The sequence below is a fragment of the Toxorhynchites rutilus genome, chromosome 1 (assembly GCF_029784135.1).
Source record: "Toxorhynchites rutilus septentrionalis strain SRP chromosome 1, ASM2978413v1, whole genome shotgun sequence".
NCBI classification, from domain to species: Eukaryota; Metazoa; Arthropoda; class Insecta; order Diptera; family Culicidae; genus Toxorhynchites; species Toxorhynchites rutilus.
In genome coordinates, this window is record NC_073744.1 from 132,026,938 (window position 1) to 132,099,026 (window position 72,089).

Below are 72,089 nucleotides of genomic sequence, written 5' to 3' on the forward strand. Positions count from 1 at the left end.
TGTTCATAAAATTAGTTACAATCATCTGTTTTAAGTCAAATATGCGCCGTTTTGTTCGATGACTTGTTCCCAACGAGATGCCAACTTCATAATACCCCCGTTATAGAAGCTCGCTTCCTTATTGGCAAAAAACTCGGATAGCCAATTTTCACAGGCCTCTTTTGTGGCTAACTTCTGACTACCTAGCTCGTTCGCCATGGACAAAAACAGGTGGTAGTCACTTGGTGCAAGGTCCGGACTATACGGCGGATGCAAAAGAACCTCCCATCCGAGCTCCCGGAGCTTCTGGCGCGTCACCAAAGAAGTGTGTGGCCTGGCGTTGTCCTGATGGAAGACAATGCGGCCTCTGTTTATCAGAGATGGCCTCTTCTTCATGAGTGCTACCTTCAAGCGGTCCAGTTGTTGGCAGTACAGGTCCGAATTGAGCGTTTGACCATAGGGAAGCAGCTCATAATAGATTATTCCTTGACAATCCCACCAAACACACAGCAGAACCTTCCTGGCCGTTAATGAGGTCTTGGCCACCGTCTGAGCCGCTTCAGCGGGCTTCGACCACGACCGTTTGCGCTTCACGTTGTCGTAAGTGACCCACTTTTCATCGCCAGTCACCATCCGCTTCAGAAACGGGTCGATTTTGTTGCGATTCACATGCGTCGATACGGTCAAAGATGTTTTTTTGCGTCAACGTGTGTGGCACTCATACATCGAGCTTCTTTGTGAATCCAAGCTTCTTCAAATGGTTAATAACGGTTTGATGACTTATCCCCAGCTCTTGGCCGATGCTACGGCTGCTACTATGCCGGTCTTTCTCGGCTAATTCAGCGATTTTGTCGCAATTTTCAACGACAGGCCTTCCGGAGCGTGGCGCATCTTCGACGACCTCTACACCAGAACGAAAACGTTGAAACCATCGTTGTGCGGTGGAAATGGAAACTGTATCGGGTCCATAAACTGCACAAATTTTATTGGCACCTTGAGATGCATTTTTGCCTTTGTCATAGTAGTACTGTAAAATATGTCGGATTTTCTCTTTATTTTGCTCAATATTTGCGACACTATAACTCACGAATGACTTAACCAAACAAAACACTGTCAAGGACTATATTATAGCAAAAATACCTTTCCAACAAGCTATAGTATGACTCGATACAATGAATACAACTAGAACTACGCGCTTACAACGACATCTCGCGGAAATCCGCAGGACTTTATTGACAGCCTAATATATATATAGCATGGGAACATTTGTAAAACGAACTGCAAAACTAAAACATTTTATATTGTGCTTTTTTTCAGTTTAACATTCGAAAATGCTTAAAATGGCATTGAAACAACATAATAAAACTGACATATAATTATGAAGGATGATTGCTTTTTGATTGGCGCGTGCTCCACTCAAACTAGCGAATCGCAACTAAAAAAATTCAAATAAGCGTGTACTGTATGTATATTCATATTTTTTCAAATATGTTTCCGGATATCACCATCGTAAGTGTATTATTTTTTATATATAACTAAATTTTATCATATAATATTTTTCTATCATTACATATTCTACAATCGAAGACACTTTTTGTAGTTTTTCGGTTAGGTTTTTTAAGTTACTGCTAGGCATGTTTGCGGATTCATAGAAACATAAGATTCCATTTGATATGGCGATCCTTAAAATAAGCTCAATGGATTGAAAGTTAAGAATTAAAAAACACATTAAACTCATGATTTCTTTCAAAAATTCATAATTTTTCAACCATTGAGCTGATTTGAAATATCGACATATCAAACGATATCTTATTCTTCTATTAATCAACTTCAGTCTGTCATTCAACAAACTCAGAACTCTCATACTATAAAACTGAGAAAAATTTCCACAATGCGTTCTTTCAAAACAAATTCCTATCTTGTCGCAATTTTTTTGCAATTTTAAACCTCTCAAATGGAACTGTCAAAATGATAGATCAAAGAACGAAAAGCAGGAGAAATTGACAAATAATGGAGGGTAAATGATAAAGCAAAGGTAATCATGGATTTTTAATAACCATATCAGAAAAGCTATTGAAAAGCACATTCCTTTTTCAATTTCTCTTTCAATTTTTTATAAAATTGCACTGACTAGTTAATATAAGGACAATAATAATATTTGAATGAACTTATGTAATTATGAACATGTATATATATACCTTCCCATCTTATGATTCTTCATTAAAGATCTTGCGTCAAGACAGCTAGAAATCAATACACTCTCAAATCGAGTATGCCTGAAAATTTTTTATTCTTCATGTAAACAAGGAACGAAAATGTGGACACTTTTAAGTCAGTGAATTGTATGGAGTTCCACTGCTGTGGTTACACTCTGTTCCTCTATCTTTTTGACACATTGTGTATGAAAATTGTAATCCGATAATCTGCCTTTCTACGCATAATTGCCCCATGTTCCAAAGTCAGCAACCGAGAAAAACGCAATCAACCAATCATCAATCTTTCTGCCATATTTGTCTACCATAAGCTTGAAGCCTTTGAGTTTAGCCATACACCGAGTTTTTTATAAGCACTAAACTATTGTTTAATGAAATGTGACACGATTTACTCACTTGAATCAATTAAGTTTGATTTCAGGCATAAAATTCATGGTGGGACAATTATGCTTAGAATATCAGCATGAGACAATTGAACTTGATATTGTTTATTTAAACACTGGAAACAAACAATTTGTTTTGCCTTTCCGGAAGATTATGGATAAAAACAACGTTTTATGATGAAAAGTGAAAATCGTCATAAAGTAACATGGGACAGCTACGCGTAGAACGGCAGCAATCTGATTGCTTTGACAGACCGTAACTTAATCAAGCAAGGATACAAACTACCTAAAAGATGAGCGAGACTTGTCGCTACAAACAAGGCATATTTTGATCAATTATTTCTTCTATTTGTTGAACAATTCCAACCTGTGAACCATTCATTGAATGGAGATAAAATGTCAACAAACAATTGTCATTCACTTGTCATGGTGTGAAAACGCTTTTGAAAAACAGGAATATTCTTAAAATATTTAGTCCTACAAATTGCACACAAATGTTCAAAACTTCACACAGTAATACCGCCAACCACGTACTATCCCATAAACCTCCATAAAAGCCTTAAATCCCCACTCGGGAAGCATCCCCAGGGGATCCAATCTGCGGAAGTGAATGTGGTTCGGAGATTCATACCAAAAAAAACACGTTCCAAGCGAGTGTAACACCGAAAAGAACAACGCGTCGTAAAAATTAGCACCGGAAAATCCTCTCGGATTCCCAGAAATAGAATGTGAAACACTCACGTTCGGCCGTTCATCACTCCCCCATGTGACCGGGCCCGAGTAGGCGTCGTCCCGGTTTATTTTCCGTTTCCCAAACTATCCGGAGTCCAGTGAAAGTCCACAGGGCGCCCCATTAGCAGAAGGAGAAAGTGGACAAGATAAAAGCCATTATTAAAAATTTTATTGCTCACTATTTACATGTGTGGAATCTCGTTTCAGTCCGGGACGACGTGTTTGGCCGCTTCCCGGACATGGGGAGGAAGGCTCTGTTTCGGGCATTTTCTGGATTTGGAAAACAACGGGATCATCACGTTGGTTCGACCGGGCTGTTGTTTGTTGCCATTTCCGAGAGGGGTTTCAGAAATAGGAATTCTTTTACACTTTTTACGACCAAAAACACGTTGTTAACGGTCGGGTGATAATCTTAAAATCGGAATGAGCTGGGAAGAAGGGAAATAACATGGTTTTGTATATGTGAAAACGTGACCACTTTCACCACCGGCTGCTACATCCCTGACTTGTTGTAGTTGTTGTTGATAAATGGACCTCCTCAACGTGAATACCACCTATAGTTGGTCAATGACCGCATTACTTCTTCGCTTGTCTATAAATTGTCCAAAAAAAAACGGAACGATGAAATAAGGCAAGCTATGAATTTCTTATCAGAACCTCGTTTTTCTTTCTCCCTGGAGTACCTATGCGAGGCTGATAAAACCGTTATGGTCATTGGCTATCGTAACTGTCAGCGGAGATGAGTTACGAGCGACAGTTATGGATTCTTCGATGTCTTCGACCGGTATATCAACGCGTGACGCCTTTCGGGGAAGAAGGGAGGTCATCATGAAAAGCCATCAATTTGTGCCCGGTAACGACTCACAATTTTCATCAGACAGTCGGGAAGTGTACCGGCCACGTGGCTAACATTACGCACGCACTTCAAGTCTCACCTCATCTGCCGCTACCAGAGATGAGATTTGGGAAAAAAAATATTGAACCTCAGAAGGTTTTTTTTTTACATTGTTGAAGGGTACACCCCGAAAAAGAGGCGACTGTTTCATTCCATTAATCACAACAAATGCAATTAATTTTGGCCCGTAAATGGCGAGAATGATGCAAAACACTTGCATCTCGCCGGCAGAACGCGGCAAGGGTACAAATAGACTGAAAGGGAGGGGCACAAATCACAAAAGCGTATTAACAAACATCAGCCAAACATAAACAATTTATCCAGGAAAAATATAGGATTTTTCCACGGCATCGAGAGATGATAGGTCCCCTCCCGGCGTGGAACGATCCGCTGGGAAGTTATCGCACAACCCGCCGCAGAATCATAAATAAAATGTTCAATTGCAGCCTCTCACCGTTTTTGCGCATTTTTTTTTTTTTTGTTGCTTCCTGTTTTCTGTTTTGTTCCCATACAGATCGCATATATTACACACGAAAGTGAACGCGAGCGTGAAAAATCTTTTCTCTCCCTGCTTAAATATTCAAAACCGGTGGGGGAGAAAACGGCGCTGAAAATAGGATTCGCTCGTTCTGTGATTCGCAGGGTTCTTCGTGCAAATTCAAGCGTTACAAGCGGTAATCACAATTTTACCTTCGCTCGATTTCATCTCAATTGCTGTGATTTATGGGAAACAATCGAGTCGGTAGCGTGATTCGTCGTGCTTCGATTGGAAGTTGACTTACGTTGGGTGTCACTGATTGAGGTTGTTCTATTATCACATTTTATTTGAGAATATACAATTGTAGTTTCGCTATATGTTATTATAATTAAATGCGAATGCTCTTTACTTGACATACTCTTAGTCCTAGTTAATACTTTTTTGTGCAGACTTGTTGCTTCATGATGCTCACAAATATTCAAAATTAAGCCAAAAATATGTGAGAAATCATGTTTCGTAAGCCTTCGTGGCGCAATCGGTTAGCGCGTTCGGCTGTTAACCGAAAGGTTGGTGGTTCGAGTCCACCCGGGGGCGACATATTTTTACGATCCATCATTTCCTTCTTATAATCCTTTATAAGTTTATAAGTTGGGGTACACAAATTTCGTAACGCTGGAAATGCGGGTTTTGGACCACACCTCCTACCCCTATGTAATGTTACCGTTGAAATACGGAACAATTAGGTGTCACCGCAGTAGAGTTTTGTTTATTTAATATGATATGATTTGATATTAGTATTTTTAGCATAGAATTAGTATAGAATTAGTACAGAATAAAAAGCACATTCAGAAAATAATTTTAAATCCGGACGGTCAAAAGTTCCGAGCGTCTGTTCACCATGGAGGTGCGGCTCAAAACAGCGTCTGATCCTCATGTTAGGGGCGGCTGATCACTGTCTTCGTGCCAGCGGGGACTCTAAAAAGAGCTGTGCACGACGGTCCTCCGGCGAGACAGGGGGTTGGTGCAGGCCCTGCAAGCCATCCGTAAAAATAAAACGCACAGGAAAATTCACAAAGAAATTCGAGACAGGACAATCGGACTAGACCCACGCAAAGAACACGGACTAGAGATTGGAAACTCGGAACATGGAACTGCAAGTCTCTCAATTTTCTTGCGAGTACCCGAATTCTTTCGGAAATATTGAGAGCCCGCAATTTCCACATCGTAGCGCTGCAGGAGGTGTGCTAGAAAGGTTCGATGGTGCGATCGTTCCATGGTGGATATACCATCTATCAGAGCTGCGGCAACACACACGAGCTGGGTACAGCTTTCATCGTGATGGGGGAGATGCAAAAACGGGTGATTGGTTGGTGGCCGATCAATGAAAGAATGAGCAGATTGAGGATGAGAGGCCACTTCTTCAATATCAGCATTATCAACGTCCACAGCCCCCATCTAGCTAGCACCGATGACAATAAAGAAGAATTCTACGCGCAGCTAGAGCGTGAATACGATCGCTGCCCAAAACACGACATCAAAATCGTCATCGGTGATTTGAACGCTCAGGTCGGCCAGGAGGACGAATTAAGACCGGTAATTGGTAGGTTCAGCGCCCATCAGCAAACCAACGAAAGCGGCCTAAGACTTATTAGACTTCGCTGCCTCCAAGAACATGGCCATACGTAGCACCTTCTTCCAGCACAGCTTCCAATACCGTTACACCTGGAGATGACCACAACAAACAGAAACACAAATTGACCACATTTTGATCGACGGTCGGCACTTCTCGGATATCATCGACGTCAAAACCTATCGTGGCGCTAACATCGATTCAGACCACTACCTGGTGATGGTCAAACTGCGTTCTAAACTGTCAGTCGTCAATAACATAAGACACCAGCGCTCACCACGGTACCACCTACGACGACTACAGGAGCCGAACGTTGCTGCAACATACTCGCAGCGTCTTGAAGCTGCGTTACCGGGGGTAGACGAATTGGATGCTGTTCCCCTCGATGAATGCTGGAACTCCTTAAAATCAGCAATTAGCAGCACAGCAGAGACCGTCATCGGGTATGAACAACGGGTATGAACAACGAGGACAACGGAACGAATGGTTTGACGACGAGTGCCGAGCGCTCCTGAACGAGAAGGATGCAGCACGCGCAGCCATGCTGCAACGAGCGACTCGACAAAACGTGGAACGATACAGACTGAAACGAAGGCAGCAAATCGCCGCCTGGAAGAGAAAGAGTGTGAGGAGATGGAGCTGCTTTATCGTTCTCGAGAATCGCGGAAGTTCTTCAAGAAACTAAAGGCCTCGCACAAAGGCTTTGTGCCGCGGGCCGAAATGTGCAGAAACAAGGAAGGAGGCATCTTGACGAACGAACGCGAGGTGATCGAAAGGTGGAGGCAGCACTACGATGAACACCTGAACAGCGCGCAGACAGGAGACCAAGACAGCGTTGAGGAGAACTACACCGGTGCAATGAACAACGACGACGTACCACCCTCGACGATGAGTGAAGTTAAGGAGGCCATTAATCAGCTCAAGAACCACAAAGCAGCTGGTAAGGATGGCCTCGTAGCGGAGCTCTTCAAGGGAGGTCCGAGAAAACTTGTAGAGTATATGCACCGGTTGATAGTCAGGATCTGGGACACAGAACAGCTACCGGAGGAGTGGAAGGACGGTGTAGTCTGCCCCATCTATAAAAAAAGGCGACAAGTTGGATTGTGGGAACTATCGTGCCATCACAATCCTGAATGGTGCCTACAAAATTTTGTCTCAGATCCTCTTCCGCCGCCTATCGCCAATGGTAAGTAGATTTGTGGGAAGTTACCAGGCCGGATTCATGCCCGATTACTCGACGACGGTCCCTACACACCACATCTTCGTCGACTTCAAAGCCGCATATGATACAATCGACCGACGACAGCTATGGAGGATCATGGACGAACACGGCTTTCCCCGAAAGCTGACAAGACTGATTCAGGCAACGATGAACGGTGTGCGGTGCAGTGTGCGGATCTCAGGTGAGCTGTCGGAATCATTTGAGACTCACAGGGGACTTCGACAAGGCGATGGATTCTCCTGTCTGTTCTTCAACGTGGCGCTTGAAGGTGTTTTGCGGAGAGCGGGCTTCAACATGCGGGGCACGATCTTCAACAAGTCTAGTCAGTTTATCTGCTTCGCCGACGACGTGGACATAATCGGAAGAACACATGCGACGGTAGCCAACTTGTATACCCGACTGAAACACGAAGCAGGGCTGATTGGGCTTGGGATCAATGCGTCTAAGACTAAATACATGCTAGCTGGAGGGACTGATCGCAACAGAGTTTTTCTTGGTAGTAGTGTTGTGATCGACGGCGCGGTGTTCGAGGTGGTAGAGGAATTTGTCTACCTTGGCTCGTTGATAACAACTGACAACAACAACAGCCGTGAAATTCGAAGACGCATTGTCAATGGAAGTCGTGCCTACTATGGGCTCCGCAAATCCTTGAGGTCCAACAAACTCCGACCCCGTACGAAGTGTACCATGTACAAATCCCTAATTCGACCGGTTGTTCTCTATGGGCACGAAGCATGGACGATACTTGAAGAGGACTCACAAGCGCTCGGAGTTTTCGAACGCCGAGTGCTCAGAACAATATACGGTGGTGTACAGGAAAACGGAGTATGGAGAAGGAGAATGAACCACGAACTGGCGCAACTCTACGGCGAACCCAGCATCCAGAAAGTCGCCAAGGCTGGACGAGTGCGATGGGCAGGGCATGTTGCAAGATTGCCGGACAGCAGCCCTGCAAAGATGGTGTTCGCATCGAATCCGGTAGGAACAAGAAGGAGAGGAGCCCAGCGAGTGAGGTGGTTGGACTAGGTGGAGCAGGACTTGGCAAGAATCGGTGCAGCCGGGAGTTGGAGAACTGCAGCCATGGATCGGGATTATTGGCGAAAAATTGTGAAGAAGATCTAATCTCTCAATGGGATGTAGTATCATTATAAATAAATAAATAAATAAATAAAAATAGTCAAAAGTTGACGATTAAATTTCTCATTGAAGGAGTTGCATAAGGGTATGTTGTAAGCCTTAGTATGGAATATGGAGTGTGGAGCAGAGATTTTCGATCCGGTACTATTCGGTATTTAGGACGGGGTCGATTATATGACCCGTTTGTATGTACGTGGGTAACTTTGTAACTTTGTCTGTAGCGCTGTCCCACATTAATAAAAAATTCAAACCCCTTCCTGTTGACCGATTGATCTGAAATTTGGAACACACCTTTATCTCTGCAGTCATTATAAAACTGCGTATTTCATGATCTTGAAAATCCAAAATGACGACCGCTATAAAATGGCGGATTTAGTATTTTCTCTAAACCCCATCAACATGGGTATCAAACGAAAGGGCTTGACTAGAAGAACACAGTTAATTATGAAAAAATCAAATCCAAAATGGCCGCCAGCACAAAATGGCACCATATTTTTTTTTCTCAAACCTTATCAATACAGGTATCAAATGAAAGGGCTTGACTAGTAGAATACAATTATTGATGAAAAATAGAAATCTAAGATGGCGGCCGCTACAAAATGGTGGATTACACATTTTCTCAGAACCTCATCAATATGAGTATCAAATGAAAGGGCTTGATTAGTATTATACAATAATTGACGAAAAATGTAAATTCAAGATGGCGTAGTTATTTATGAAAAATGCAAATCCAAAATGGGTCACGTCAGATTTATATTATCTACAGTTAGTTGTTTCATTACATGCCCCACGATTTTATTTTAGTCTCATCAATGCCCTAGATTAATGAAGAAAGGGATGTGATAACTACTAACTGCTACTTGCCTAATTATTTTCTAGCTTTTAGTACGTCATCTGTATTATTTATTTATTTATTATACTTGTCTTCGATATTAGTCGTACAGACAGATTAATTAATCCTATTTTTAAATACGTCCTTGGATACAGCAAAGTCAAAATTTGAAGACACTTCGTTAAAACGACGGCAACATTCATCCAACGGGTTGTTTTGTCCAAAAAGAGTACGATGCACCGGTAAACGAAGAAAAACTGAATACCGCGTTGTTCTGGCCGGAACGTTGAAATTAATGTTTTTCAGTAGTCCTGAGCAGTCCACATTGTCGTTGGGCATATCGAATATTAAAAGCCGCTGCAGCAGAATACGTATACTCTCCAAGCTCGGAAGATGTATTAGAGCGCAACGTTGTTCGTAGGGTGGCAACCGAATAGGATCATTCCACGGTAGCAAGCGAAGCGCATAACGAAGGAAGTTCCGTTGAATTCGCTCAATTCGGTTGACCCGAACGGCATGGTATGGCGCCCACACAAGAACGCCATATTCTAGTACGCTGCGTACCAGCACACAGAAGAGTGTCTTCATGTAATAGAAATTTCTAAAATGCTGTGTGTTCCGTTTTAAAAATCCAAGCACCGAGTATGCTTTAGCTGACGATGCTGGTTGTGGACATTTTCTAGTAAAATGTTGTTGTATTTTGTGTCCGACCGAAAGAGATGACATTACGTTTACTTATGTTGACCTCCATTCCATTTTTTTTTCATCTTATTTATTTAATCATTAGGCTCATTAGCATTTTAGCTGTAACAGAGCCGGGTTTTAATCGTGTACATGTACATATGTTTATGTTTCTATAAATTGTAAATTATACAGTAGTTAGTAGTAGCCATTTAGGCGTTAAGTATTCTGTTCCATTACATTATGGTAAACCACACAGTAGTAGCCATTTTGGCGTAAGAGTATTCTTTCTGTTCTTCCATTGTTCAGCAGACCGGACAGCGAAGACAGTTGATATTGATCATTGTTGAGTTATTTATAGAACAGCAGCCCGATGTGTCTTGCAGAGCAGAGCATTGTATGGATGAATCGATCTCATTTCGACCGTGGATCGATTTCCATCGCTGATGATGGTTGCGTGGACGTAGTTATTCTATAACAACACAAAGATGGTCAATTGAGGGCCCTGAGTTTGAACTCACGATCGATCGCTTGGTAAGCGAACGCGTAACCAAGTGGCTACGAAGACCCCCCCTAACATTCCATTTTGCTTACACCAGTTTAGTAATGCGTCGATATCAGCTTGGATAGCACAGCACTCAACTATAGAAGACACTACCCGGTAGAATTTGAGGTCGTCGGCGAACATTACCTTCTGCGAATTGATCGAGTGACAGAGATAGTTGACAAACAGCACAAATAAAAGTGGTCCCAGGTGAACGCATGACGTTCGGTAAGATAGGACAGTATCCAGCGAGTTAACCAAGCGGGTAGGCCCATTCTGCTAGGTTTGTCCACCGCAAGAGATTGAGGAACTCTATCAAATGCTTTTGTGAAGTCGACATAAATGGCGTCGATTTGCTGCCGCTTTTCCAGACCAGCGACCAACGAAAAGACTTAAACCATCAAGTTTGTTGTGCTCGGACGTTTTCTCACGAATCCATGCTGGTGCTTAGAAATTATCCGATGCACGTGAGGACAGAAAGAATCGTGGATAAGACTCTCGAAGGCTTTAGGCAAGCAACTCAGAATAGAGATGCCACGGTAATTTTCGACGTCATGTATACTGCCAGTTTTATGTATAGGAGTGACAATAGCCGTTTTCCAAAAACTTGGGAAAATACCCTCCTTTATGGAACGATTGAAAATGATGGTGATGGGAACGGTAAGCGCGTCGGCACAGTCCTTGACGAAAAACGGAGATAGACGATCAGGTCCCGCGCCTTTGGCTACATCCAATCCCTGCCGTTTGTTCAGTACATCGTCGGCAGAAAATTTGAAAGGTGTCATATTCAAATAATAACGAGGCAAACTATTCAGGTATGCTTCAGACGAAAGTGGTCGGTCATTTCTTAGCACACTACTGAAGAAAGACGAAAACAAGTTTGCCGATTCGAGAGGAGTTTCGGCGGAAATTCCTTTGTAGAAGTCGTGATGTAGAACTCCTTTTGTCTGGTTTCTACTTCTAACGTACGACCAAAACGATTTGCGATCTTGCTTTATTCTAGTTTCTGTGCGATTCATGTAGCTGCTAAAGCATCGCGCATTCAAAGAGTGAAAAGGTCACGAAATTATTGTGTTTAATCATAATGAAACCGTTGAACTTAAAAAGTGTTTTTTACTTATTTTATTTTTTGGTTTTTAGTACATTATCTGTATCATTAGTATATTTCTCTACAATAATACCGTTCAACAATTTCTTCAAAATTTAGGATTTGCATTTTTTTTAAATGACCGTGTTCTACTGGTCTCTTTCGTTTGATACCCATATTGATGGGGTTTTGAAAAAATATGTAATTCGCCATTTTGTAGTGACCGCCTTTTTTGATTTATATTTTTTATCAATAACTGTATTCTACTAGTCAAGCCCTTTCGTTTGATACCCATATTGATGAGGTTCTGAAGGAATTTGTAATCCGCCATTTTGTAGCGGCCGCCATCTTGGATAAACATTTTTCATAAATAACTGTATTCTACTAATCAAGCCCTTTCATTTGATACCCATTATGATAGGGTTTTGATAAAATATATATACGGAGCCATCTTTTAGTGGCCATTTTGTGAAAATACAATAAATAATTGAATTAATAAAAAACTTTTATACCAAACGTGCTTCTATTTAGTCCCGCTACTTATGGCGTGCCCGTTATAAATAATGTCTCTCAAAGAAATGCAAAAAAAAAAAACCCGTGTCCGGAATTAAAAGCAAAAGTGTCCGGTTTTCACATCATGATTGAAAAAGTGTCCGGATTTAAAATCACGACACGATGAGAGAAATTTCAAATTTTGAACAAATATAACATGATTTGTGGAACTCTGTGATTCATAACTTAGATGAAGGCCTTCTAATTCTATAGGAACGCAAATTTTTCATGCTACAATGTGTTAATATCCGTCTGGATTTCGATGCATTACTATATATTGTATTTAGAATTGAAGTTGTTGATTTAAAACTGTAATACTAACCCCACTATGGTATGCCCACTGTGCCACAATCAGCGTTGCCAATAATATTTTTTTTTAAAACTGGAAGATTGTTCCTAAAAAAAAACTGGAACAAAACTGTATCCTGTAAAACAGTTTAGTTTTAAGAAGATCGGCTTTGATTTATCTAAAATGATTCCTTTTACCCATTTCAACGCTTGAGAAATCGAATTTCCTTCGAAGCCACGTGTAGTATTTATATGTACTTCATAAAATCGCGAAATAAACTATTCATTTATAATAACATTCGAGCAAATCAAAGTTTCCCGCTACTCGAACATTACTGTAAAAATTATTTGAGGATATTTTTTCTAGAACCGTTAGAAATAAGTAAAACTTGAAAAATCTCGTATTTAACGCCAATAAGCCCCAACTGACATTTTGGCAGGAACTGAAATTGCAGTATTATTGACTTCAAAACTTTCCTAAACTTATTTATAATTCAATTTTACTTCTCGCCAGATGTTAAGTTTTAATGATTCTGACCGCTAGAATTATATTATTTGAACTTTTTTCTTTCATTGAAACTTCCAAAAAATACAAATTAAAAAAATTTCGAGATTTATTTATTCGAGTTCATTCAACAGATAGAAAATCAGAATCAATGCATAATACTTGAATGAACATATTTCGGCTATCGTGCTTTGTTTTTCTCATTTCCTAAAGTTTTTCCATGTTTAATCTGTGCTGTATCAACGATTTGATGAAAAACGCTTCAAATCGTGGCAGTTTTGTATAACTAGTGGAACCAGCACTTAACTTTAATATTTCGGATAAACGTTCCCTGAATTTTCGATACCTTCGTCTTTCAGCTGCGTATAGCAGGAATCTAACGTCACAAAGATTTCTCCAGAAGGATAATCTTTCTTGGGTGAAATTCTGGTTCGACCAAAAAGGTAAACAAGCAAAGCCCGAGTCACGAAAACGTTTGTTCTTTCGATCGGAGAAACATTTGACTCCGCATGACATAGATTAATACCAATTCTATGATAAAATATTTATTGTAACGAATACAAACTTTACATGTTTTCTTGTTTTTCTTCGTTTTTCCTGGCACTTCATTCAATCTGTTTGTACATTGTGTAGTTATAATTCAACTTCATACTCTCGTTTACTTTTATACGTAGGTTTATACGTAATAAACGTAGTTTTATACGTAAAAAACGTAGTTTTTCGAAGCCAGTATACCTTTCATCATAACGTTCCTCAGCCTGTTTCTGTTCTTTGTTTTGCCGTGGATATATTCAGAAATAGTTCTCTCCGCAGTTTCCGCCAGGATAACATGAGTGAGGGAGAGATAATATTTATACACTGTTAATTTATTTCACATAAAATGAATAAAACTGAAGGACACATAAAAAACTGCATAAAAATGGATAATATTTGAAAAACTGGAAAACTGGATTTAACTGTTTGACTGATAGTTTGGGACCTCTCCCCCTCTCTAAGGAGTGCTGCCATACAAATGAAACATAAATTTCTGCATCACTCGGAAATTAGTCAAGCGAACGAAACAAAAGTTGGCATGTGAAGGTTTTAGAGTGCATAAAATGTTTCTATGGTGGTTAGACACTCCTCCCCTCTCTCTAAGGGGTGGCTGCCATACAAATGAAACACAAACTTCTGCATAACTCGAGAAATAATCAAGCAAATTGAGCCAAATTTGGAAGGGTTTTTGGGTACGAGAAATGTTTCTATGATGGTATGACACCCCTCGCTCCTCTGGAATGGATAGGGGGTCCCCTAAAAATATTACACATATTTCCACCAAACATATTCCAACCAAACATGACAATTGAATTTTTTCTGAAAACTCTGAAGGAAAATAGGAAAATTCGGAAAATTTAATTCCCATAGGTTCTACCAATGCAGAGTGACATGCGTTGTTAGTCCATTTGATGTTTGCGCTAACGAAATTGATCTTTGTTTAAAAGTGGAAATGGATTTTATTGTGATAAAACGAACTCCTATATCGTCTTCTATCTTTATATATAAATAAAAATGGATCGCCGAATGTGTTGATAAGAGCAAAACTCGAGTTAGGAATTGTCCAACTTAGGACTGTCTTTATTCTATCATATTTTCTGTATCAAAAATGTTTCTATGTTTCTATGAAAAAAAGTCGCGCTGGACCAAATCTGGACAATACGGTGGATGGGGCGGCAGTTCGTAGTGCAAACTCGACTCGTCTCATGTCCAAAATTCATTTTCAATTGGCTCATGTCTCATGTCCAAAATTTCATGCAGGATATTACCCACGCGGTCTTTTGTGATGCCTACTGTTTCAGCTATCTCGCGCACCTTCAATAGGCGTTCGGGAGAGTTAACACAGTACTGTACTATTTCGTCAGCACGTATCCTGGGATAACGATCCGTCATCAAAACCAGACCATTGCCATGCGTACGCACATATTCGCACATATACATTCATGCGAAAGAGTTTATTTTAATGTTTTCTATCTATATAACACTGCAACCAAATACATTTGGTTTTGTGATTTTTCAATCAAGTGCGATCAACGTAAGACCACGTCTTTCGGCAATTTATTAGAGGTGCAATTAATCTTAAGAAGGGATTCTCGCTCTACGCGCACTGGCAAACGATGTTTACTCAACAATTTCGCAAACGAGAAATGGGTGTTGTGAGAAAGGATGAGCGAATGCAAAAATTATGTAGACTGATTTGATGCAACAGATATTTTGTCTATTGGAAATGGAAAACAAATCATACAAATCACTTTCGTGTGATTGCTTCTTTCGCTGTATATTGTGCCTTCAACGTAACGCTCTCGTTTTCGAAGTTTCCCAAATATTAATTTATCCATTCATTCAAAATTGATTCAGATGCAACTAAAATCAAATTATTACTGATCCAACGATAGTCCTACGTCACCCTTGCGATTATATCACAGATATAACCCAATTCCTGTTTCTTCTGTAACCAAGCGATACTGCGGCGTAAAAATCGTCATGTACCTTAATGTTGCATGGTTGCACTGTACCCTGTACCGTACAGAATCTATACCAAAAATTATGAAAATATGTACTTTACCAGATAAATCTGTAGGTGTGGCAACACTACTCGTCAGTTTGTTATAAGAGAACATAACATATCTACATAATGAGAAGAGCGTTCCACTCTATTTAACGATAGTTATTCAACGAAAAATTCTAAAACATCCTTTTTGACGTAGGATTACGTCTTTCGGGAACATATTGGGGTACAAATTGAAAAACGAATATCGATCGCATCGTGAAAAATGTCCAATTTCAAACGCTTATTGCTCAGTCATTTCATGACGGATGGATGAGATTTTTACATCAAAACATTGCGGCACTCTATAACAATTTTTCACCTTGAATAAAATAATATATATCATGTAATTAACTATCGAACAGTTGAAAAATCTCAACCCTTATCCAAACGGTACTGATTGGTCGAAATTGACGTCATTTTTTTTCGCCTACTTCGCTTCTTTCGTTCCCCGATAAGTCAAATCATCAGCAACCAACGATGGATGCGGTGCGGCAAAGGGAGCAAAGGAGAGGAAGCAGCGGAGAGCATCGAATTAAATCTAGTGTGCATTGCTGGTGCGCTCCTCTTCACATCAACAATTGGATGCGGCAAAGGAGGCAGAGGAGCGAAGTGCATTGCATCGCATCGTATCACACCCGCTATCCGTCGTTTAGCTCATCATGGCACAGAAGCCGATGGCGCCAAAGTCAAGGAAAGCATCAGCGAATCCGTAAAACCTACCGCTCCCAAAACTAAACTGCTACATCCGACGCAGCAGATTCCGTACAACCCATTAAACCATTCCAGTCCTTCTCAGGACTATCAAATTGTTTTGAAACAAAAGAGTTTATTTTACTGTTTTCCACTTACCACAAAAACTATATAAAACTATGATCAAAAATAGATTATTTTTACATTTTCTACTAACAATTAACAGGGAACCATCATACCACGTCTAGAAATGTCTAAAATTTCCGTAGGGGCATATTGCAATATCCGATTCATTCGAGGAAATGTCTATAAGTATTCGATTAATCGAGCGAATATGCATTGACTAGACAGCGATAAAAGTTACGTCAAATATAATTTTAAATAAACATCGAAGTGCTAAATAATATATTTTTAATGAAATCGTTTTGACGTAGGACTACGCCTTTCATTTCTATACTGGGGTGTAAGTTCAAACTTTCGTAAACGAAAGCGTTACGCCGGAGAACGAGATTTTGAGCGTTAATAGCTCCTAAACAGCTGAACGAAATTGTATGATAAACACTTCATTCGAAAGATAAAATGTCTACGCGTTATATGCTTGTTGCTTTTTGATCCAAAAATTTGTTTCAATAGACCTAAAATTGCTTTCAAAATAGGCTATTGAAATCACACCAATCGGTATATAAGCGAGTGCCGCTCGGAAATCCACTCAGTTATAATTGCGCAACGATTGAGATACGATCGCTGGAATGGATGGGTGTTTCCCTAACACAGACTTCAAAACCAGGGGAAATCGGCATTGCAAAATAGATGTAAGCAGTGGATACTTTTGTACTCGCTTGCGTATCTGGAAATTGGAATGTTTCCCTAACACAGACTTCGAAACCATGGAGCCGGGGGGAAATCAACATTGCAAAATAGATTCAAGCTGCGGGTACTTTTGTACTCGCTTGCGTTCCTGGAAATCGGAATGTTTCCCTAACACAGATTTCAAAACCATGGAGCCAGGGAAAATTGGCATAGAAAATTATATGCAAGCAGCGAGTACTATTGTACTCGGATTGACTATGGATTTTAAATGGTATGATACGGTGTAGTGGATCTGATTAAAGTGGTTTTATATTACATATCGAAGAAATCACATTTATAAAAGCAGCGTTATAAAATTATTTGTTTACGAACGCTGCAATCGATCGTCGTTATTGGGAAGTTGGGATTGTAGCGAAGGGGGTCTTATTTTCGCTGTGTAATTCCAAGGAGGAATCCATTCCTTCTCAATCGTTAATAATCCTGCTCCGGACCAACGATGATTCCAATTTTCGGGGTTTGGGGAGTGGGTATTATTTGCGCTGGGTATTTCCGAGGAGGAATCGATTCCCCCTTTGAATGTTAATAATTCTTTTCGAGCTAAACGAAGTGGTGTGATAATCACTTTATTCGAAAGATTAAACGTCTAAGATTTATATGTTTGTTACTTATTGATTGCTAAGTCAACGTTAGTCCTACGTCCACCTTGCGGTTATATCAAAGATATAACCCGCTTCTAGTTTTTCAGTTTGATCCAGTATATTAACAATTCATGATTCATGCGGCGATAGAAAAATAAACCCATTACCAACGTAATTCACATAATTCTTATTGGAAAACGTACTGTTTTGACGTAGGATTACGTCTTTCGGGAACATATTGGAGTACAAATTGAAAATCGAAAATCGAGCACATCGTGAAAATTGTCCAATTTCAAACGCTTATTGCTCAGTCATTTCTTGGTGGAATGATGAAATTTTGGCGTCAACCGATTTCTGCACTCCATAACAATTTTTTATATTGAAGAAAATAATATACGACATGAAACTAACTATCGAACAATTAAAAAATCTCAACCCCTATCCTAACGGAAATACCCACTTCTGATTGGTCGAAATTGACGACACATGCGGCGGTTCTCTAACAGAGACATCAAAACCAAGCTGCCTGGGGTAAATCGACATTGCAAATACATGAAAGTAGGGGGAGCTTTTGTTCCCACCGAAAAGTGTTCCCTAGCAGAGACATCAAAATCGAGATGCCCAGGGGAAATCGGCATTGCAAATATATACATGTCGAGGGCATTATTATATTGCAAGTAAGATGAGTGATACGATTAATTCTAGCAAATAAAATTTAAATTTGGAACTTTAATGTTGGTTGCTTCGTGAAATTTCTTTTCACGTTTTTTTTTCTTTATTTCGTACCTGAGGAACTGGGCAGCACCGGGCCCCGATGGTGTCCAGAACTTTTGGCACAAGAAGCTGACCGTCGCACATCCAAAGATAGCTGAGTGCTTCAACAAGGTGCTACGTGACCCACACAACCTTCCTGAATTCGCCACCCGTGGCGTCACCTTCCTCCTCCCGAAAGACAGCAACACATTGAACCCATCAAAGTACAGACCGATAACGTGCCTATCGAGTCTGTACAAAATACTGAGCAGCATAATTACCGCCAAAGTTTTTGCTCACTGCGAACAGCATCACATCATCGCAGAAGAGCAGAAAGGATGCAGGAAAAATACGCATGGCTGCAAAGACCAGGCCATCATCGACGCAGCCATAGTCGGCCAGGCGGTATATAACCAGCGGAACCTAAGTATGGCCTACATCGATTACAGGAAGGCTTATGACTCCATACCTCACTCGTTTCTCGTCCGGGTATTGGAGCTCTACAAAATTGATCCCGTCGTCGTTAGGTTCCTGCAGCATGCGATGAGGCAGTGGAGTACGTCTCTGCACCTCAGTGATGGGGAAAATGTGTTGCAGTCTAGAACGCTGCAGATAAAGAGGGGGATATTCCAAGGCGACTCTTTCAGCCCGCTTTGGTTTTGTCTGGCACTGAACCCCCTCAGTAGGACGCTCAATAGAAACGGTCATGGCTATAAAATAAGGTATGGCGACGGCGCCCACGAAGAAGTAACCCATACCTTCTACATGGATGATCTCAAGGTCTACGCTGATTCACGTCAGCGTCTAGGTGTAGCTATCCGGGTTGTCGAAGACATAAGCAGGGACATCTGCATGGAGTTCGGCCTTGACAAGTGCCGCTGTGTCCATATGCTGAAAGGGCAGCTTACCGAATCCGGAGGTTACGAGGTCTATGACGGCGAGTTCATAAGAGACATGGTTCGTGGCGAATCCTATAAATATCTTGGATTCCGACAGCTCACCGGGATTCGCCACTCCGACATCAAGACGGAGCTGCGAGACAAGTTCTTGAGTCGAGTGAACTGTGTCCTGAGGACTTTCCTCAACGCGGGGAACAAGGTACGCGCGATCAACACATTCGCGGTTCCCCTGCTGACCTTCAGTTTTGGTGTAGTCAAATGGAGCAAAACTGACCTAGAGGACCTTGAGAGGAGGATGAGGAAAGCATTTAAAGAGGCCGGAATGCACCATCCTCAATCGGCACTGGAGAGAGTTTCACTGCCACGCAAAGAAGGGGGACTTGGAATAGTCGACATATCTGCACTGTGTGTTGCCCAGGTACGACAACTGCGCGAGTACTTCGCAGAACGCGCCAACCAAAACGCGCTATACCGGGCTGTCTGCGCCGCCGACAGAGGATACAGCGCTCTGCACTTGGCGCAAGCGGAGTACCAACTCAACTGCAATCTGCAGACAGTGGAGGAGAAGATTGCAGCTTGGAAGCAGAAGGCAGTGCATGGTGCCCACCCCCATCAACTGGACCGGCCACACGTCGACAAGGCCGCATCTAATCTGTGGCTAACGCGTGGTGAACTCTCTTCAGTAGTAGAAGCCGACATGATAGCCATCCAGGACAGGATAATGCCGACGAGAAACTGCAGGCGGTACGTCTGGCATCAAGACGTTGATGACATTTGCCGGATGTGCCATCAACCAGGTGAAAACATAGAGCACATTATGGGAGGCTGTCCCGTTTTGGCCAACGCAGCCTACACCGAGCGCCACAACAACGTGGCCCGTATTGTTCATCGACAACTGGCGCTCCAATGTGCTCTACTGGAAGACAACGTACCAAACTACCGGTACCTGCCTGCACCTGTCCTGGAAAATGACCGTTTCAAGCTGTACTGGGATCGCACTGTTCTGACCGACCTCTCGATCCACCACAACCGCCCAGATATAATGGTTTACGACAAGAGCGACCGCAAAGTCACCATCATCGATGTCGCTATTCCACTGAACCAGAATCTGGAGGAGACCCACGGTCGCAAAATCTGCAAGTACCGACCATTGGCCGTGGAGCTCAAGGAACTGTGGGGGCTAAGGGAGGTCCCAAGAATTGTTCCAGTCGTTCTCTCTGGAACTGGAATTGTCCCGAAGACACTTCTGGAAGCGCTAAAGGTGTTGAATATGGAGAAGGAATTGGCCGGCATCCAAAAGTCGGTCATCCTTAGCACCTGCGCGATTGTCCGACAATTTCTCGGTCAGGACTGAAACAGCACGAGCATGCAGATACGTGCATTCCGCAGAGCCTAGTCCCCCTTTGGCATTCAGAAGCCCGGGGGCAGGTGAAAATTCTGGCTAGGTTCGCCTAGTTAAGAAGTGAGATAAGTCTGCCAAAAAAAAAATTTGGTTCTCAAATGGGGATCAACATAGGGTAGGAGCCTGCCTGTTGGTCTCAAATGTTCCTATCTCACGCCTCCACGAAGATCATATGACGACATTTTTAGATCGGGCGTGAACTGGAAACACACACCTGGTCTTGGCTCCGAGAACGGGTGTCGAAAGTGGCTAAGTGAGGGGGTGCGAGCGAGTCAGAGCGCTATATCTCTCCCGGGGAAGGCCTCCCGGGTCATGGAGGCCTTGCCAACCCGCTGTCTCCCGGGCAAAGGAGATACACCCAGAAAATGGAGCTACGTTCACGAAGAGTAATTAGAATGCGATCACCCGAGGAGGGTCCCCGAACTGGAGCTGGTCCTGGAACGGGCGTAAGAGCGAGCGGCCAGCGGCTGGAGGGCGATGTGCAAGAGCGGGCCACCAGCCGGGTTCAACCCGAAGAGCTACCGCCACACGGAAACAGCAGCCATCGACATCACCCAAGAAACGCTGCGCCTACGAGACGTGTTGCGACTGCCAGACGACAGTCGTCCACACTTGTGGGTACCACTAGGCGCCGGATCATGTGGACACACGAAATGAATGAATTCGTGATCCGCGCCTATTACATCTGCACTGCTTTGGAGACGGACATGAGCGGTCGCCCTCGAATACTAACAATGTTCGAGGAAGCGTATCCAGAGTTCGTCGGGAGGCTTGATCAGAACGCGATGAACGCGAGGCGTAGAGCGATAGTACGCAACAACATGCTCTCCCAAACGCAAATCGACGAGATCAAGCAGCAGGTGCAGAGAGAAATAAGCTCCAGGAACAACAGAGCAAGCGATGTGTCGAGACGAAGTTCAGTACGGCTGAGCAATTCATTCGCGAGTGGGGCACGCGAATCAGCACCAGTGGAGGCCACAGTACTACAACCCCCTGAGCCGGAAGACCCACAGCCAGATCAACAACTACTACGCGATCTGGTCTTCCACTACGACGAGGCGATCTCACAGTTCCGCGACACAGACCCATTGTCGCGCCCCAGGATCCCGAAGTTGCAGCATTCCCGCAGGCTGACAAGTGCAGTAAAGCTCATGAACGAGCACGTTCTTCTGCTGCACTTGGTTGATGCTGAGAACATGGAGGAGCTGCAACTGAAAGTTTACTGTGCTGCTGTGGCGACCGCCAAAAGTTTAGGATACCGTATTAGGCCAAGAGGCGGACTGCTCCAACATCTCCGTGAAAGGCGTGAGCCTCCATGGCGAAGGAGATTGGAGCAACGGATCCTAAACAAGCGCGCCGCAATTGGAAGACTGATGGCGTACAAAAGAGGCAGCAGATCGGCGAAATTATGTCGCCAAGTTGCTGTGATCGTGCGGCCTACTGAACTTCGCCAGCTGGGAGCTCACCAGCTGACGGAAAAACTCGACACACTGGTACAGCAATTGAGCGTCCTAACTAAACGGCTGAAACGTTACTCTGACTCTGCAAAGCGCCAGGAACAAAATCGGATGTTCAGAGATAACGAAAAAGCGTTCTACGACCACATTAGCGACGAGAAGCCCGACTACCGCGAAGGTTTGCCAGATATTAGCGATGTGACGAACTTCTGGGCTGGTATTTGGGAGACCCCAGTACAACATCGCGACGGGCAAATGTGGTTAAGACGGGAGGAGGAGAGTTGTGGTGAAATTGGAGAGATGCCAGCTATCATCGTCGAAGAGAACGATGTCCGCGAAGCCTCGCGGTACCTGAGGAACTGGGCAGCACCGGGCCCCGATGGTGTTCAGAACTTCTGGCACAAGAAGCTGACCGTCGCACATCAAAAGGTGGCTGAGTGCTTCAACAAGGTGCTACGTGACCCACACAACCTCCCTGAATTCGCCACCCGTGGCGTCACATTCCTCCTCCCGAAAGACAGCAACACATTGAACCCATCAAAGTACAGGCCGATAACGTGCCTATCGAGTCTGTACAAGATATTAAGCAGCATCATAACCGCCAAAGTTTCTGCCCACTGCGAACAACACCATATCATCGCAGAAGAGCAGAAAGGATGCAGAAAAAATACGCATGGCTGCAAAGACCAGGCCATCATCGACGCAGCCATAGTCGGCCAGGCGGTTTATAACCAGCGGAACCTAAGCATGGCCTATGTCGATTACAGGAAGGCTTATGACTCCATACCTCACTCGTTTCTCGTCCGGGTATTGGAGCTCTACAAAATTGATCCCGTCGTCGTTAGGTTCCTGCAGCATGCGATGAGGCAGTGGAGCACGTCTCTGCACCTTAGTGATGGGGAAAATGTGTTGCAGTCTAGAACGCTGCAGATAAAGAGGGGGATATTCCAAGGCGACTCTTTCAGCCCGCTTTGGTTTTGTCTGGCACTGAACCCCCTCAGTAGGACGCTCAATAGAAACGGTCATGGCTATAAAATAAGGTATGGCGACGGCGCCCACGAAGAAGTGACCCATACCTTTTACATGGACGATCTCAAGGTCTACGCTGATTCACGTCAGCGTCTAGGTGTAGCTATCCGGGTTGTCGAAGACATAAGCAGGGACATCTGTATGGAGTTCGGCCTCGACAAGTGTCGCTGTGTCCACCTGCTGAAAGGACAACTTACCGAATCCGGAGGCTACGAGGTCTATGACGGCGAGTTTATAAGAGACATGGTTCGTGGCGAATCCTATAAATATCTTGGATTCTATCTAGAGGACCTTGAGAGGAGGATGAGGAAAGCATTCAAAGAGGCCGGAATGCATCATCCTCAATCGGCACTGGAGAGAGTTTCACTACAACGCAAAGAAGGGGGACTTGGAATCGTCGACATTTCTGCACTGTGTGTTGCCCAGGTACGACAACTGCGCGAGTACTTCGCAGAACGCGCCAACCAAAACGCGCTATACCGGGCTGTCTGCGCCGCCGACAGAGGATACAGCGCTCTGCACTTGGCGCAAGCGGAGTACCAACTCAACTGCAATCTGCAGACAGTGGAGGAGAAGATTGCAGCTTGGAAGCAGAAGGCAGTGCATGGTGCCCACCCCCATCAACTGGACCGGCCACACGTCGACAAGGCCGCATCTAATCTGTGGCTAACGCGTGGTGAACTCTCTTCAGTAGTAGAAGCCGACATGATAGCCATCCAGGACAGGATAATGCCGACGAGAAACTGCAGGCGGTACGTCTGGCATCAAGACGTTGATGACATTTGCCGGATGTGCCATCAACCAGGTGAAAACATAGAGCACATTATGGGAGGCTGTCCCGTTTTGGCCAACGCAGCCTACACCGAGCGCCACAACAACGTGGCCCGTATTGTTCATCGACAACTGGCGCTCCAATGTGCTCTACTGGAAGACAACGTACCAAACTACCGGTACCTGCCTGCACCTGTCCTGGAAAATGACCGTTTCAAGCTGTACTGGGATCGCACTGTTCTGACCGACCTCTCGATCCACCACAACCGCCCAGATATAATGGTTTACGACAAGAGCGACCGCAAAGTCACCATCATCGATGTCGCTATTCCACTGAACCAGAATCTGGAGGAGACCCACGGTCGCAAAATCTGCAAGTACCGACCATTGGCCGTGGAGCTCAAGGAACTGTGGGGGCTAAGGGAGGTCCCAAGAATTGTTCCAGTCGTTCTCTCTGGAACTGGAATTATCCCGAAGACACTTCTGGAAGCGCTAAAGGTGTTGAACATCGAGAAGGAATTGGCCGGCATCCAAAAGTCGGTCATCCTTAGCACCTGCGCGATTGTCCGACAATTCCTCGGTCAGGACTAAAACAGCACGAGCATGCAGATACGTGCATTCCGCAGAGCCTAGTCCCCCTTTGGCATTCAGAAGCCCGGGGGCAGGTGAAAATTCTGGCTAGGTTCGCCTAGTTAAGAAGTGAGATAAGTCTGCCAAAAAAAAAAAAAGCGGGTTCTCAAATGGGGATCAACACTAGGGTAGGAGCCTGCCCGTTGGTCTCAAATGTTCCTATCTCACGCCTCCACGAAGATCATTTGACGACATTTTTAGATCGGGCGTGAACTGGAAACACACACCTGGTCTTGGCTCCGAGAACGGGTGTCGAAAGTGGCTAAGTGAGGGGGTGCGAGCGAGTCAGAGCGCTATATCTCTCCCGGGGAAGGCCTCCCGGGTCATGGAGGCCTTGCCAACCCGCTGTCTCCCGGGCAAAGGAGATACACCCAGAAAATGGAGCTACGTTCACGAAGAATACTTAGAATGCGATCGCCCGAGGAGGGTCCCCGAACTGGAGCTGGTCCTGGAACGGGAGTAAGAGCGAGCGGCCAGCGGCTGGAGGGCGAGGTGCAAGAGCGGGCCACCAGCCGGGTTCAACCCGAAGAGCTACCGCCACACGGAAACAGCAGCCAACGACATCACCAACGAAACGCTGCGCCTACGAGGCGTGTTGCGACTGTCAGACGACAGTCGTCCACACTTGTGGGTACTACTAGGCGACGGATCATGTGGACACACGAAATGAACGAATTCGTGATCCGCGCCTATTACATCTGCACTGCTTTGGAGACGGACATGAGCGGTCGCCCTCGAATACTAACAATGTTCGAGGAAGCGTATCCAGAGTTCGTCGGGAGGCTTGACCAAAATGCGATGAACGCGAGGCGTAGAGCGATTGTACGCAACAATATGCTCTCCCAAACGCAAGTCGACGAGATCAAGCAGCAGGTGCAGAGAGAACTAAGCTCCACAACAAGCAGAGCAAGCGATGTGTTGAGACGAAGTTCAGTACGGCTGAGCAATTCATTCGCGAGTGGGGCACGCGAATCAGCACCAGTGGAGGCCACAGTACAACAACCCCCTGAGCCGGAAGACCCACAGCCAGATCAACAACTACTACGCGATCTGGTCTTCCATTACGACGAGGCGATCTCACAGTTCCGCGACACGGACCCTTTGTCGCGCCCCAGGATCCCGAAGTTACAGCATTCCCGCAGGCTGACAAGTGCAGTAAAGCTCATGAACGAGCACGTTCTTCCGCTGCACTTGGTTGATGCTGAGAACATGGAGGAGCTGCAACTGAAAGTTTACTGTGCTGCTGTGGCGACCGCCAAAAGTTTAGGATACCGTATTAGGCCAAGAGGCGGACTGCTCCAACATCTCCGTGAAAGGCGTGAGCCTCCATGGCGAAGGAGATTGGAGCAACGGATCCTAAACAAGCGCGCCGCAATTGGAAGACTGATGGCGTACAAAAGAGGCAGCAGATCGGCGAAATTATGTCGCCAAGTTGCTGTGATCGTGCGGCCTACTGAACTTCGCCAGCTGGGAGCTCACCAGCTGACGGAAAAACTCGACACACTGGTACAGCAATTGAGCGTCCTAACTAAACGGCTGAAACGTTACTCTGACTCTGCAAAGCGCCAGGAACAAAATCGGATGTTCAGAGATAACGAAAAAGCGTTCTACGACCACATTAGCGACGAGAAGCCCGACTACCGCGAAGGTTTGCCAGATATTAGCGATGTGACGAACTTCTGGGCTGGTATCTGGGAGACCCCAGTAGAACATCGCGACAGGCAAATGTGGTTAAGACGGGAGGAGGAGAGTTGTGGTGAAATTGGAGAGATGCCAGCTATCATCGTCGAAGAGAACGATGTCCGCGAAGCCTCGCGGTACCTGAGGAACTGGGCAGCACCGGGCCCCGATGGTGTCCAGAACTTTTGGCACAAAAAGCTGACCGTCGCACATCAAAAGGTGGCTGAGTGCTTCAACAAGGTGCTACGTGACCCACACAACCTCCCTGAATTCGCCACCCGTGGCGTCACATTCCTCCTCCCGAAAGACAGCAACACATTGAACCCATCAAAGTACAGGCCGATAACGTGCCTATCGAGTCTGTACAAGATATTAAGCAGCATCATAACCGCCAAAGTTTCTGCCCACTGCGAACAACACCATATCATCGCAGAAGAGCAGAAAGGATGCAGAAAAAATACGCATGGCTGCAAAGACCAGGCCATCATCGACGCAGCCATAGTCGGCCAGGCGGTTTATAACCAGCGGAACCTAAGCATGGCCTATGTCGATTACAGGAAGGCTTATGACTCCATACCTCACTCGTTTCTCGTCCGGGTATTGGAGCTCTACAAAATTGATCCCGTCGTCGTTAGGTTCCTGCAGCATGCGATGAGGCAGTGGAGCACGTCTCTGCACCTTAGTGATGGGGAAAATGTGTTGCAGTCTAGAACGCTGCAGATAAAGAGGGGGATATTCCAAGGCGACTCTTTCAGCCCGCTTTGGTTTTGTCTGGCACTGAACCCCCTCAGTAGGACGCTCAATAGAAACGGTCATGGCTATAAAATAAGGTATGGCGACGGCGCCCACGAAGAAGTGACCCATACCTTTTACATGGACGATCTCAAGGTCTACGCTGATTCACGTCAGCGTCTAGGTGTAGCTATCCGGGTTGTCGAAGACATAAGCAGGGACATCTGTATGGAGTTCGGCCTCGACAAGTGTCGCTGTGTCCACCTGCTGAAAGGACAACTTACCGAATCCGGAGGCTACGAGGTCTATGACGGCGAGTTTATAAGAGACATGGTTCGTGGCGAATCCTATAAATATCTTGGATTCCGACAGCTCACCGGGATTCGCCACTCCGACATCAAGACGGAGCTGCGAGACAAGTTCTTGAGTCGAGTGAACTGTGTCCTGAGGACTTTCCTCAACGCGGGGAACAAGGTACGCGCGATCAACACATTCGCGGTTCCCCTGCTGACCTTCAGTTTTGGTGTAGTCAAATGGAGCAAAACTGACCTAGAGGACCTTGAGAGGAGGATGAGGAAAGCATTCAAAGAGGCCGGAATGCACCATCCTCAATCGGCACTGGAGAGAGTTTCACTACCACGCAAAGAAGGGGGACTTGGAATCGTCGACATTTCTGCACTGTGTGTTGCCCAGGTACGACAACTGCGCGAGTACTTCGCAGAACGCGCCAACCAAAACGCGCTATACCGGGCTGTCTGCGCCGCCGACAGAGGATACAGCGCTCTGCACTTGGCGCAAGCGGAGTACCAACTCAACTGCAATCTGCAGACAGTGGAGGAGAAGATTGCAGCTTGGAAGCAGAAGGCAGTGCATGGTGCCCACCCCCATCAACTGGACCGGCCACACGTCGACAAGGCCGCATCTAATCTGTGGCTAACGCGTGGTGAACTCTCTTCAGTAGTAGAAGCCGACATGATAGCCATCCAGGACAGGATAATGCCGACGAGAAACTGCAGGCGGTACGTCTGGCATCAAGACGTTGATGACATTTGCCGGATGTGCCATCAACCAGGTGAAAACATAGAGCACATTATGGGAGGCTGTCCCGTTTTGGCCAACGCAGCCTACACCGAGCGCCACAACAACGTGGCCCGTATTGTTCATCGACAACTGGCGCTCCAATGTGCTCTACTGGAAGACAACGTACCAAACTACCGGTACCTGCCTGCACCTGTCCTGGAAAATGACCGTTTCAAGCTGTACTGGGATCGCACTGTTCTGACCGACCTCTCGATCCACCACAACCGCCCAGATATAATGGTTTACGACAAGAGCGACCGCAAAGTCACCATCATCGATGTCGCTATTCCACTGAACCAGAATCTGGAGGAGACCCACGGTCGCAAAATCTGCAAGTACCGACCATTGGCCGTGGAGCTCAAGGAACTGTGGGGGCTAAGGGAGGTCCCAAGAATTGTTCCAGTCGTTCTCTCTGGAACTGGAATTATCCCGAAGACACTTCTGGAAGCGCTAAAGGTGTTGAACATCGAGAAGGAATTGGCCGGCATCCAAAAGTCGGTCATCCTTAGCACCTGCGCGATTGTCCGACAATTCCTCGGTCAGGACTAAAACAGCACGAGCATGCAGATACGTGCATTCCGCAGAGCCTAGTCCCCCTTTGGCATTCAGAAGCCCGGGGGCAGGTGAAAATTCTGGCTAGGTTCGCCTAGTTAAGAAGTGAGATAAGTCTGCCAAAAAAAAATGGGGATCAACATAGGGTAGGAGCCTGCCTGTTGGTCTCAAATGTTCCTATCTCACGCCTCCACGAAGATCATATGACGACATTTTTAGATCGGGCGTGAACTGGAAACACACACCTGGTCTTGGCTCCGAGAACGGGTGTCGAAAGTGGCTAAGTGAGGGGGTGCGAGCGAGTCAGAGCGCTATATCTCTCCCGGGGAAGGCCTCCCGGGTCATGGAGGCCTTGCCAACCCGCTGTCTCCCGGGCAAAGGAGATACACCCAGAAAATGGAGCTACGTTCACGAAGAGTAATTAGAATGCGATCACCCGAGGAGGGTCCCCGAACTGGAGCTGGTCCTGGAACGGGCGTAAGAGCGAGCGGCCAGCGGCTGGAGGGCGATGTGCAAGAGCGGGCCACCAGCCGGGTTCAACCCGAAGAGCTACCGCCACACGGAAACAGCAGCCATCGACATCACCCAAGAAACGCTGCGCCTACGAGACGTGTTGCGACTGCCAGACGACAGTCGTCCACACTTGTGGGTACCACTAGGCGCCGGATCATGTGGACACACGAAATGAATGAATTCGTGATCCGCGCCTATTACATCTGCACTGCTTTGGAGACGGACATGAGCGGTCGCCCTCGAATACTAACAATGTTCGAGGAAGCGTATCCAGAGTTCGTCGGGAGGCTTGATCAGAACGCGATGAACGCGAGGCGTAGAGCGATAGTACGCAACAACATGCTCTCCCAAACGCAAATCGACGAGATCAAGCAGCAGGTGCAGAGAGAAATAAGCTCCAGGAACAACAGAGCAAGCGATGTGTCGAGACGAAGTTCAGTACGGCTGAGCAATTCATTCGCGAGTGGGGCACGCGAATCAGCACCAGTGGAGGCCACAGTACTACAACCCCCTGAGCCGGAAGACCCACAGCCAGATCAACAACTACTACGCGATCTGGTCTTCCACTACGACGAGGCGATCTCACAGTTCCGCGACACAGACCCATTGTCGCGCCCCAGGATCCCGAAGTTGCAGCATTCCCGCAGGCTGACAAGTGCAGTAAAGCTCATGAACGAGCACGTTCTTCCGCTGCACTTGGTTGATGCTGAGAACATGGAGGAGCTGCAACTGAAAGTTTACTGTGCTGCTGTGGCGACCGCCAAAAGTTTAGGATACCGTATTAGGCCAAGAGGCGGACTGCTCCAACATCTCCGTGAAAGGCGTGAGCCTCCATGGCGAAGGAGATTGGAGCAACGGATCCTAAACAAGCGCGCCGCAATTGGAAGACTGATGGCGTACAAAAGAGGCAGCAGATCGGCGAAATTATGTCGCCAAGTTGCTGTGATCGTGCGGCCTACTGAACTTCGCCAGCTGGGAGCTCACCAGCTGACGGAAAAACTCGACACACTGGTACAGCAATTGAGCGTCCTTACAAAACGGCTGAAACGTTACTCTGACTCTGCAAAGCGCCAGGAACAAAATCGGATGTTCAGAGATAACGAAAAAGCGTTCTACGACCACATTAGCGACGAGAAGCCCGACTACCGCGAAGGTTTGCCAGATATTAGCGATGTGACGAACTTCTGGGCTGGTATTTGGGAGACCCCAGTACAACATCGCGACGGGCAAATGTGGTTAAGACGGGAGGAGGAGAGTTGTGGTGAAATTGGAGAGATGCCAGCTATCATCGTCGGAGAGAACGATGTCCGCGAAGCCTCGCGGTACCTGAGGAACTGGGCAGCACCGGGCCCCGATGGTGTTCAGAACTTCTGGCACAAGAAGCTGACCGTCGCACATCAAAAGATAGCTGAGTGCTTCAACAAGGTGCTACGTGACCCACACAACCTCCCTAAATTCGCCACCCGTGGCGTCACATTCCTTCTCCCGAAAGACAGCAACACATTGAACCCATCAAAGTACAGGCCGATAACGTGCCTATCGAGTCTGTACAAGATATTAAGCAGCATCATAACCGCCAAAGTTTCTGCCCACTGCGAACAACACCATATCATCGCAGAAGAGCAGAAAGGATGCAGAAAAATACGCATGGCTGCAAAGACCAGGCCATCATCGACGCAACCATAGTCGGCCAGGCGGTTTATAATCAGCGGAACCTAAGCATGGCCTATATCGATTACAGGAAGGCTTATGACTCCATACCTCACTCGTTTCTCGTCCGGGTATTGGAGCTCTACAAAATTGATCCCGTCGTCGTTAGGTTCCTGCAGCATGCGATGAGGCAGTGGAGCACGTCTCTGCACCTTAGTGATGGGGAAAATGTGTTGCAGTCTAGAACGCTGCAGATAAAGAGGGGGATATTCCAAGGCGACTCTTTCAGTCCGCTTTGGTTTTGTCTGGCACTGAACCCCCTCAGTAGGACGCTCAATAGAAACGGTCATGGCTATAAAATAAGGTATGGCGACGGCGCCCACGAAGAAGTGACCCATACCTTTTACATGGACGATCTCAAGGTCTACGCTGATTCACGTCAGCGTCTAGGTGTAGCTATCCGGGTTGTCGAAGACATAAGCAGGGACATCTGTATGGAGTTCGGCCTCGACAAGTGTCGCTGTGTCCACCTGCTGAAAGGACAACTTACCGAATCCGGAGGCTACGAGGTCTATGACGGCGAGTTTATAAGAGACATGGTTCGTGGCGAATCCTATAAATATCTTGGATTCTATCTAGAGGACCTTGAGAGGAGGATGAGGAAAGCATTCAAAGAGGCCGGAATGCACCATCCTCAATCGGCACTGGAGAGAGTTTCACTACAACGCAAAGAAGGGGGACTTGGAATCGTCGACATTTCTGCACTGTGTGTTGCCCAGGTACGACAACTGCGCGAGTACTTCGCAGAACGCGCCAACCAAAACGCGCTATACCGGGCTGTCTGCGCCGCCGACAGAGGATACAGCGCTCTGCACTTAGTACCGCAAGCGGAGTACCAACTCAACTGCAATCTGCAGACAGTGGAGGAGAAGATTGCAGCTTGGAAGCAGAAGGCAGTGCATGGTGCCCACCCCCATCAACTGGACCGGCCACACGTCGACAAGGCCGCATCTAATCTGTGGCTAACGCGTGGTGAACTCTCTTCAGTAGTAGAAGCCGACATGATAGCCATCCAGGACAGGATAATGCCGACGAGAAACTGCAGGCGGTACGTCTGGCATCAAGACGTTGATGACATTTGCCGGATGTGCCATCAACCAGGTGAAAACATAGAGCACATTATGGGAGGCTGTCCCGTTTTGGCCAACGCAGCCTACACCGAGCGCCACAACAACGTGGCCCGTATTGTTCATCGACAACTGGCGCTCCAATGTGCTCTACTGGAAGACAACGTACCAAACTACCGGTACCTGCCTGCACCTGTCCTGGAAAATGACCGTTTCAAGCTGTACTGGGATCGCACTGTTCTGACCGACCTCTCGATCCACCACAACCGCCCAGATATAATGGTTTACGACAAGAGCGACCGCAAAGTCACCATCATCGATGTCGCTATTCCACTGAACCAGAATCTGGAGGAGACCCACGGTCGCAAAATCTGCAAGTACCGACCATTGGCCGTGGAGCTCAAGGAACTGTGGGGGCTAAGGGAGGTCCCAAGAATTGTTCCAGTCGTTCTCTCTGGAACTGGAATTATCCCGAAGACACTTCTGGAAGCGCTAAAGGTGTTGAACATCGAGAAGGAATTGGCCGGCATCCAAAAGTCGGTCATCCTTAGCACCTGCGCGATTGTCCGACAATTCCTCGGTCAGGACTAAAACAGCACGAGCATGCAGATACGTGCATTCCGCAGAGCCTAGTCCCCCTTTGGCATTCAGAAGCCCGGGGGCAGGTGAAAATTCTGGCTAGGTTCGCCTAGTTAAGAAGTGAGATAAGTCTGCCAAAAAAAAAAAGCGGGTTCTCAAATGGGGATCAACACTAGGGTAGGAGCCTGCCCGTTGGTCTCAAATGTTCCTATCTCACGCCTCCACGAAGATCATATGACGACATTTTTAGATCGGGCGTGAACTGGAAACACACACCTGGTCTTGGCTCCGAGAACGGGTGTCGAAAGTGGCTAAGTGAGGGGGTGCGAGCGAGTCAGAGCGCTATATCTCTCCCGGGGAAGGCCTCCCGGGTCATGGAGGCCTTGCCAACCCGCTGTCTCCCGGGCAAAGGAGATACACCCAGAAAATGGAGCTACGTTCACGAAGAATACTTAGAATGCGATCGCCCGAGGAGGGTCCCCGAACTGGAGCTGGTCCTGGAACGGGAGTAAGAGCGAGCGGCCAGCGGCTGGAGGGCGAGGTGCAAGAGCGGGCCACCAGCCGGGTTCAACCCGAAGAGCTACCGCCACACGGAAACAGCAGCCAACGACATCACCAACGAAACGCTGCGCCTACGAGGCGTGTTGCGACTGTCAGACGACAGTCGTCCACACTTGTGGGTACTACTAGGCGACGGATCATGTGGACACACGAAATGAACGAATTCGTGATCCGCGCCTATTACATCTGCACTGCTTTGGAGACGGACATGAGCGGTCGCCCTCGAATACTAACAATGTTCGAGGAAGCGTATCCAGAGTTCGTCGGGAGGCTTGACCAAAATGCGATGAACGCGAGGCGTAGAGCGATTGTACGCAACAATATGCTCTCCCAAACGTAAGTCGACGAGATCAAGCAGCAGGTGCAGAGAGAACTAAGCTCCACAACAAGCAGAGCAAGCGATGTGTTGAGACGAAGTTCAGTACGGCTGAGCAATTCATTCGCGAGTGGGGCACGCGAATCAGCACCAGTGGAGGCCACAGTACAACAACCCCCTGAGCCGGAAGACCCACAGCCAGATCAACAACTACTACGCGATCTGGTCTTCCATTACGACGAGGCGATCTCACAGTCCCGCGACACGGACCCTTTGTCGCGCCCCAGGATCCCGAAGTTGCAGCATTCCCGCAGGCTGACAAGTGCAGTAAAGCTCATGAACGAGCACGTTCTTCCGCTGCACTTGGTTGATGCTGAGAACATGGAGGAGCTGCAACTGAAAGTTTACTGTGCTGCTGTGGCGACCGCCAAAAGTTTAGGATACCGTATTAGGCCAAGAGGCAGACTGCTCCAACATCTCCGTGAAAGGCGTGAGCCTCCATGGCGAAGGAGATTGGAGCAACGGATCCTAAACAAGCGCGCCGCAATTGGAAGATTGATGGCGTACAAAAGAGGCAGCAGATCGGCGAAATTATGTCGCCTAGTTGCTGTGATCGTGCGGCCTACTGAACTTCGCCAGCTGGGAGCTCACCAGCTGACGGAAAAACTCGACACACTGGTACAGCAATTGAGCGTCCTTACAAAACGGCTGAAACGTTACTCTGACTCTGCAAAGCGCCAGGAACAAAATCGGATGTTCAGAGATAACGAGAAAGCGTTCTACGACCACATTAGCGACGAGAAGCCCGACTACCGCGAAGGTTTGCCAGATATTAGCGATGTGACGAACTTCTGGGCTGGTATCTGGGAGACCCCAGTAGAACATCGCGACAGGCAAATGTGGTTAAGACGGGAGGAGGAGAGTTGTGGTGAAATTGGAGAGATGCCAGCTATCATCGTCGGAGAGAACGATGTCCGCGAAGCCTCGCGGTACCTGAGGAACTGGGCAGCACCGGGCCCCGATGGTGTCCAGAACTTTTGGCACAAGAAGCTGACCGTCGCACATCCAAAGATAGCTGAGTGCTTCAACAAGGTGCTACGTGACCCACACAACCTTCCTGAATTCGCCACCCGTGGCGTCACCTTCCTCCTCCCGAAAGACAGCAACACATTGAACCCATCAAAGTACAGACCGATAACGTGCCTATCGAGTCTGTACAAAATACTGAGCAGCATAATTACCGCCAAAGTTTCTGCTCACTGCGAACAGCATCACATCATCGCAGAAGAGCAGAAAGGATGCAGGAAAAATACGCATGGCTGCAAAGACCAGGCCATCATCGACGCAGCCATAGTCGGCCAGGCGGTATATAACCAGCGGAACCTAAGTATGGCCTACATCGATTACAGGAAGGCTTATGACTCCATACCTCACTCGTTTCTCGTCCGGGTATTGGAGCTCTACAAAATTGATCCCGTCGTCGTTAGGTTCCTGCAGCATGCGATGAGGCAGTGGAGTACGTCTCTGCACCTCAGTGATGGGGAAAATGTGTTGCAGTCTAGAACGCTGCAGATAAAGAGGGGGATATTCCAAGGCGACTCTTTCAGCCCGCTTTGGTTTTGTCTGGCACTGAACCCCCTCAGTAGGACGCTCAATAGAAACGGTCATGGCTATAAAATAAGGTATGGCGACGGCGCCCACGAAGAAGTGACCCATACCTTCTACATGGATGATCTCAAGGTCTACGCTGATTCACGTCAGCGTCTAGGTGTAGCTATCCGGGTTGTCGAAGACATAAGCAGGGACATCTGCATGGAGTTCGGCCTTGACAAGTGCCGCTGTGTCCATCTGCTGAAAGGGCAGCTTACCGAATCCGGAGGTTACGAGGTCTATGACGGCGAGTTCATAAGAGACATGGTTCGTGGCGAATCCTATAAATATCTTGGATTCCGACAGCTCACCGGGATTCGCCACTCCGACATCAAGACGGAGCTGCGAGACAAGTTCTTGAGTCGAGTGAACTGTGTCCTGAGGACTTTCCTCAACGCGGGGAACAAGGTACGCGCGATCAACACATTCGCGGTTCCCCTGCTGACCTTCAGTTTTGGTGTAGTCAAATGGAGCAAAACTGACCTAGAGGACCTTGAGAGGAGGATGAGGAAAGCATTTAAAGAGGCCGGAATGCACCATCCTCAATCGGCACTGGAGAGAGTTTCACTGCCACGCAAAGAAGGGGGACTTGGAATAGTCGACATATCTGCACTGTGTGTTGCCCAGGTACGACAACTGCGCGAGTACTTCGCAGAACGCGCCAACCAAAACGCGCTATACCGGGCTGTCTGCGCCGCCGACAGAGGATACAGCGCTCTGCACTTGGCGCAAGCGGAGTACCAACTCAACTGCAATCTGCAGACAGTGGAGGAGAAGATTGCAGCTTGGAAGCAGAAGGCAGTGCATGGTGCCCACCCCCATCAACTGGATCGGCCACACGTCGACAAGGCCGCATCTAATCTGTGGCTAACGCGTGGTGAACTCTCTTCAGTAGTAGAAGCCGACATGATAGCCATTCAGGACAGGATAATGCCGACGAGAAACTGCAGGCGGTACGTCTGGCATCAAGACGTTGATGACATTTGCCGGATGTGCCATCAACCAGGTGAAAACATAGAGCACATTATGGGAGGCTGTCCCGTTTTGGCCAACGCAGCCTACACCGAGCGCCACAACAACGTGGCCCGTATTGTTCATCGACAACTGGCGCTCCAATGTGCTCTACTGGAAGACAACGTACCAAACTACCGGTACCTGCCTGCACCTGTCCTGGAAAATGACCGTTTCAAGCTGTACTGGGATCGCACTGTTCTGACCGACCTCTCGATCCACCACAACCGGCCAGATATAATGGTTTACGACAAGAGCGACCGCAAAGTCACCATCATCGATGTCGCTATTCCACTGAACCAGAATCTGGAGGAGACCCACGGTCGCAAAATCTGCAAGTACCGACCATTGGCCGTGGAGCTCAAGGAACTATGGGGGCTAAGGGAGGTCCCAAGAATTGTTCCAGTCGTTCTCTCTGGAACTGGAATTGTCCCGAAGACACTTCTGGAAGCGCTAAAGGTGTTGAACATGGAGAAGGAATTGGCCGGCATCCAAAAGTCGGTCGTCCTTAGCACCTGCGCGATTGTCCGACAATTTCTCGATCAGGACTGAAACAGCACGAGCATGCAGATACGTGCATTCCGCAGAGCCTAGTCCCCCTTTGGCATTCAGAAGCCCGGGGGCAGGTGAAAATTCTGGCTAGGTTCGCCTAGTTAAGAAGTGAGATAAGTCTGCCAAAAAAAAAGGTCAGGTCAGGTCAGGTCAGGTCAGGTCAGGTAATAAGCGCACCAGCGCTTTCATGATGAACGAAGTCAGCTTCACCAGAACAGCGACAACATGCTCCAATCGCTGTTCAATTATAACTGAGTGGATTTCCGAGCGGCGCTCGCTTATATACCGATTGGTGATTTCAATAGTCTGTTTTGAAAGCAATTTTAAGGCAATTGAAACAAGTTTTTGGATGAAAAAGTAACAAGTATATACTGCGTAGACATTTTATCTTTCGAATGAAGTGTTTATCATACCATTTCGGTCAGTTGTTGAGGAGCTATTGACGCTCAAAATCTCAGTCTCCGGCGTAACGCTTTCGTTTTCGAAACTTTGATTTTACACCCCGGTATAGAAATGAAAGACGTAGTCCTACATCAAAAACAAATATTTTAGGTACTTATTGACTTTTACAATCGAGGAGGTCGGTTTAGCGGCAGCATCTTTCGCGTGTCCAGGTTTTTTTTCCTTTCCAATCTACAGATACACCATTTTTCACATCTTATACACCAATTTAAAGATACATAATTGCACTTAAAGCACGCGTTTCAATGATTTCAACTGGGATGAATGGAATATCGAATGTCCGAATGTCAAAATGTTAACAATCAAGTGATCTTCCAATGATCATTTGCAAGGTTTATAATGATTTTCATATTGACACGTATTTCTGTAGTGTTTGTTTTGTCGATAAGTGTCGTCGAAATCATTTTATTCAAGGTAACTCAAAAGGAAAAACAAACTCAATCTGCACTGTTCTTAAAAGTATCAATTTTGACCGCTACCGCTGGAATATTGTAATATTATACGTGGTAATAATCGTCTGAAAAAACGGTCTCATCATGTTCACACCTTCAACCTAATCGTGTGATAATAACGAAAGATGTAAGTTAGTGGTATTTACATTTGAGGACTTATCGAATTCTTCCGATAATCTACATTTGAATCCTCGAATACTACTGTAACCCTTCCGATGAAGGCAGCAATTCATTTGTTTCCATTTTACGTACAATGTGAAGCGCACAAATAAATACTGTGATTTCAATATCCACCACCACCATCACTCTCATTGGTGCCAACGTGTTGTGCAGGCAAAACAGTAAATGCAGTTCCAAAGAGCTCCCAGATTACAAGTTAGTCACCCATCTATCCATCCATCCATCTGCCCACCTAAGCTGCAGATGTGATGCTGCGCCGGTGGAGGCGCACGAGAGGACCTCGTGTGACTGCAGGAAAGCCATCGAGTGCCAGCGGTCGGAGAGCGATAACAAAATTGAATACAATTGCTTCAATCTGCCATTAGAGCAATTTTTTTCCTCCAGCACATCGTGTTCGTCGTTAGCTGTTGGTGTTTCCAAAAATAAAAGCGCGGGCGCGCGGTGCGAGGTGAGCTGACGACTATTCCTGGTGCAAAACATGCGTCCTGTATCCTCGGAGCGACAGCTCCGATACGCGTCGCTCATATCGGGCGGGAAAAATCTCGTTCTCGTGTGACACAGTGTGATTTTCCGGGGATCACACCGCGTCCGGAGCGGGCAGATATGCGAGCGTATGATCTACCGCCAGCCCAAGCTCATGCCCACCCCCGCGCCAAGCTAAAATTTAATAAAATTGCCAACCAAACGAGCATCGGTGGAAGCGCTCGGCCAACACAGCAGAAACAATATAAGCGATGTGTATGCAAATTTCGAGGTGCTATTAAATTGTCATTTATCCGCACAAGTCGAATGACTTTCCCACCTTCTCGCCTTCCCGACTTCCCAGAGGCGCGCACATCACGTGGAAGTGATGAATATGGGTTTGATCGACAATCGCTTCGTAGTTTTCCGAACATTGATGCCTTTCTGACGGAGCGATGCGCACAATTTCGGGCGGCAACAGGAGCACATTTCGGGCGGGGGGAAATGCCGAACAGTGGATTTATCCAGTATTTGCACGGTGGCTTAGTCTCCGGTTATTATCGTCGTCGTCAACAGTTTTTCAGCTGTTGACGGCTTTAGGTTGGGGGAGAATGATGCCAATATTGGTGGTGTCAGGCGTCACCTTTTTGCGGAAGATAATTACGGGGATTTGAGCGCGGATTTTATTATTACATTATTAGCTCCCAGACTCCCAGAATATGAAATTTACGAAGCATCGCAAAGTGTTTAGAATGTAAATACGAATACACAACCAACTTCCCAAGCACCTTTTCAAACGTCACAAGTAGTTTTGTCTTCCACCATTATTTAACATGCTTTCACTCCGAGGTTCAATGGACAGAACGTTGTATACATCCCTCGAGTACTTTCCGTACCCTCCTTCGGTCGGCAAATAGATTTTCGTAGATTTTCATACTTCCAGCGGAAAGCATCCCATCCAGAGGAGAAAAGTTTCTAGCGGTAAGTGCAATGGAATCCGTTCTGTGGTTCCACGGTAAACATCTACTACATACGGGTTCACGCTGAAGTACAGAGTTTTGCCGAGAAATCTGCATGCGAGGAAAAACTTGTCCAATTTCCGCTCGTAACCACTTCGAGCAGCGCCAGAGTGCACCCTCTCTTCTCGTGGATTGAATTTTTTATGCGGTCATGTTGACTAGTTTCGTAGTTTCGTTTGCAGAAATTGCCAAATCTACTAATTATTCGGTACTCTGATAGAGTTTATTCACTGTAGTGAAAAAATTGATGTGCTTTAGAAAAATAAACGCCGGAGTGCGTCAAACCCGCATAGCTAAATAAGGACATAGAAAACGCGAAGTAAAGCGTTTGCGGAAAGGCTCTTCAATCCACATTTAATTCACGAGTATAAAAATCTCTCGGACTTATTATAGGTAATGCGAATCATTGAGGTTTTCAATGCGGCGAAGCTCTTTGGATAACGTTTTGCCATGGTGCTTTGATATTTGTTGCAATAAACTAAGAAATCATTCTTTCACGTGTACAGAAAAAAGTATTAGCATAATAGCATAGACCTACGCTGTTGTTTTATATAAGTCGCTTATTTATACTTTCGAATATTATTCTATAATGCTGTGAAATTTTAGAAACCAATGCTTAATAGAATAATCTCCTAAATGGTTTCTTCATTGTAGAATCAGTTGACGATAATTGATTGATGATTCATTCTTGCCCTCGCAAAACAATCGTATGTCGCAATTTATTTCATGTCAATGCATTGAAAATTTACCTCGAACGCTATTCCGATGGCCTTTTTCGCAATTGACATAGACTCGGCTACAGTCGATTATATACATGTTGCACCAGCACCATTATTTCACATCTCATAACTACATCAATATATCTTTGGCACCGCATTGAAACAACAACAATGACAACACTTGCAAGTATCAAATATCATGCTACACGTTATTTAGTATAACGCAAACCAAGCGCCAAACAAGCGTTCGCCATAACATGCATACAGAGCCATACGTTGGTGGCTTGAAACTACTAGGGATATAAACACTTCTCATCATTTTGCGCTATTCTCAAAAGAAACGCTTCTGTTAATATTATTGGCCTCGAAAAAAGTTGCATTACTTTCTCATGCTCGAGAGAAGCGCAGCTTTCACCCTTAGTGGAGGAAGTTTTGCTACTGGCAAGCAAAACCAAATCACACACAAAATTCCAGAACGACATTTGCTTTCTTGGTGGCTAAACAAGCGAAATAAACTATTTTGTTAATAACAATCTCGAAAACAGTAGCTTCATTATGATCAATATTAGCGCAAATACAATACTAGTTGAAGGCAGTTTTGCGACTGGCACGCGAACCCAAATAACTTTTAACATTCCAGCAATACATTCAAGATACTTGGTATTCCCCAAATAATTTGTTGGCACAACTTTAACGCCTGCTTCGCCATAACGTCAGTTTAATGCATTAATGCATTTTCAAAGGCACCAACGAAGCCCTTATGATGACGGAAAACAAACAATGTTAACTGCTTAGAAAAAGACTTAATTATGCCACACAGCTCGTACTCTGCTGTAACACCCATCGATGCGAATTCGCTGATGAGATTGTCAAGAGCGACCGCCTTCACCACCAGCGGGGGGAGCCCAATTTTGGTTGCTGTTTACATTTTCGATCAACGCGCCGAAATCGCCTACTTCGCTGTTGTTCGATGCGGTGTCACACTCGCGAAGGCTCGGTTCAGTGCCCCAGTGCCCAGTGTCGAAATTTTATTGCCCCTGGCAATGCGTTCGTTTTTTGCATGGCTCTAGCCTGCCTTCCTCTTCTTCTTGCTCATCACACACTACGCGAAACGTCCAATTTATGACGCGGAAAGAAAAACACACGATACGAATAACGCGAAAAACGAACAGAAAAACCAAACGACCATATCCAAGTTGGATTACCACTGGTGGGGTCCAATCTTAAGGGGGCTTTACACGCAACGATAACTCGTAACAATTCATTGAACGATTTATCGCTCCAACAAATCGAAAGAGTAGAGCACTGTTTACACGCTACGCTAAATTGTAACGATTTCTTGTCAAATGTCACCCTACATCGACCCCTTAGCCTTACTTACGTCTTGCTGTGTTACTGCATCCACATCACTCATTGTGTTTCTACTAGGTCTTGCAAAGTCCTGGTCGTTCAAGAAATGAAGAAGGTCGAAATACCACAAACTAGGTTTGTATATATCATCCGCACCAGCCCCAGATTTCTCCGAACTCTTAACTTTCGAAAGTTCTTTCTTGTAAACCGTACGCAACGCGTTAATTTTTTTTACGACAGTGTTCCTATCTGCCGACGGATCAAACTCCTTGAACTTTTTAACTAGCTCAATATAAGCTAAGTCTTTTTTGTTCCTGTCGGAGTATTCTTTGCTCTTAACGAGCCACAAACAGGTAAAACTTCTATAAAGTTCTATAAATTCAATTAAGAACTCACGAGGTGTTTGTTTACTTGCATTTTCTGCCATGATTACCTACAACACTCACGAAACAACCCTACAATACAAACACCTCAGCGCAAAAACAGAATGGACACTGAGTGAAATCGTAGCGATGAATTGGTGCAACTGTTTACACGTTCCACATGTCGTTACGATTCCCAGAAATTGATGCCGGCCGGCATCAACCATCCACTCCAACTCCAATCCCAATAAATCGCTACAATCTCCCGTTTACACACAACGATAAATTGTAACAATCTGATCGTTACGATAAATTGCTACAACGTATCGTTGCGTGTAAAGCCCCCTTTAGATCGAAGCGCAGCGAAAGCAAAGTGAATTGCTCAACAGTCCGATGCCGAATGAAAGTTTGCCTCAGCGAGATCCACTGTTTATACTCTAGACAAGTATTCCCCTTCATTCTTCTACTTTTCCTTTGTTCACGGAGACTTCAAATCCTACGATTTCCCCTCCGTTGGTCGTCGATAAGTTGCTCGTTATTGACAGCTCTGTTCGGGAAAACACACAAATGGACCGAACAAATGTATGGGAAAATGGAAACGCTTAAAGTTTTCATGAATTTTAACCATTTACAAACCAGGGGATTCTAATGTATAGCATATTAAACAAATCTTACAGAATTTCCGATTCGTTGAGTATGTAAATCACCAAAATCCGTTCGCGGCAAAAATAGTTAACTTAATTTCATAAAAACGTGACCTGTTTTCTGATTTGGTACCCCTAATGAAAGACGTAGTTCTACGTCAAAAAGTTGTTGTAAAATCGGCATTGCAAAAACATGCAAGCAGGAGGTATTTTTGTTTCCATCGAATATGTTCCCTAACACAGACTTCAAAAGCAATGTGCCTGAGAAGATCGGCATTTCAAATACATGCAAGCTAGGGAAACTTTTGTTCACAACGAAATGTATTTACCTAACACGGACTTCAAAACCATGGTACCTGGGGAAATTCGCTATGCAAATACAAGTACTTTTGTATTCACTTTTCATTGTGCTGACCAAAATATGTTTTCCTAACACATAATACTGAACTGAGGAGTCTGAACTTACAAGATTAAAGTATAGTATACAAAGTGGAAGTTGAAATCGTTGATCCATTTTGATTCATGCCGGGAGTATTTCTGTACTGCATTTATTTGCACTCCGAAATATGCGTCTAACACGGACTACAAAAGTGGGTGCGAACACAACGCTTTGGCTCGGTAATTCAAGACTGCATTGGAAGATATGCCTTCATATCTTCTGATCACTGAATTTTAACGCATACCGTTTGTTAATTAGGCAAAATGCTGTCATCAAATTTACTCGTAGCGAAAAACATAGTCTATAACAATGTATGATTTGGTGGAATTTGTTCAAATTCTTTACCTACAAAGCAAATATGTTGAACTCAATTGAATTCGAAAATTGTTTCATTCAATCTACAATCTAATCAATACATACAAATGATTTCTACGCCAACGATAGTCCCACGTCAACCTTGCAGTTATATCTTAGATATAACCCACCCATTTTTTTTTGGAGCTGTTGGGCATACTTTAGAAATATTTACTAAATTTAATACCTCACAAAAATTCAATGGTTTTACAATTTAAGACATGTTATCATATCTGGGATTGTGTCACATTTACCCAAAAGACAGTTACCCGAACGACAGCTAGCCGAATTTCAATCATTCGAATGTAACAAATATCCGAATGCGACAGGAACCCGAATGTAACATCTGCCCATATGAACATTTACCCGAATGTAATATTTACAACTATATTTAATTGGAAGCTTTTTCACATTTAATCCTGATAAGCGTTATTAAAATGATAATATTTATACATAGACCGGTAATATTCATAAAAATTCAGCCCATACAAGTAGACGAAAGTTGTCAATTTCGAGCAGCCGACATAAAATTCATAGAATGAGATATTGAAATCTGTTAAAAAAGAAAAAAAATCTTCATTCGGGCAATCGTTCCAACCAGAGTTGCCAACATTCCAGTTCTTCCTGGATATTGCAATTTTTTAGGGCTACCGACAAAATGGTCAAAGGCAAAAAATATCCAGTTTTCTTTGAATTTTTACAGTTTTATCCAGCTTTTTTATTCTATCGTCATTTTCAATTTTCTACTCCCCAACATTATATTCTTTTCTCTCAGTTATGAGCATCCTACACCGCTGCACTCAAATCGAAAACCTTTATGGCGTTTATCTTTCTCTTTCTATATCTATCTATCTGCTATAAGCACACAGAAGTACGGCATGATCTTTCTCCACAAATTTGTCTCACTTTTATTGACATTCGTTCGTTCTAGAAGGCGCATTTTGCTTTCCTACAAAGTCGTCCACCAAATAGGGGTAGTGAGAGCAAATTGGTCATGGGGGGCAAAGTGGTCACCTGCTTGTTTGGTAGTATAACTATTGACTATAGACGCCGTATTGATAGTGTCTCCGCCTAGATAGGTTCTAAGTGGAGTTCCAGAGTGTTGAGATGAGTAGATTAGAGAATCCTGTCTACAGCGCCAAAGTGTCTGCGCCCCGAGTGGTATCTGAGCAGAGTTCCGAAGTAGAGTAGACTGGCTACCCGATGAGTGATGAGATCGAATATAGTCAAGACGCTTGATCTATATTGATCGAAGCTTTATTTGCGACTGACACTGTTCTTAACATTTCATACCCTATTCATATCATTGGTCCCATAGTCCTCTGAATAGTCTATAATTGCGATTGATTCTTTGGTCGGATTACTTTTCGAATGTTCGCTATAAACAATAGCGGGTTCGTTTCCATGCGTTCCCTATTCCGTGACAATTCTCTTGGTATTGTTCGTTTGTTGTGATTGTCGTTTTGTGTTGCCTTCAATGCTAGTGTTTTGTATTATGAGTTGTACAAATAATATGTATCAGGTTTTTGTACCCGACGAAAAGGTAAGTGACAATATGTAATTCTGTTAAATAGCTAGACTAATCGCTCTATTTTCAGGTGCGGACTCAGGCGGATATGCTGCTGGTTTTGTGAAGTGTTTTTAGTGCTTAGTTTTGTAGTTTTTGTCGTGTGTAGAATAAAGTGTTTTCATGAGAATGAATATTTTGTGTTTTCTTTTTTTTTTGTGTTCAGCTTGGGCCGTAACAGATAGTCATCTTATGTTTGAAGAATTTAATGACTTTTGAGTCGCCCTGTACTTCAGTAGAGCTGTCGCATGTCGAAATATAAATAAAAACAGATATTGCTCTCACGATAGCCATTCGGCCGTAGTTCTGTGCGCATGGTATTTCAGGAATTTCTCGTGAAATTTAGTTTATTCAATCGATTGTTCACATATTCCAGGAGAGGTGAACAGGCTGAAAGAGGTCGTATCAATTCTTTAAATGTTCCTGCTTGCCTTCAGTTAAGCCTATTTGAAGCTTTTCTGATATTGGCACTTTTTTTCCGGTTTTTATTCGTATAATTTTTTTTTGTTTTTATTCGTATAAGAAAAACTTTCATTTTTCTCAGTGCAACATGAATGAATTATTTTTAATTTTACCAAAAAAAATAAAGGAATGAAAAAAAAATGAGTGGGCACTTTATTTTGCCAACCACTATATAATTGTTGTGGTTTTATCTGTCCTCTTCAAAACAGGTAAGTAGAATGTACCGTATGTTGTCTTTGAATGAAGGTTTTTGTTTTTGTACAATGTTTTGTTTTATACTATGCTGTGTGTAAAAAAAAAGACAATTCATTAAATTTTGTGTAATAAATTGTTATGTATTTTTTCTTAGCTACCTGCGCCGTAACAGTGTGAATGCAAAAGAAGAAAAAATCATAGCTATTAGGTATAATATACCTAATAGGAACATTCGTATATCTATATAAAAACGGATTTCTGTCTGTCTGTCTGTTTGATTCTTATGGACTCGGAAACTACTGAACCGATCAACATGAAAATTAGTATGTAGGGGTTTTTGGGGCCGGGGAAGGTTTTCATGATAGTTTGAGACCCCTCCCCACCCTCTATAAAGGAGGGCTGCCATACAAATGAAACACAAATTTCTGCATTGCTCGAGAATTAATCAAACAAATGAAACCAAATTTGGCATATGGAGGTTTTAGGATGCAACAAATATTTCTATGGTGGTTACACACTCCTCCCGCTCTCTAAAGGGGGCTGCCATACAAACGAAAATCAAACTTCTGCATAACTCGAGAACTAATCAAGCACAATTTGGGATGTAAGGGTTTTTGGATATGAGAATTGTTTCTATGATAATATGACACCTGGAGAGGGCCTCCCATAAAAACACATATTTCAACCAAAAATATGCCAACCAAACATGACAATTGAAAATTTTCGGAAAACTCTGAAGGAAAAAGAGAAAATTCGGAAAATTAAATACCCATATGTTCTACAATTACATAGTGAAAAGTGCTGTTAGTCCATTTGATGTTTGCGCTAGCGAAATTGATCTTTGTTCGAAATTGGAAATTAGTTTTAATGTGATGAAACGCACTCCTATATCTTCTTCTATCTATACAAAAAAAAGGATCGCCGGATGTGCTGTTAAGAGCAGAGCTCAAGGATCCGATTTAGGGCTGTCTTTATTCTATTATATTTTCTGTATAAAAAATTTATTCCATGTAACGGAGAAACATGTTATTTGCAAGTGGTTGAAAAATCTTGAACGAGAATTGTGTTTGAAAATAATCTGATATAACGATATAATGATGAGTTTTGTTAGAAATACTAGGAATTTTATAGTAAACGGTAAATTCAACGGGGTCGAATGGAAAATCAACCCATGAACAGTTCTGCGATTGGACCCATGAACTTGCTCATAGTAAGAAAACGTGAATATTTTAAGGTATTGATAACAAAAAACAAATTTTGGGCGGGACGAAGTTTGCTGGGTCAGCTAGTCTATTATAATTATCTCGATGGCTAAGTCGGGCGCCGTAAATAACTAAATCGTGATAAACGTAGATTTATTTTAATCAAAGCCAGAACATTTTATTCAAATGTTCATTCCATGTTTGCACTAAAGTATCACCCAAACATCAGAGGAAGAAAGACATATTTGTTTCTTCTCTGTTCGACAAATCAGCATAATAGGAATTATATGGAGAAGTAAGAACAAATTTCCCAAAGGCATTACAGCTCGACTTTTCATATCTCTGCCATCCACTCTACAGATTCTCCCGTATCCGCACCGCAGCAGAACATCCGGAACTAACCTTTCCGTCTATGCACACGTTTGTTTGCCGCCAATCCGGACGAAGTTCATGATCTGTATCAGGAGCACACCGAAAAATATCCCAGAGTCCCAGACGTTATCATAGCACATTTAAGCCTCGTCCCTTCCCGTCTCTCTTACGGTATCACCATAACGTATGCAGCGGCGGCGGCGGCTGCCAACGCTTTGCGGTCCGGAGAAGGCAAGAGCAAATCCCGCAAGCAGAAGACAATTTCTTTCCCGTGCGCAAGAAGACAATTCCCCGTGAAACTAATTATTGGTGATTAATTCAATTTGTTTTCTATCTCTTCAAGGTGAAAACCAGCCGATAGGAAGGTTGACGTAATGACGTTCTTAGTCCCGCTGCGAGGGGAATTGTACTCGAGCGAAAAATTACCTCTCAAGGTGAAACGTGTTCCCCGTGCGCGATGGCGCAATGATTTGAAATAATCTTGCGATACTTGAGTCAGCAGCCTTCGTGGCGCAATCGGTTAGCGCGTTCGGCTGTTAACCGAAAGGTTGGTGGTTCGAGTCCACCCGGGGGCGGAATGTTTTTTTTGTCCCTACCCTCTCCCATGATCGGGAAAAGAAATTTTATTATGAGAAATAGTTTTACTTCAGTTTAGTTGCGGTTAGTGTCATGCTTGAGGAAGGGTGGGGCATTTTACTTCTTCTTTTGCCGCCGGCAACCACAGGTTGCTTCACTTTCCTACATCTTGAAAACGGATATCTGCGGTTTGCATCTTGTTCTTCTGGCGCATTAGAAATTGATCCAGTAAATAGTTAGAATAATCAGCTTGATACAAGAATTAGGGATGAAAAGATCAGTCTTACAAGAAAGATGTTGCTCAAGAGTAACGAAATCGCCGTGGGGAATTTCTATAGGAATTGAGGGCGGTGCAGTGTATGAGCATCAATAAGAATTTAGAATTTGATTTTCAAATCTTCAGGAATTAGTATGAGGAAACCAATCTTTCATGGAAAACTTATTTGTAGATAGAATGAATTTAATTTCGAAACATGCAGTCCTCGATAGTATAGTGGTCAGTATCCCCGCCTGTCACGCGGGAGACCGGGGTTCAATTCCCCGTCGGGGAGCAAGAAAGCGTAATATCTCAATTTCGCTTATTTTTATCGAATTGCATGTCTTTTTAACACTCCTATACTCGCGCATTGGTCTGTCAGACCGAGAAAACAATAATTCGTTCATTTTTCAGAAAATATCAACACTACGACTTTGCGATTCTCTCTAGCTTCGTTATTCGTCGTTCGTCATCGTTAAGCGTATCGCATGTGTTGGTACAAAGGGGACGTGTGCCACTTTTCTTACACTTTCGGTCTGACACACCGACGCGATTATAGGAGTAATTTTTTTGGACAAGTGACTTTTTTCATATTCTAGAATATTGTTGAATGAAATGTATAAATTAATGTTAGTGGCGCGGAATAATTATTGAATATAATGCATATGATTATTACCGGACTATTCTTATTTGATTGCAGTCCCTTTTGTAACAGGATTGGACGGATCCATATATTAACTATTCGTTGATATATTCGTCGTTAGATTCATACGTTCAAAAGCAAAATATAAATGTTTGACTTTCGTATAGTAATTCGCAAAATATAATGGTCATACATATACACACATGTGAAAGGATTTCACTTGTGGAAGAATTGTAAACAGTAAACTATAAACTACTTGGTGGCTTATGGTAATTTTTAACAATTACAGTTTCGGGGATATTTCTTCATAATGAACAATATCGACAAGAAAACAAGAAAATGAAAAGGAAGTTCCTAGAAATCCTTTTTTATCATTATTTTATGCCCCATTTAAAAAAAGGATTTAATTCTTAGTTTACCAAGACAACAGAGACAAAGAGTATTAGAAATATGCAAACTTTATATTCCAGAACCTTTTTCATCTGGTAATTATCTAGAAGGTCGTTATACATTCTTCTCTTCAATCAAATACCCGAAAACACGCAACAACTACATGAAATGTAAAAAATAAGTTTATTTCGATCATGCAGTTATGCTATGTTCTGATTCTTACTCCAATGAAACCACAATCGATTAATACGTTTTATGTGATTGTAAAATCTTTATACTTCCATGAATTGTATTCAGTTGCTTACTTTTAATTAATAACAGTGCATGATAATGTAAGATGCTAACCAGTCGGTTACGGGTGCACCTTCGAGCGGGAACACACCTTGGTTTTTATTCATGAAAATCGAAATAAATCGTTTCATATATTAAGTCTTTTGACGTAGGACTACGTGTTTCATTTCTATACCGGGGTGTAAAATCAAAGTTTCGAAAACGAAAGCGTTACGCCGGAGACCGAGATTTTGAGTGTTAATAGCTCCTAAACAACTGAACGAAATGGTATGATAAACACTTCATTCGAAAGATAAAATGTCTACGCGTTCTATACTTGTTACTTTCTGATCCAAAAACTTGTTTCAATAGTTTTAAATTTGCTTTCAAAACAGGCTATTGAAATTACCAATCGGTATATAAGCGAGTGCCGCTCGGAAATCCACTCAGTTCTAATTGAACAGCGATTGGAGCATGTTGTCGCGGATGAACGCGGATGAACGGTGTCACCAAGAGCCTGTTTGTGCACCTTAGGCCAGAAGGGAATCCATCAGGAGGAGAGTGATGCTACAAACGGTTCCCCGGGAAGATCTCGAAGCAGCCGCTACACACACACACACACATACACGCACGGAATTCTTTCCGTTTGGATCGAGAAAGATCCGGAAAATAATCTGCCAGTTCCTCTAGGAATTTAAAAATACATTCATGTGAAAGAGTTTATTTGAATGTTTTCTATCCATGTAACACTGTGACCAAATATGTTTCAATCAAGTGCTATTAACAGATGGTTATCGAGTTAGCATTAACCACTGGTGGGCTTCCAGTATCGAGGAAAATGTGGAAATATCTAATCGTTACTGAAAATAATCTGCCAGTTACTCTGGGAATTTAAAATTACATTCATGTGAAAGAGTTTATTTTATTTTAATGTTTTCTATCCATGTAACACTGTGACCAAATACATTTGGTTTTGTGATATTTCAATCAATCGCAATTGACAGGATAGCTTCTGAAGATTATTCTTCCCCATCAGTAGGATATTTCCGTATCCAATATTGGATGCGCCCGCAATCGATTATTGCTCAGTCGCCGAAAGTTCCGAGCTCAGAAAGTTCATTCCCCTCTGGTTTGCCTTCCAAATTGCCATCGTAAACCACACCTTCTCTCGATTCAATCACGCACAAAAAGCATACTTAAGCGATATTCTGGTGGTGAGACGCATTCATTTTTCGTGAGGACATCGACAAGACAACATCGTTGCTGAGGGTGCTAGACGGCGAAGGATCGAGATCTGCCCTGAAACGCAAGCAGTTTGTTTGAAACTGTGAGGGAGCACAGAGAAGCCGATCCTTCAGGAGAAGAGAAGGTGACCATCGAAGCAGCCGCTGCACACACACATACACGCACGGAATTCTTTCCGTTTGGATGCCATTCAGCATCGAGAAAGATTCGGAAAATAATCTGCCAGTTCCTCTAGGAATTTGAAAATACATTCATGTGAAAGAGTTTATTTGAATGTTTTCTATCCATGTAACACTGTGACCAAATATGTTTCAATCAAGTGCTATTAACAGATGGTTATCGAGTTAGCATTAACCACTGGTGGGCTTCCAGTATCGAGGAAAATGTGGAAATATCTCATCGTTACTGAAAATAATCTGCCAGTTCATCTGGGAATTGAAAATTACATTCATGTGAAAGAGTTTATTTTAATGTTTTCTATCTATGTAACACTGTGACCAAATACATTTGGTTTTGTGATTTTTCAATCAATCGCAATTAACAGGATAGCTTCTGAAGATTATTCTTCCCCATCAGTAGGATATTTCCGTATCCAATATTGGATGCATAAAACCTTGTGCCTCCAACGTAACGCTCTCGTTTTCGAAGTTCTCCAAATATTCATTCATTCAGAATGAATTCAGATTCAACTTCAAACAAACGATCTCTAAATCAACGATAGTCCTACGTCACCCTTGCGGTTATACCATAGATATAACCCACTTCCTGTTTTTTAACACAACTGCTACCATATACAGTTTTACACTTACCTTTGTGCTAAATGTTTCACAATACACGATCGGTCATTGATATGAAATTTTACGAAGCAACCAACATTAAAATTCCAAATTTAAATTTTATTTGCTAGAATTAATCTAGAATTAATGCTCATCTTACTTGCAATATAAAAATGCCCCCGACTTACATATTATTTGCAATGCCGATTTTCCCTGGGCATCTTGATTTTAATGTCTCTGTTAGGGAACACATCTCGGTACGAGCAGAAGTTACCCCTACTTTCATGTATTCGCAATGTCAATTTCCGCAGGCAGCGTGGTTTTGATGTTTCTGTTGGGGAATACATTTCGGTAGGAACAAAAGCACCCCCTACTTTCATGCATTTGCAATGCCTATTTTCCCCAGGCAGCTTGGTTTTGATGTCTCTGTTAAGGAATACATTTCGATAAGAACAAAAGCAGCCCCTACTTTTATGTATTTGCAATGCCTATTTTTCCCAGGCAGCTTAGTTTTGATGTCTCTGTTAGGGAACACATTTCGGTAGGAACAAAAGCTCCTCTTATTTTCATGTATTTGCCATGCCGTTTTCCCCCCGGCAGCTTGATTTTGATGTCTCTGTTAGGGACCCGCCGCATGTTTCGTCAATTTCGACCAACTAGAAGTGGATATTTCCGTCAGGATAGGGGTTGAGTTTTTTCAGTTGTTCGATAGTTAGTTTCATGACATATATTATTTCCTTCAAAATAAAAAATTGTTATAGAGTGCCGAAATCGGTTGACGCCAAAATTTCATCAATCCATCATGAAATAACTGAACAATAAGCGTTTGAAATTGGACAATTTTCACGATGTGCTCGGTTTTACGTTTTCAATTTGTACCCCAATATGTTCCCGAAAGACGTAATCCTACGTCAAAATACAGGGAGGGTTGCGTCTGAGACACGACAGCATAGTTTACGTAGGATCACATTGATTTTAGGACATATTTGAACATTACATTATTAAAATATTTTCTGTTAGAACTTAACGTAGGTTCCATGAAAAATCATGTTTAACACTAGAACTACCGACATTTGTTATATATCTATTTCTACCAAACCGGTCATTTTGACCGGTGTGATGTTCAGCTGTCAAAATATAAAAATTCGAAAAAAAAATTACAGATTTCATTCTAATATTGCAAGTACATGATAAATACATCTATTTGCATAAAATATACTATTTTAACTTGTTTTTTTTTGACGTAGGATTACGTCTTTCGGGAACATATTGGGGTACAAATTGAAAAACGAATATCGATCGCATCGTGAAAAATGTCCAATTTCAAACGCTTATTGCTCAGTTATTTCATGACGGATTGATGAGATTTTTACATCAAAACATTGCGGCACTCTATAACAATTTTCCACCTTGAATAAAATAATATATATCATGTAATTAACTATCGAACAATTGAAAAATCTCAACCCCTATCCAAACGGTACTGATTGGTCGAAATTGACGTCATTTCTGTTTCGCCTGCTTCGCTTCTTTCGTTCCCCGATAAGTCAAATATTTGCATGGCGAGCGAGTGGGGGGCGCCTATTTCCCACATACCAACTGATATAAAAAGAACGGTAGCATTTTTGGATCTCCATTCTTTGTGTGGACACCGACTGGACAACATCGTTGCTGGACGGGCTGGACGGCGAGGGATCGAGTGCCTTTCTCAAGGCAAGGGGGCGGAGGTGGTAGCGCTGGAGTAAAATAGAGTAGTGTTTTCAAAGGGCCTTTCTCAAGGCTAGAGACGAATGAACTGCAAAAGTTTAAAGTCTCTCTAATTCATTACCATTACCATTGGATCTCATTCTCGTTCAACGCTCAGATCGGCAAACATCTGAGCTTCTAGTGTGCAGTGTTCTACAAATCAACCAACACCATACGGTGCGGCAAAGGAGAGGAAGCCATCGGCAACCAGCGATGGATGCGGTGCGGCAAAGGGGCCAAAGAAGAGGAAGCAGCGGAGAGCATCGAATTAAATCTAGTGTGCATTGCTGGTGCGCTCCTCTTCACATCAACAATTGGATGCGGCAAAGGAGGCAGAGGAGCGAAGTGCATTGCATCGCATCGTATCACACCCGCTATCCGTCGTTTAGCTCGTCGTGGTGGTGCCAATCAAACCCTCGCAAATCGACGCACAGAAGCCGATGGCGCCAAAGTCAAGGAAAGCATCAGCGAATCCGTAAAAGCTACCGCTCCCAGAACTAAACTGCTACATCCGACTGAAACGCAGCAGATTCCGTACAACCCATTAAACCATTCCAGTCCTTCTCAGGACTATCAATTTGTTTTGAAACTAAAGAGTTTATTTTACTGTTTTCCACTTACCACAAAAACTACATAAAACCGATCAAAAATACTGTTTATTTTTACATTTTCTACTAACAACTAACATGGAACGTATCACGTCAAAAACATACGTTTCATCAACCACCTTTTACTGGATTTGGCAAAAGAAGCGAAGGACATATGCATGCACGTATATAACGGAACGCTCCAGTCATACACAGCCCCGATAAGAGACGAATGAACTCTCAGAGTTTAAAGTCTTTCTAATTCATTACCTATTACCGATACACAGCCCGTTAGGGACGAATGACCTTTGGGTTAAAGTCCCTTCAAAAACAAGAACGAACGATACACAGCCCGTATCAGACAAATGCATGAAGGAATTCTATAAAATAATATTTTTGCGGTTCCTTTGCGCCAACTACACGAGCGAGTAGCACCATAGTAGCAAAAAATGTCGAAGCTCGTGACATCTGGTAGCAATGTTTTTCTTCTTTTGAATTATAGAGACTTTAAACTTTACGTTCATTCGTCTCTAGCCCTGAGAAGGGCCCTTGCGAAGAAAACTAGTTCATACTCTTTCTCGACCTATCTTTAGAAAGACATTTTCATTGTCGCTCAGCACTCCTCAGCAAACGAGTCTGCTTTCGGTGGCACCAAGCGATGCCATGAGCAATATTCTTTTAGGGAGGCAGATTAATCTCCCATCGAACTAGAAGGCTCGAAGGCATATTGCCTGATGTTTCTACCAAAACACATCATTCAAACACATTTTTTTTTCATGTGCAATTTTCATATAAGATTTTTTTTCGTTTTTTTTATCCCTTTTTGTTTAGTTTTAGGCTCCTTAGCATTTTAGCTGTACCATTGCATATAGTACACATTTACACAGTTGCCATATAGGCGTAAGAATTTTCGTTCTGTTCTTCCATTATCCAGTTAGACCGGACAGCGGAGACAGTTGATTGATCATCGTTGAGTTATTTATAGAACAGCAGTCCGATGTGTCTTGCAGAGCAGAGCATTTGTATGGATGAATCGATCTTATTTCGACCGTGGATCGATCTCCATCGCTGATGATTGTTGCGTGGACGTAGTTATTCTGTAACAACACAAAGATGGTCAAATGAGGGCCCTGAGTTTTGAACTCACGATCGATCGCTTACTAAGCGAACGCGCAACCAATGTGGCTACGGAGACCCCCATTTTTTGAGGTTGGATTACGTCTTTCGGGAACATATTGGGGTACAAATTGAAAATCGAAAATCGATTACATCGTTTTGTCCAATCGATCAATCAAATTGTCCAATTTCAAACGCTTATTGCTCAGTCATTTCATGATGGATTGATGACATTTTTGCGTCAATCGATTTCGGTACTCCATAACAATTTTTTATATTGAAGAAAATAATCTCATCCCCTATCCTAACGGAAATACCCACTTCTGATGGGTCGAAATTGACGACACATGCGGCGAGTCCCAAACAGAGACATCAAAACCAAGCTGCCTGGGGGAAATCGGTATTGCAAATATATTAAAGTAGGGAGATCTTTTGATCCTATCGAAATGTGTTCCCTAACAGAGACATCAAAATCAAGGTGCTCGGGGAAATCGGCATTGCAAATATATGCAAGTCGGGGGTTGCTCCATGAAATTTCATATCAATGACCGATCGTTTATTGTGAAAAATTTAGCACAAGTGTAAGTGTAAAATTTGTTGTGCTAAGAATGACTTGATATATGAAACGATTTATTTTAATTTCCTAAAATTAAAAACCAAGGTGTGTTCCCGTTCGAGAACGGGTCGTTTAGTTTAAGCTGTCTGTTTTTTTGTTCATTTTCACCCGAGGGAGGTTTATACGGCGAGAAAAATTGGAAAAGTGAAGAAATATTCGAAAAGGTGATTTCCCATATCCTCTATATATAGTATTAGATGTTGTTAGTCCAATTAAAATTGAATTGGGTTGAATAAACACTCAGAAAGTAAAAATTATAAAAAAAGAATACCTTTTCCATTTCAAATATGTTTTCTCTATATTAAAGTAACATGTTTTTACTGATGAGGAAAAACTATAATTGTGTTCGGTATTGGTAATTGTCTTATGTTACATTGGTGAGTTTTTTTCTTTATTTCATGCATACATATCACAGGAGGCATCTCGTCTAGGATCACAGAGGGCGGTTTTCATCATATATCGTTCCACTTCGGTATCTTTTATCTGATACGCACCATCCAACGACTGTTTACCATCCTTCTGCCATCATCACTCGATAAACACTGGTGGAGTTAACATACAATACCCAACAACCAAACAAAACGGCCCTTTTCAGGGCCACCATATCATTATCAAAGAGTTTAACGATGTAATTCTTCAAACATATCCAAAATCCACAGATAGTCTAACGGAATCCTACGTCAACTATGCGGTCGTGTCTCGGACACAACCCTCCTGTGACTTTTTATTTAGACATAAAAGACAAAAAGGTTAGAGAAACAGAGTGCAAAGTGCAAAGTGATTTTTGAAATGATGTAACTTCTTGAAAAATCAACCTTTGAAGATGGGATGCATATCATTTCGAAGCTCAAACTTCCTTGTTTTGGAATATGTCATGAACATATATATTATCTGGGTGTATGTAGATGTGTTGTACAAAAATATCAGGAAGTAATAAAAAATCGATTTCTTTCTGTCTTTTCAAACTTTTTGTAGGCTAACACAATTTTTTGCTAACCAACTCAATAACAAATCCAATTAACCTTATTAAACAGCATTCATTTGATTCCTTTAAAATTCATGTAGGACTTTTACATGCAAAGATATTTTTGTTTGAATGAAAAGCTACACCTTAATTTTTGATGATACATAATTCAATAAATAATTATCACATCGCAAACGGAGAGGTGGTTTTGAAAATTCCAAAAAAAAATCCATCTAAAGTTAATTTATTGCTTTGACGAAAAAAATTATTTTTTTTTTTGCATCAATTTTGACAAAGTGTCAAAATTACGTTTTATACTATTTTAGAAAATCTTCTGTAATTTTGCAAATATTGCAGTAAGTTGGAATGTTAGCAGTTAAATTTAAGCATAGTGTATCCCCTAAACTCCTGTGAACATTTCATATTTATACGCTCAGCCGTTTTTTCTAGCCGATCGATCAAAGTTTGGAGTAAATTAGAGCAACACTTCATCGCACACTGTACAAAAATTACCAAATGCTATGCGTACCAATCCAAATGAACGATTTGTAACTTTCGTTCTCATGCGTTTGTGAGTATGACGATTCTAAGGAGTGATGATATTCACACATATACTTACGTATTTTCACATATACGCACACTCTACCCCTCCAATTATTGCTTTGAAAATGCTGTTTACAGGGAAACTTCGATATAACGTACCCTCGTTATAACGTACCCTCGATATAACGTACACATTTCCAAAGTGTAAAGGAAAAAAAATTAAATATTTTTTTTCTGATAGAACAATGAATTATCTGTATTGTGATGTTAAAACAAGTTTTGTACCTTCAATCAATCCCGAAATACAGCTGGTTTTGTGATTCCGGATTCTAAATGAATCAAGCTTTAATCAACAGTACGAAGGGAAACATCATAAGAAAGGCTGGCTTCGTTTTCTGATTGAAGTTATTCATTAACTTCACTAAAACAGCAACACAATAATGTATTATATACTACGTTTGTGAGTACTTTATTATGCTTCGATATAACGTACAATTCGATACAACGTACAATTTTGAAAGTGAAATGTACGTTATATCGAAGTTTACCTGTATTTATATCCTTCCTGGAGTGCATTCAGCTTTTTGTGCAGGTGGTTCCATCAGGAGAAAGTTGGCTATGTTGACGTCATTCTCATCCAAAGATGACAACAGTATCAACATTCTTCTTATCCTACGTAAATTGATTCTCTTTACTATTGCTCTCTGAGGAAACATTTTTTCTTATGATTGATCATCTATATTTCAGATACTGGTCGAATTTCAGAATTTAATTTCATAAACATTTTGATCGATATCAACAAAGTCTTCTCTTGAATCTATTACGTCCTCTAAAACATTTTTGCATTTTTGGGTTAAGTTTTAGAACTAGATAAAAATATATATTTAGAATATTTTTATTTTCCCCCTCAATATAATACAAATATACACAACTTACCTATACTGCAAACTACTATAACTGTATTTTTTTTAAATCAACCCAATTGTTCACAATATTGTGAATATTTAAACATTACCTATTTATACCGTACACAACAACTGTCAAAGAGGAAATCAAATTGCACCACAATATATTACAAAATAATAAAAAATTCCCAAATTTTGTGGTTTAGAAGCAGTAATTGTTCCGGAAATTTTGATTGGATGGCACCGTGGCAGACTGACGTTGTTTCTAAGCAATTTTGGAATTAGAAATTTCAAAAGTCACGACCGGTTATTTTGACCGGTCGGTATAAATAGGTATACCACATTTCATTTAATTTATTTCATTTCATTTATTCAAAAACGTCAACAGGCTTTACATAAGTGCCCTAATGATCGACCTTACTACTAATCTACAAATACTTCTTAAAACTAACTTATTGGTAAACTAAATCTATGTGAGGACTACAGAGTACAGACCTTTAAGGGACGAACGAGAAAGATGACAATCGAAACAGGAACTACATCGGTTAAACACACGACACATACTAGAAACGGGTTCATTATAACCGTAATTAGTGCGTGATGATGGGAGGAACAAGAAATTATTGGTACGCAAATAACGCCGGCTAATGTTGAAATTTATCAACCGAAGAAGTTCAGGACAATCAATGTTTGATAAAATCAAATCTGACGTAAATAGGGCCTTAGCAACATCTCTTCGAGAACGTAATAAGTCCAACCCAATCAGTCTACAACGGTCCTCATAGCTTGGAAGATTGAGAGGATCATTCCACGGCAAATTGCGCAAGGCGAATCGGACAAATTTCCGTTGAATTGATTCGATTCGCTGAATGCTATTTTGGTAGTATGGTGACCATACTACACAAGCGTACTCGAGAGTTGAACGTACCAATGCGCAGTAGAGTGCCTTTATGCAATGCACATCTTTAAACTGCTTTGAAACGCGGAAAATGAAGCCAAGCGATTTGGATGCTTTGGACGTGATGTAGGAAATGTGGGCACGAAATGTCAGTTTGGAGTCCAACATGACGCCAAGGTCTTTAATGGTGTTGACTTTAATGGTATGGTTGATGCTTTGGACGTGATGTAGGAAATGTGGGCACGAAATGTCAGTTTGGAGTCCAACATGACGCCAAGGTCTTTAATGGTGTTGACACGTTCCAATATTACACCATGCAGCTTATAATCGAAGATTATTGAAGAGCGCTTGCGGGAAAACGATATCACAGAACACTTCGATGGATTTAGAGTCATTCTGTTATTCACATACCATTCGTCGAAAATATCCAACTGTTTTTGAAGAAACTCGGCGTTTACAGTGGAATTCACAGGAAGGAATAATTGGAAATCATCTGCGTATGAAAGTTTCAAGCACTTCAAACATAAATTGATGTCGTTAAGATACAGAAGGAATAAGTACGGACCGAGATGACTCCCTTGCGGAACACCGGATGTTACAGGAAATGGAGTAGATAGGGTATCACCGATCTTCACCGACATGACACGGTCGGTTAGATAAGAACGTAGCCAGCTGAGAAAAGAGCCGTTGAAACCAAGGCGCTGAAGCTTAGCTACAGCGATGTTATGGTTGATTTTGTCAAACGCAGCAGCGAAATCAGTGTATATTGCGTCGATCTGCTGTCTCCTTTCAAGTGAACGAGCTATGAACGAGGTATACAAAACAAGATTTGTTGCAGTTGATCGTTTGGGCATGAAGCCGTGTTGTTCCTCGGCGATGTAATTATTGCAAGCATGAGAAATGAAGTCTAACACAATAACCTCGAAAAGCTTGGAGATAGCACATAGGCATGCGATTCCTCTATAATTCTTAACATCCTTCTTGCATCCTTTTTTGAAAACAGGAAAGATGAATGATTTTTTCCATGCATTCGGAAAGGTACCACTAAGGATGGAGCGGCTGAACAAGATGCTCAGCGGTAACGAGAGGCTGTTAGAGCACATCTTCAAAATTACAGTGCTTGGGTTACAACTGTGCTGTGAACGATTTCCGAGCTTACGAAGCATAGGTCGAGCGTGCGGTGGTTATCGTTAAGGATTTCATTCATCTGACACAATCCAGCGGTACTAATCCCATCTAATAGACGCTCATTCAAGCGGTTCATAGTAGACTTTGAATAAACAGTCCAGCCGATACCTGGTAAATTGAAATCTCCAAGCAAGAGTATAAAGTCGTTCAACTTCATTTGATGCGTAATCCAGTTAAGCGATGAAATATGTCGATCTATCACTGTAGAATCGTTGGTACGATCAGGAGGGATGTACACAACTCCGATAAAAATTGTACGATTGTTCAGTAAGACGGTAGACCAAAGTTGTTCCACACTGCGTCCATCGGGAGGGAACAGTTCGCGCGATTCAATATTTGAATTAATGAGATGGATTCACACGTGCCTCAACATGTTTTGTTGCGGTGGAGGAGAGGGGCTCTTCGAGGGAGAGCGCGTTGAGGCTCTGAATTGAAAAATCGAACAGGAGTATTGTTCTGATCCTGCTGACACAGTCCATTGATACGAGGTTGTATTGGGAGAGTCATTGGATCGTAACGGGCTCGCGTTGGGGGGTGTTCTAAAAAAGGAGCAATAGAGACACCAGTTGGCCAAAAGTTTCTGGAACAGACCAAACTTTCCAATGATTCAGGTACGTTCAATTTGAACGATAGAAAAGTCTATTGGTATCCCTATTCTGACGCAGTAGTTTGTGACATTTAATCAATGTTGGGTCACATTTACATTTTCTAGAAACATATGATGCTATGTTCTCACACGATTCGTGAGGAAGAAAGCGGGTCACATAATACCAGTTGCGTTTCACTTGTGGAGAGACGGAAAGTGTAGGAAGAGTAGTCACTGGAGTACCGGATGTAGTCACTGCTTCAAGTAGAGGTACAGTAGGACGATTCTTTTTTGCGGTTTGATGTTTTCCTTGCTTCTGTGTTGATAACACTGGTGCAGTGGAGCTCGTCGAAGCCGCTTGTTGATGATCGGCCATAGGATACAGCGGGTGCCTCGTGTTGGTGGTAACTAACGACAAGGGAGAGTTTGACAGAGGAGTAGTATCTCGCCCAGCAGCGGCTGGACATATACTAGTGTGAATATTACCAGTGGCAATAGATGATGTAGCTAACCCAGGTGCTGGAATCTGTGATATTGCTTGTAGTTGAGCACCAGTAGAACGATCCTTTTCAGTAGCATTATGTTTTCCTTGCTTCCTCATTCATGACCCTGGTGCAGTGGAGCTCGTCGACACATATGTATATCAGAAAAATTGGAAGTGAGAGACCAAAATAATTTAAAATATTGATCGGTGTTAAGTGAGAAGGGACCAAGTCGCAAAATTGAAAATTTCGAGTTATTGATTACATTTGGTAAAGCATTATGTAAGCTACATACCACATTTACCAGATTTGGAAAATCACACATACAGCAGGAATAACGGCAAAACGTACAGTTCCGTATTCTAATTTCTACAGAGTGCAGATGCACTGGATGTGCATCTTTGTAATGCTTTGTTATGGAGTGCTCAGATCGATTTGTGCAAAAATCTCGTATTTCCACCAGGAAAGAACTGAGCAATAATTGTGGGTACATGAGCCGTTCGACCGATTTCGGTTTGGATAGAGGTTGAAATTTTTTGATTATTCGATGAAAATACACCTTTTCGTTTTTTTTTCACACCATTCTCAATAGCTATGAGACAAAAATATGAGAAAATACTGAAAGTACATCATACTAAGTATCGATAAATATCTTCAAACTATTTTTTCATCAAAAAAATTAATAATAAAAAAATTTTGAATACGAAGTCCAAAAAAATTTTATATATTTTCTGGCATTTCGAAATATCGAAAAAAAAAATAATTTTGAGACCCACTTCTGCTCGATTCTTTATTTAAATGCGTTCGTATGAGTCTTTTTTTCTACATGTGGCGTAATTTTCCCCGAGTTTTTAAAAGCATTGCGGGACACAAAAATAAATTTCCTCATCGTCTGAATTATTATGTTTATTTTCTTGAAATCGATTATTTTATTGTATTCGTTGTTTTAAATTGTAAGAGTAAAATAAAAAAAATTAAAGTAATTCGGATTTTTTTAAGTGTTCTTCTCATCAATCCGAATGATCTTTCCACAAGGACTTTATTTTTTCTCACAGAGCTCTATCGTACTGCTGACTCCTATGAATTTGATAAACCATCTAAATCCAATGTGAAGATAATCTCTTATATTTTAAGATACGAGAAAAAAAATCTTTGTACAGCGTAATGCTCTAAATATACCGACAAAATTTAGACATATGTTAAACAAAATTTAAATAAATATAAGAGCAGAATGGGTCTCTAAATTCAAAATAAATTAAAAATTCCTAAAGGCCAAAAACATTTTTTTTTTCACGCAATCCTCTTAAAAATTCAAGAAAAAATTACGCTCCATGTGGAAAAATCAACACATACGAACGCATTTAAATAAAAATTAGAGTAAAATTGGGTCTCAAAGTAATTTTTTTTTTCTCAAAATTTCGAAATATTTTTTTTGTACCACGAAAAACGCCCTAAAAATTCTGAAAAAAAATCACATACAGGGAAACTTCAATATAATGTACCCTCGATATAACGTAAACATTTCCAAAGCGTAAAGGAAAAAAAAATCCTTTTTTTCCTGATAGAACAATGAATTATCTGTATTGTAATGCCAAAACAAGTTTTGTACCTTCAATCAATCCCGAAATACTGCTGGTTTTGTGATTCCGGATTCTAAATGAATCAAGCTTTAATCAACAATACGAAGGGAAACATCATGAGAAAAGCTGGCTTCGTCTTCTGATTGAAGTTCATTAACTTTACTAAAACAGCAACACAATAATGTATTATAAGCTACGTTTGTGAGTATTTTATTATGCTTCGATATAACGTACAATTCGATACAACGTACAATTTTGAAAGTGAAATGTACGTTCTATTGATGTTTACCTGAATACCTAAAATATACGTAGGAAGAAACTTATATATATAGGAAAAAATATTTTAATAAACTAGAGTAGTACTGAATCTCAAAATAAATAAAAAATAATATTTTATTTAAAAATTAAAATAAAAATTAATTGAATTTTTTTTAGTATTTGATTTCTTGATGAAAAATTGTTTGAAAATATTGATAGATACACCTTAATAAGATGTACTTTCAGATTTTTTTTTTCATATTTTTGTCTCAAAGCTAATGAGAATGGCGTGAAAAAAAAAGAAAAGGTGCATTTTTCACCATAGATCCTATGGTGTACCAAATAAGGACTCAAATATATGGTACTACTGCCAAAATGTTTTATTTAGTACCCTAGACAATATTTTCCATACAGCTGGCGATTTGGTTTGGAGGACTTTTTACTACCTTACCCAGCCAGACTTTGGAAATATGAAAAAAAATTTTGTACCGCGCAACACTGAAAAAAATCTGAAAAAAATACAAATATCTAGAAAAGCCGTAGGAACACATTCAAATATGAATTAGAGTAGTACTGAATCTTTAAAAAAAAATCTAAATTGCAATATTTTTTTTAGTATTTAAATTTTTACAGAGAGGAACATTTTTATGCGGTCCCTATCCACCGCATAATATTTTTTTTTAAATTGTGTAGCGGAAACAATTTTAGTACGATTTTTTCAAAGCGACAATTTTTGTGCGGTCCCTATCCCTCGCACCCTGAAAGTAAGAAACTGAAAAATCATCGTCAAAACTTTTGATTTTTGATTTTTTTTTTTCTATTTTTACGACTACAAAGTTCATTTGTTCCTAGCCTTGAGAAAGACCAATTGGAAGATCAATCAATAAATGGTCCAGGGATCGAACTCACGAGCATTCGCTTGATAAGAAATTCATATAAAAAATCAATTTTTGGCGGGACGGAGTTGGCCAGGTCTGCTAATGCACAATAACACAACACTAACCTAGAAATTGAACTTCTTAGATTTTACCACTTTATATTACAGAGCCTTGAGCCAAAGTGTTAATGTCAGTTAATCAAAATGAGTCTCATTCGTGAATATGTGAATACGTAGTATTATTCATATTCCTAAGAAACAAATTGCAAAGATACGAGTCTAAAATGTTAATGAACATTGTTGATAAATTCAGTGACGAAGAAGTGTCTCAAGTTCACAAAGTGCCATGTTCTTAAAAATTGTAGCGAAAATTTGGATTATGTCACGTCGATTTATTGTTTATTATGTGTTCAAAATGAACAGTAAATCAAAGATAATAGAAGGAAACACAATGATGCAATCATAGTCCGCTATTTCAATCCAAAATTGACAAAATCAAAGCAAAAAACAGCTACAACACCAATGGATTCATCCTTTTATTCCGATACGACAAATGCTTCCTGTCGCATAAACACACATGCTCTTATATTTTTTCCTGCCAAAGCTACAACAAACCTTCCGCCGGTTATTCATCCTGTTTGCGCATTTTGTGTATCGTTCCTGCAACAAATATATCATCCTAATGTGGATATTTGCATAAATCTGCTATGTGAAAATCCTAAACAAATGCTCTCCGAGGGTAAATCCTGTCGGCGAAACGGAAGTCACCCAAGAAAACCTTCCCCACGTGGATATCAACCGAAGCATGCCTCACCACCGACAAAGATCCTTCAATTCCTCTAATCTTTTAATTTACTAAATGTATGTAAGTGATTTTGGTTTCGCCTATAAACCGCTTCCTACTCTTTCTTTTCTTTTTTGTTGCTTCGAGTAACTTCTACACACCGTTCTCCTCTTTCACCACTTGCCAAAATACACAAATCGCACATGTGTGATGTCATAAAAATATTACTTTCCATAAATCTAACTTACCCTCCTGCGAAAATACCGTCCCGTTCCCTGCGCTTCTAAAATTGCCTTCCTCTCGTCAGCCGTATCATCATAATCCATTTCCGTGAGATTGAGCTGCTCACTTAAGGTTAACTTCAACTCTATTAGTCCCGCATGCCACTCTGGCATATTAGTAATAATCCCGAGTATACACACATTTATCGTTTTTCACGACGTTGATGATGATGACGATTGCGACGGCAGCGGTGGTACAGAACAACTTCAGGGATGCTGCAAGGGTGAAATCAGAACCAAATTCTTCCATTGTTGTGCCGAGGGGTGGAGATGCTGTTCAAGAAAGTGAGTACTGATACAAAAAATATCCTAAATCGACTCTTCCGACATCCGCCAACCCCCCGTTGGGAAGCGTTTGAGTGACAATACTCCTCCCAACAACACAATCACTGCTCACTTTCCGCCGCTGCCAACAACTGAAGCAGTCATGGTTTTTAATACCTCAGCGCTTCCACTTTCCATCATCCGAGCAAAAATCCGGTGGAAATTGATTTGATTGCCAAAATCACTACTGGTTCCATTCTCGCTGGTTGAGGCCATCATGCGTGTGCGTATATTGTATATTGCAATGCCATCCTCCTCTTCCGCCAACGATATCCGCCCCCTACCGAATCCCTGTTCAACATTTCTCCTTTTGTTGCTTTCACTCGCTGTCATAACGCGCGCCGATGACGACATCGTGACGATGTAAATTTATCGAATTCACTTAGCGAAAATGAATTGCCGCTATGCACCCCTCGGCTCGAACCGTGTCTTTTGTTTGCACGCAGATGATAGAAAACATTTGTCATAATTTTGCTCGGCCTAATGATGACGGGAGATTGACGGAATGAAATGTATCCGAGAAGTGCATTAGACAATCTATCAGTAGAGGAAGAAATTATCGGTTTTCTTCTGCCAATAGTCGAACGGTTTATGATGCTGAAAAAATTGCTTCCTATAAGAAATATTACAACATATCTTACAAAGTTACAACCAGAAATCATAAGTCCATTTGAACATTTTACAACCCTTCGACGACTCATAAACTTCTTCTAACGATCAAGTATGAGCGTGGACACATAACACTAAATTAAAAAAAAACCCCGAAAACCTTCAAACTATTTCCCGAAAAACAACAAAATATTTTTTTTTGTTGAAAAAAATGTAGTAGTGAAAATGTTAACATTTTATGAAAAACATGTCTATTGCTAGCCACTGCGTTTCCTTTTTTCTGCAGCCTCCGAGCTGCACCTTATGATCTGTTCAAATAATAATAAATTACAGGCTACAATACGATATTTGAAAGTTTAAGTTTTAATGTATAATGAAATTGTGTTCGTTGAGTTATTTTTGATGACAATTTCATTCTCAAGACTAACATTGATGTTGGGCCCTCCAATGCAATTCCTATCGAAAGTTCGGCTCAATACCAACCGCTATTCCATCAAGCGAAATTTCGCATTACGAAATTCGATTGATTCTGATCAAATCAATGTTTTGGTCGTATATAAAAATTTATATTCTATTTTTAATTCGATCGCTGTTGGCATTTTCAGTAATTATTCGATTAGAAGGTTGAAAACCGATGTTTTCAGTATCTTGAAACAATTTTGAAGTGATTCACTAGGCTATATTTAGGAATTGTATTCAAACAAAAAAAAAACTGCTCGAAACTGACAAATGCAGCTTTTACACAATCGATCCGGCCGATTTGCTTGATAACCAAATAGAGCCATAGTGCCATAATGACTAAACTTAGCTAACGATGAAAATTCTGTTCGTCTCGAATTGAATAATAGGAATGATTGTCGTCAAGAATAAAGTGAAGCAAGAGTTGACAGTAAATAGTTAAACCAATTGTATAAATAATTGATCAAACTACTTGATCGCTATCCGATCCTAAAGGGTGTGTCACATCAAATTGCATCACGGAAAAAACGCTGTAGAAATTCGCCCAGTAGACCGATCCTTTTGAAAATTTTAGACAGTAAAATAAAAACTATTAAACAACTTTTGGCATTTTCTTTTTATTCATACTTCGAGCCCAAGCCCGTATGCTCGCACCTTCCTCTTTACCCCGTCCATAAGGTTCTGTACAACGTCAGGTTGTAGTTTTTTTTAACAGAAATCCATTTTCTCTTGAAGTCCGCCTCCGATTTGACAACTTTTGGGTTCTTCCGGAGGGCCTGCTTCATAATCGCCCAATATTTCTCTATTGGGCGAAGCTCCGGCGCGTTGGGCGGGTTCATTTCCTTTGGCACGAAGGTGACCCCGTTGGCTTCGTAACACTCCAACACGTCCTTTGAATAGTGGCACGAAGCGAGATCCGGCCAGAAGATGGTCGGGCCCTCGTGCTGCTTCAATAGTGGTAGTAAGCGCTTCTGTAGGCACTCCTTAAGGTAAACCTGCCCGTTTACCGTGCCGGTCATCACGAAAGGGGCGCTCCGCTTTCCGCAAGAGCAGATCGCTTGCCACACCATGTACTTTTTGGCAAACTTGGATAGTTTCTGATTGCGAATCTCCTCCGGAACGCTGAATTTGTCCTCTGCGGAGAAGAACAACAGGCCCGGCAGCTGACGAAAGTCCGCTTTGACATAGGTTTCGTCGTCCATTACCAGGCAATGCGGCTTCGTCAGCATTTCGGTGTACAGCTTCCGCGTCTTCCCCACCATGTTTTGCCTTTCGTCGCGGTTAGGAGCCTTCTGAACCTTGTATGTACGCAGGCCCTCCCGCTGCTTGGTCCGTTGGACGAATGAACTTGACAAATTCAGCTTATTGGCGACATCCCGGACCGAACTTCTCGGATCACGTCTAAACTGCTTAACTACTTAACTACACTGATCTTTTTCAATGACGGAGCATCCATTTTTGCGTTCTTCACCTTCCGGTCGATGGTTCGTTTTAGTACTCTGCTGACCGTGGATTGGACGATTCCCAGCATCTTACCGATGTCCCGATGTGACAACTCCGGATTCTCGAAATGAGTGCACAGGATTAATTCACGACGCTCTTTTTCGTTTGACGACATTTTTCCAAATTTACGAAAAATTGACAGTGAAGCATGGCCAACGTGATCTAAACACTCTTATCTGATTATAAGCGAAAGCTGAAGATATAATTCCTAAAAATTAAATTTCTACAGCGTTTTATCCGTGAGGCAATTTGATGTGACACACCCTTTATTCATCGCTAACAACACACAAATATTCAAATTGCTGCGTTCACAAAATGCGGTATTGAGCCTATTACTCATTTATTATTTACTAGCTGACCCGGCAAACTTCGTCCCGCCCAAAATTAGTGTTTAGTTATCAATACCTTCAAACATTCACTTTTTTTTAATAAACGCAAGTTCATGGATCCAATCGCAGAACTGTTCATTGATTGATCTTCTGATCGACCCCGTTGAATTTACCTTTCGGGCAGCCCTAAATCGGACAATTCTTCCTCGAGTTTTGCTCTTATCAACACATTCGGCAATCCATTTTTATTGGTATAGATAGAAGAAGATAAAGATATTTCGTTAGTGCAAACATCAAATGGACTAACAACGCTTGTCACTATGTAATTGTAGAACATATGGGAATTTAACCCTTTGCGGTATAAATTTGTGTTTCATTTGTATGGAAGCCCCCCCCCCTTAGAGAGGGAGGAGAAGTATTTATTCACCATTGAAACGTTTCGTGCCCTCTAAAACATCCATATGCAAAATAAGTTCTCGAGTAATGAAGAAATTTATGTCATTTGTATGGCAGACCCCCCCCCCTCCTGGAAAGGGGGGGAGTGTCTAACCACCATAGATTCATTTATTGCACCCTAAAACCTCCACATGCCAAACTTCATTTCATTTATTCGATAAATTCTCGAGTAATGCAGAAATTTGTGTTTCATTTGTACGGCAGCGCCCCTTAGAAAGGGGATTGGAGTGTCTAACCACCGTGAAAATATTTATTGCACCCTAAAACCGCCTAAATTGGTTTCATTGCTTGATTAATTCTCGAGTAATCCAGACATTTGTGTTTCATTTGTATGACAGCCCCCTTAAGAGAGGGGGAGGAGTATCTAACCACGGAGCATCATTTATTGTACCCTAAAACTTCCACATGCCAAACTTCGTTTCATTTGCTTGATTAATTCTCGAGTAATGTAGAAATTTGTGTTTCATTTGTATGGCAGCCCCCCCCCTAGAGAGGGGGGAGGGGTCTCAAACTATCATGAAAACCTTCCCCTACCCCAAAAACCCCTACATACCAATTTTCATGTCGATCGGTTCAGTAATTTTCGAGTCCATAAGAATCAAAATTTTTTACAATACCCTCAGTTCATTAAACTTCCACCTAAAACATTTGATGACGAGACATAATGTTGATAACCATAATGTCGGGGATCATAAATTGGGTTGAATAATTTTGACGGCAACTCTCCTATTTCCTGCTGCATACACCGTTTGGTTCTTCCAACATAGATATAGATGACACTCAGTACATAGCACTTTTCTCCATAAATATATTACACAGCTCAAGTTCTTCATATAACATTTCACAACATATACAATTTATTTACAATTCATTGTCTCGTAAAACTACACATATAAAACATAAACCGGCTAGGCAAAAACTCTGGGAAGCTCAGCGGATTTGGGATACTTAGGTCCAACTAACTACAATGATAGCTGCTCGTTTCAAAACATGTTTGCCTCGCTCTTCGTCGACGGGGATGACGTCATCTCTCTTCTCTTCGTTGGAATTAAATTTTTATAGCGATCTCTTGTTTACACTCTACGAAACAACGATGCGAAAAGGAAAGCAACTATCTCCTGTACAGGGTTGCCTCTAAATGTTATTTCCAGACATTCTCACCCACCCAGAAATAGCGGCGATTTCTGAAAAATAGAATATCCTCTTCGACCATATGGGAACGGGAATGGGACGGATTGGTAACTGGTTATGGTTCCTAAATTGGGTTGTTCCTAATCAATTCTTCCTGTTGATTCTGGCAAAAAACAAACTTTTTCGACCGGCCTACGTAACGAACCTGCTGCCGTTTTCAAGGTCACAACTCGCACTATCCCATCCTTTCCCGGATGTACCTCTTCGATCCTTCCCATCTTCCAACGCATTGGAGGCATATTATCATCCTTTATTATGACAAGTTTGCCAACTTGAACAGGTATCGGTGGTTTCCAGCGTTTTGAGCGTCCTTGAAGATGGCACAAATACTCTCTCTGCCATCTTTTCCAAAAATTCTGCAAATTTTGTTGAATGAGCTGCCATTGACGCAGCCGATTGGTTCGAATCTCTAGCAAACTTGGTTCTGGCAATTCTTGTAATGACGAGCCGATCAGAAAATGCGCAGGAGTTAGTGGCTGCAAATCGGATGGGTCGTTTGAAAGGGGAGTAATAGGTCTGGAATTCAGACAAGCTTCCACCTGGGCTAGCAAAGTTGTCATGTCTTCTATAGAAACGGGGTTTTCTCCAATTACCCTCAATAAATGATATTTTGCTGATCGAACTGCTGCCTCCCAAAGTCCTCCAAAGTGCGGAGCGCTTGGTGGATTGAAGGGCCACTGAACACCTTCATCTGCGGTCATTTTAGCTACCTTGTCGTTGTGTTGTTTGTTCTGCAGTAAACGTATGAACTCTTGGAGTTTGTTCCTAGCTCCGACAAAATTCGTGCCGTTATCAGAATATAAATCGGTGCATTTTCCTCTGCGCGCCATGAATCTGCGTAAGGCTTGTATAAAGCGATCCGTTGATAAGTCACTCACAAGCTCCAAATGTACAGCCTTGGTGCACAAACAGACAAACAGTGAAACATAAGCCTTAACCGCGGTGCGTCGGGGGCCGGGGCGGATATAAACTGGTCCAAAATAGTCAATTCCTGTTTTAGAAAATGGTCTGGATATCGTAACTCGTGGAGTTGGTAAATCACCCATAAACTGCTGAGCAAGTGATGGTTTGGATCGGAAGCATCTAATACACTGGTGCACAATCTGTTTAGCAACACTCCGTCCGCCTAGAGGCCAGAAACGAAGTCTAACGGCAGCCAGCAGAAGTTGTGGCCCTGCGTGAAGTAGACGTTCATGGTGATGTTTGAATAACATCCGCGTAAACCGATGCCGGGATGGTAATACCATAGGATGCTTATAATCATACGACTCCGAAGAATTACTCAGCCGTCCGCCAACTCTTAATAGCTGATCCTTAGAGATATATGGATTGAACCACCGGAGAGGTGACCTTCGCGGAACCACATCTCCCTTGAGCAACGCCTTCCATTCTTCATCAAAAACTTCTTTCTGGACGCATCGTACTAGTACTTGTTCAGCTCGGTTCAACTCAGCCGTCGTAATGAACCCTGTTTGCTTATCATGCGATTTAGCTAAATATTCCATTAAGCGCAACCAAATAACCGTACATCGCAATAAATCTGAATACGAAGTAAATTTCTCGAAATACCATTCGTTGAATTCGATGATGGGTGAACTCGTTGCAGGGATAGATACGACCTTACTCCTACGTTCCTCATCCACTTCTTCACGCCGGGTGTTATCCGACAAAAAAGGCCATTCAATTGATGACACTGATAACCAACGAGGACCATACCACCAAATTTCGTTCTCTTGAATGTCCTTTGGGAAAATTCCTCTCGATATAATATCTGCCGGGTTTTGACTTCCTGACACATGTCTCCATTCACACCCTTCTGTAATTCTCTGAATCTTGGCTACCCTGTTGGCAACAAAAGTTGTCCATGTAGTTGGAACTGCTCGAATCCAGAGCACCACACACGTTGAATCAGTCCAAAAGTAGGTTGGCACGTTCAATCGAGTTGCTTGTACGGCCTTCTCGTATAATTGAGCGGTTAATAGGGCTCCACACAGCTCCAATCGAGGTATAGACTGGCATTTTAGAGGAGCAACCTTTGACCTTGACATCAGCAATCGCACATTTATCTTCCCTTCCGAATTCTCGCTACGGACATATATGCACCCCCCATACGCTCTTTCTGAAGCATCTGAGAAACAATGAAGTTGAACGGAAACTGCTTCTGAAATAATAACGCATCGTTCTATCCTTATGTGGTTCAAACAGGGAAGCTGATCATGAAATTTGTGCCAGCTCTCACCCACCGTTGCGGGAAGTGACTGATCCCAATCAAATCGTTGATTATCACTGCAGCGCAGCGTCCATATTTGCTGCATGAAAACTTTGGCTGTTGTTATGACGGCTCCAATCAGTCCTAATGGATCAAACAACATAGCGATGATTGATAAAACTTGTCGTTTAGTGATAGGTTTGGTTCTATCCAGTGGAGAAATATTAAACGATACCATAAATTCATCGGTTTTAGGTAACCAATTCAATCCTAAGGTCTTCACCATCGCCTCATGGTTCAGATTGATTCCAATAGAGTCCCGTATTGCCAGATTCTCCTCAGGAATCCCGTTTAGAATTTCCGGACAATTTGAAGCC

The 72,089-nt window shown here is 42.8% G+C and overlaps 3 non-coding genes across 3 annotated transcripts; all 3 read left to right on the forward strand.

Annotated features, from left to right (window-relative positions):
- The first annotated feature begins 5,200 nt into the window (after positions 1-5,200).
- On the forward strand, positions 5,201-5,274 carry Trnan-guu (transfer RNA asparagine (anticodon GUU)). Its single transcript has one exon. It is a non-coding gene; the product is annotated as a tRNA-Asn (tRNA).
- Positions 5,275-47,566: 42,292 nt separating this feature from the next.
- Trnan-guu (transfer RNA asparagine (anticodon GUU)) lies at positions 47,567-47,640 on the forward strand. The gene has a single exon. It is a non-coding gene; the product is annotated as a tRNA-Asn (tRNA).
- A 480-nt stretch (positions 47,641-48,120) lies between these two features.
- Trnad-guc (transfer RNA aspartic acid (anticodon GUC)) lies at positions 48,121-48,192 on the forward strand. Its single transcript has one exon. It is a non-coding gene; the product is annotated as a tRNA-Asp (tRNA).
- Positions 48,193-72,089: the final 23,897 nt, after the last annotated feature.